Raw genomic sequence first — 71375 nt, 5'->3', positions numbered from 1 at the left:
CGATTACTGCGCTGCCCAGATGAGACCATTAATGTGTATATGTTCATCGTCCTACACATCCGGCTGGAAAGAAATAGAGGGGGCATCTGTGAAGGTATTCCTGTTATGGCCCTCCTGGCTGATGGTAAACTACAGGATGAGTTGAAAGTTTCAGAAAAGCTCTGTACTGGATTGTCAGTGTAATGCCCTGAAAACTGTATTTAACACTTGTAAACTAGGTAACCCAAACAAAATGCTGAGATGGTGCACCCACGATTCTGACTTTGTTCCCAACAAAAGTGACGACAGATTTAAAAACCGGTCCCTTTGAGGCTCACGTGCTATATTCACTTCTCCACAAGGTGTTATTTAAGAGTTCTGCAGCTTTACAAAATAAGTATGGTTTAGAAGAAGTCAGACATTAATGAGACCAGCACAATGTTGTGGTTTCCAGACTTTATACTGGAATTCAGGTGTCTAAACAAATACGGACTATAAAAGGAAGCAGTGGGAGGCTGAACTAAATGAAACCTGGGAAAAGTCTGCCAACTTCAGTGGACTTTCACAGACTCAAATACATGGAGAAAGTTCTGTTTGAAGATTCAGAGAACACATCTGGGCCGTGGACATGGCTGTCAGGGACTTTGCCACTCGTGGTCTTCTGGGGATGCCATATTATTAGAGGTTACTGGAAGGGAATCCACAGTCACATAAAAATGTGTTTGGTGTTAAGATTCCCTTTAATTGCACTACTATGAATGTGAGTGATGTACCACAAAAGTTGAATAGAAATGAAAAAAACTGTTTGGTCCACTTATGTAAAAAAGTTATTACGAGAAAATGTGTGAAGGTTGAAGCACCTACCATTGAAGAATGGGTTACTATTGTGCATGAAGTTTACATAATAGAAGAGATCACATGTTTTGTTTGGGTTCAAAAAGATCAGTTTTATAGGATCTGTTCAAAACGCTCCGACTACGTAACGTACGTAAGATCTGACTAGAGTTGGATGTCTCGAGACCAGTCTCAAGACCACTTTTATGTGGTCTTGGTCTTGCCTTGGTCTCGACGGACTTTGGTCTTGGTTTTGTCTTGGTCTCGCTGTCTCGGTCTCGCTGTCTCAGATCGACATAGTGGTCAGGAGATTTGGAATCAACAGTATCCATGACACACAACGTAACGTTCGATAATGTGTCATGCACAAAAGCATCAGCTCTAAGAGCCGTGCTTACAGAGCGCTTTGTAGTGAATCAGAAGAGTCGACTCCCATTGAGCGAGAGCCGCTCCTCACTTAATTTCCTTTGGCTGCTCAGCTCTCACACAGTGGCTCAGCTATGCTCCAATCTCTCCATATTTTGGCCAATCACATGCAAGGATATAGGATAATATCATTATGTGAAAAACAGAGAGGGTGATGGACGCGACAGTCAAGTGGAGCATACAGGGAGTGCAGAATTATTAGGCAAATGAGTATTTTGTCCACATCATCCTCTTCATGCATGTTGTCTTACTCCAAGCTGTATAGGCTCGAAAGCCTACTACCAATTAAGCATATTAGGTGATGTGCATCTCTGTAATGAGAAGGGGTGTGGTCTAATGACATCAACACCCTATATCAGGTGTGCATAATTATTAGGCAACGTCCTTTCCTTTGGCAAAATGGGTCAAAAGAAGGACTTGACAGGCTCAGAAAAGTCAAAAATAGTGAGATATCTTGCAGAGGGATGCAGCAGTCTCAAAATTGCAAAGCTTCTGAAGCGTGATCATCGAACAATCAAGCGTTTCATTCAAAATAGTCAACAGGGTCGCAAGAAGCGTGTGGAAAAACCAAGGTACAAAATAACTGCCCACGAACTGAGAAAAGTCAAGCGTGCAGCTGCCAAGATGCCACTTGCCACCAGTTTGGCCATATTTCAGAGCTGCAACATCACTGGAGTGCCCAAAAGCACAAGGTGTGCAATACTCAGAGACATGGCCAAGGTAAGAAAGGCTGAAAGACGACCACCACTGAACAAGACACACAAGCTGAAACGTCAAGACTGGGCCAAGAAATATCTCAAGACTGGTTTTTCTAAGGTTTTATGGACTGATGAAATGAGAGTGAGTCTTGATGGGCCAGATGGATGGGCCCGTGGCTGGATTGGTAAAGGGCAGAGAGCTCCAGTCCGACTCAGATGCCAGCAAGGTGGAGGTGGAGTACTGGTTTGGGCTGGTATCATCAAAGATGAGCTTGTGGGGCCTTTTTGGGTTGAGGATGGAGTCAAGCTCAACTCCCAGTCCTACTGCCAGTTTCTGGAAGACACCTTCTTCAAGCAGTGGTACAGGAAGAAGTCTGCATCCTTCAAGAAAAACATGATTTTCATGCAGGACAATGCTCCATCACACGCGTCCAAGTACTCCACAGCGTGGCTGCAAGAAAGGGTATAAAAGAAGAAAAACTAATGACATGGCCTCCTTGTTCACCTGATCTGAACCCCATTGAGAACCTGTGGTCCATCATCAAATGTGAGATTTACAAGGAGGGAAAACAGTACAGCTCTCTGAACAGTGTCTGGGAGGCTGTGGTTGCTGCTGCACGCAATGTTGATGGTGAACAGATCAAAACACTGACAGAATCCATGGATGGCAGGCTTTTGAGTGTCCTTGCAAAGAAAGGTGGCTATATTGGTCGCTGATTTGTTTTTGTTTTTGAATGTCAGAAATGTATATTTGTGAATGTGGAGATGTTATATTGGTGTCACTGGTAAAAATAAATAATTGAAATGGGTATATATTTGTTTTTTGTTAAGTTGCCTAATAATTATGCACAGTAATAGTCACCTGCACACACAGATATCCCCCTAAAATAGCTCAAACTAAAAACAAACTAAAAACTACTTCCACAAACATTCAGCTTTGATATTAATGAGTTTTTTGGGTTCATTGAGAACATGGTTGTTGTTCAATAATAAAATTATTCCTCAAAAATACTTGTCTAATAATTCTGCACTCCCTGTATGTCTGTCCTCTCAGTGAGTGAGTAGACAAGTGTGAGGAGGGCTGTGCATCGCAAAAACACATAAATATGCCCGAGACCCGTAAACGAAGCAGCATCTGGCTGCAGTTTAAATACTGCAGCCAGATGCTGCTTTGGGATGAACCGTCTCGGTCTTATCTTGACTCGGTCTGTCTTGGTCCTGGTTTAGACTACAAGTCTAGATCTGACTTCACGTACAACCACAGTACTTAACTATTGTTTGTAGCTAACTTTCAATTAAACCTCCACAGTTTTCATTCTTTCTGGGGGTTTTTATTTTATTTCTCACAACCAGTGATGCTTTTCTAACTTCAACAACAGAAATAAAAAGAAAATGATTAAATGACCACACCAGTGTTGGTCCCTTTATATCCCAATAGTAACTTTTTAGATTGTATTTATTTAAACATCACTGTCAGTCTGGTGTTAATGATGCTTCGTTTTTCTTCCACTCTCAGATTTCTGTGAACTTGCACTGGATGCAAACACAGCAAACAGGAAACTCAAACTGTCAGACAACAACAGGCAGGTGACGGCAGTGACAGAGAAGCAGCCTTTTTCTGTTCATCCAGAGAGGTTTGACGTCTGGCTTCAGCTGCTATGTACCACTGGGCTGACTGGTCGCTGTTACTGGGAGGTCGAGTGGAAAGGATTTGTTTTTATAGCAGTGAGTTACAGGAGCGTCAGAAGGAGAGGAAACAGTTATGACTGCAGGTTTGGAGGGAACGATCACTCCTGGAGTCTGAGGTGTGCTGAAGATGAAAGTTTCTCGGTTTGGCACAATAACAGAGAAACAGCCATCCCCTCCTCCTCCTCCGCCTCTCACAGAGTAGCGGTGTATGTGGATTGGCCCGCTGGTACTCTGACCTTCTACAGAATTTCTTCCGGCTCACCGATCCATCTCTACACCTTCCACACCACCTTCAGCAAACCCCTGTACCCTGGGTTCTGGTTAGTGTCACATGGTTCTTCAGTGTCCCTCTGCTCACTGTAGCAGGACGAGTCTTCCACGTGCGGTTGCTGGCAGAAAGGTTTTGATTTTGAGTGTTGAACATATGAAGTATGTGTGGGGATGGTCTAACAGATGGCAGAGTGTTAACACAGTCATGTGACGTTCTGCTTGTATAATAAAACCTGTACTTTGTTTTATAAATTCTGTAAACATCAAAAATTTCTCTTTTTAAAATAAGTTTTCTCCTGTCTGCGTACAAACTGTGATTCAAAGCATAAAATAAACCACATTATTTGTCATGTGTCATTGTGTGGTTGGCAGCTTTCAGAGGCCACGGAGAGAGGAACTTCACTCAGACAGGTTTATTGTTGGAGCTTAGAGAACAAAATGCAAAAGTAACAGAAAACTCGGACTAAACTAGAGTCGAGAACCTAGTGGTTGCTAAACAAACAAACAGTGCACACACATGGGAAAGGTGTGATAAGGATGTGACAAAGACCAGAGGGAGACTCAGACAATAAGGACGCAGGAGGGAATCAGGGCAGAGAGGACACACCCGGGGAACGTGGCTGAAAGGAATCTAAAGGATGACACACAGGAAGTAATAATAATAATACATTTTATTATAGTACGGTGCTCCAGGAGTATGGGGTGTTTGGCCCATTGCTACGGGAACGCCTTGGTGTTCCCTCGACAAGCTGGAGGAGGTGGCTGAGAAGAGGGAGGTCTGGGCTTCTCTGCTTCGGCTGCTGCCCCCGCGACCCAGCCCGGATAAGTGGGAGAAGATGGATGGATGGATGGATGGACATTTTATTTTTAGGCACCATTAAAGATCATCAAGGTCACCTTACATTAGTACAACAAAATAAAAACATAAAGGTAACTGAAAAATAAAGAACAAGTATAAAAGCTAAACAAGGTAAAAAAAAAAAAAAGATAAAGATGTTGTCACGATGAAGGGTACGCAATCCTGAAAAGATGGGTTTGAAGATTTAAAAGTAGAGACAGAGTTTGTAGCCCGGAGATCTGGTGTCAGAGCATCCAAAGTCTCGGGGCAGAACAACCAAAGGCTCTGAGTCCTGTCAGGCGAGCAGGTGGAGCAGACAGACGGGAGGCTGAAGAAGAGCGTACGAGAGTGCGAGCACGTACGGAGGAGATCAGGCAAATATGGAGGGGCGAGGTTATGAAACTGGAAGCCAAAGGAGCTGTTTAAGTACAGCTGTTATATGTTCAATGGATCTAATTCTGGATATAATACGAGCAGCTGTATTTTGAACTAACTGCAGTTTACGGAGAGATTTATGAGGCAGACCACAGAGGAGAGAATTCCAGTAATCGAAACGAGAGGTGACAAGAGCATGGTCGAGCAAGGCAGTGCTGTTTGGAGCGAGAGAAGGACGAAGATGGGTAATATTACGAAGATGAAAATATAATTTATATGTGCTGTAAAGGAAAGAGTGCTGTTGAGGATGACACCAAGACTCTTAACCTGGTGTGGCAGCAGAGTTATCGATGGGTAATGAAAGACTGCTGGTTGGAACTTTAGTTGGTTTTGATTTGATGCCTGTTAGAATAAATTCAGTTTTATTGCCATTAAGTGTGAGAAAGAACAGGATGCACATGAAACGGGACTATCAAAATAAGACAGGAAACAAAACACACTCACAGGCCGTGACCCAGACTAGAGACACACACAGAGACACGACGCAAGGCTAACCTGAAACAACCAGCAGAGACATGGAGACAAGGACCACAGATGAAGATAACCAAAAATACTAACTCGCTTGTTTTAAATCAAGAACAGTAATAACATACAGTTCAAAATAAGAACAACTGTGCAGGGCAGGTTAGAAGGAGCATAAGAACAAAAAAACAAAACAGTGTATTTTGCTTTGTTAACGCTCTGCATAAATAAAAATCACCACAATGTCTTGTTGAATAAGGATGCACATCTGAAAAAATGGTGAATCACCAGTTAAATATACATACTTATAATACAAAGAGATATGCAGTATGTATTAAATATTAAATATCACATTCAATATTGTCATGATTTTGTATTTTATAAAAACAGGAGCAGATGAAAAAAGCGTATTTGGGAAATTCATCACTGCAGAAATGTCTTTTTCTTTTAGATGAATTGACATGTAGCACCTCAAACACTATTACAACACACCTGAGGCCAAAATTATTTGGCCCATTCCTCCCTTGCAGATCGCTCTAGCTGGTCCAAACTGCACAGTTTCCAGGCATGGACATTCATTTTGAGCGCTCGCCACAGATTCTCGGTAGGATTTGGCCTCTGTGGATCTTGGTTTTGGTATCCTTGATGCTCGATTCAGCTCGACCAGCTAACATGCTACCGTGCTGACAGAGTCATCGTCGCGGGAGGTAAGACCCGCGGGGGAGGACTTTGTGTTTACATCAATGATGCCTGGTGTCGCGATGCTGTTGCGGTCTGCAAACACTGCTCACCAGTGCTGGAGTTAATGGTAAATGGCCTGTATTTGTATAGCGCTTTTCTAGTCCCTAAGGACCCCAAAGCGCTTTACACAACCTGTCATCCACCCATTCACACACACATTCACACACTGGTGATGGTTATTAAGTGCCGGCCATTCTATCTACCGAGGGAATATACAGCCATACTCCTGTGCGCTGTGTACATCCCTCCCTCCTCCAATGTCAACAACAGGAATGAGGCACTGAATGAACTGTACCAAATCAAATCAAATCAAATCACTTTTTATTGTCACATCACAGGCACACTGGCACAGCACATGCGAGTGAAATTCTTGTGTGCGAGCCCCACAAGCAACAGAGATGTGCAAACACAACAACACAAACGAGCAAAATACAAGAATGGCCAACCTGAAACTAATAAATATATGTACAATATATAATAGTGTATGCATTTCTGGATACCAGCACATCAGTGAGCAGCAGACAGCCCATCCTGATGCTTTTCTCATCCTGGCTGGGGATTTCAATCATGCAGACTTAAAGTGCGTGTTTCCAAAAATACAACAACACATAGACTTTCCAACAAGGGGAAATAACACACTGGACTTTGTTTACACCACCCAGAGAGGAGCTTACAAAGCTTTTCCCCTCCCCCACCTCGGCGCCTCAGACCACATCACTGTCATGCTAATGCCTGCTTACAGACCGCTCGTTAAAGTGACCAAACCGGTTCGTAAGCGGATACAAGTGTGGCCAGAGGGGTCTTCAGAGGCTTTACAGGACTGCTTTAATACTACAGACTGGAACATGTTTAAGCAGGCTGCCACCTATAACAACACCACTGACCTCCAGGAGTACGCAGAGACTGTTACTGCCTACATCAACAAGTGTATTGAGGATGTAACAGTCACGAAAACCATAACTGTCCGGGCCAATCAAAAACCATGGATGACAGGAGAGGTCTACAGGCTGCTGAAAGCTCGGAATGTTGCCTTCAGAGATGGAGACGAGGCAAGCCTGAGGACAGCTAGGGCCAACCTTTCCCGTGGCATCAGAGAGGCTAAGAGACAGTACTCCAGGAAAATATCTCATCACTTCAAAGACAGCAGAGACTCACGGAGCCTGTGGCGGGGCATTCAGACCATCACAGATTACAAGCCCCCACCACAGACCTGTGATAGCACTATCCCCCTGCTGAACGAGCTGAACACTTTCTTTGCTCGCTTTGAAGTCCAAAACAGCACCACTGCACAGAAGACCCCACCCCCTCCTGGTGACCAGGTGATGACTCTGTCACCGGACAGCGTGAGGAGATCCCTCAGCAGGATCAATGCACGTAAAGCTCCGGGTCCTGACAACATTCCTGGTCGTGTACTGAGAGACTGTGCAGTGGAACTCACTGATGTCTTCACAGACATCTTCAACGAAACTACACAGCACCCATGCTATCTTGCATAGATGGAGCGCTTTAGGTTGAAGTTGTAAAATGTTGCTTTTTTTTGTTTAGGGCGATCGTGGCTCAAGAGTTGGGAGTTCGCCTTGTAATCGGAAGGTTGCCGGTTCGAGCCCCGGCTTGGACAGTCTCGGTCGTTGTGTCCTTGGGCAAGACACTTCACCCGTTGCCTACTGGTGGTGGTCAGAGGGCCCGGTGGCGCCAGTGTTCGGCAGCCTCGCCTCTGTCAGTGCGCCCCAGGGTGGCTGTGGCTACAATGTAGCTGCCATCACCAGTGTGTGAATGTGTGTGTGACTGGATATGTAAAGCGCTTTGGGGTCCTTAGGGACTAGAAAAGCGCTATATAAATACAGACCATTTACCATTTACATATCACTCATCCAGGCTGTCGTCCCCACATGTTTTAAAGCCACCACAATCATTCCGGTTCCAAAAAAGTCATCTCCCTCCTGCTTTAATGACTACCGTCCTGTTGCACTTACTCCCATCCTGATGAAGTGCTTCGAACGACTAGTCATGCAACACATCAAGACTGTCCTGCCCCCCTCCCTGGATCCCTTCCAGTTTGCGTATCGGCCCAACCGCTCAACCGATGATGCCATCTCCACTGCACTCCACTCAGCACTCACACACCTGGACAAAAATGACTCATATGTTCGAATGCTGTTCATAGATTTCAGTTCAGCATTCAACACTATAATCCCCCAACAGCTCACTCAAAAACTGGTCCAGCTGGGGCTCAACACCTCACTGTGCAACTGGCTGTTGGATTTCCTCACCGGAAGACCTCAAGCAGTACGGGTCGGCAGTAATACATCCAGCACCATCATTTTAAACACGGGGGCCCCGCAGGGATGTGTGCTGAGCCCCCTCCTCTTCACTCTGCTGACCCATGACTGCACCCCATCATACAGCTCCAACCTCTTCATCAAGTTTGCGGACGACACAACGGTGGTGGGTCTCATTAGCAACAGGGATGAGACCGACTACAGAAGTGAGGTGAGACGCCTGGCCACGTGGTGTGCTGACAACAATCTCTCTCTGAATGTGGAGAAGACGAAGGAGATTGTTGTGGACTTCAGGAGAATGCACACCCAACATGCTCCTCTGACCATTGACGGAGCGTCTGTGGAGAGAGTGAGCAGCACCAAGTTCTTGGGTGTGCACATCACAGAGGATCTCTCCTGGACGTACAACACCACAGCACTGGCCAAGAAATCACAGCAGCGTCTCTTCTTTCTCCGCAAACTAAGAAGAGCAGGAGCACCAGCCCCCATCATGTACACTTTCTACAGAGGCACCATCGAGAGCATCCTGTCGAGCTGCATCACTGTGTGGTTTGGAGCCTGCAATGCGTCCTGTCATAGAACCCTCCAACGCATAGTGAGAGCTGCAGAGAGGATCATTGGTGTCTCTCTCCCCTCCCTCCAGGACATTTACAGCACCCGTCTCACTAAAAAAGCCCTTTGCATAGCGGCTGATCCCACGCACCCAATGCAAAGCTTCTTCAAGCTGCTGCCGTCGGGGAGGAGACTGCGGAGTCTCCAGGCCAGGACCAGCAGGCTGAAGGACAGCTTCATCCATCAGGCTGTCAGGAAGCTTAACTCCCTCCCGATTCTGCCCCCTCTCCCCTCTCTCCTCCACGGTCTCACTGAACTCTGTCACACACACACAAACACACACACACACACACACTCTCTGACTCACTCACTGGCCTGCACCAGTTACCAGTCACTTTGTGGAGCATTGGACTGCCATTACCTCATAAGACTTTGTGTTACACTTTCTCTTACCGTACATTACTAAATCTCCATTTGCACTATTTGCCTATTTGCACTACTCTGCCTGGTTTACACTCAATGTCACTTACCCATTATATTGTATATTATATAGCTTTCTTGTTATATGTAAAATTGTATTTATTTAAATTTTTACTTTTTAATTATTTTACTTGCATTTTTAATCACTTTTATATTTAAATATATTTAAATGTTCATTTGCTATTTATCTAGGGATTGAGAGTAACGCAATTTCTATTCTCTGTATGTCCTGTACATGTGGCAGAATCGACAAATAAAGTTGACTTTCACTTTGACTTTTGACTTTGGGCTTTCGGTCATTATCTTGTTGCCAGAGCCAGCGATGACCCAAGCCTCGACTATGAGCAGATTTCTGCATGTTCTCTATGTTTATGTTTATTCATATGTTTAACTGTGGGAACTGTTCCTGGGGTTGAAGGCCTGTCCTTTTCTTCGCCAAACATAAGCAACATCCATGTGCCCAAACAGTTCCAGTTTAGTCTCATCAGACAAAAGCACAGACTTCCAAAACTCATCTTTACCTTTCAGATGTTCACAGGCAAACCTCAGTGGGGGCTGTGATGCGCTGCTCTTTGAGCAAACACTGATGACACAGCAGCAGTTGAAACAAAGGTTTTTAAGATTCATTTTGTCAGAGTGACAGACAGAGCTCATTGAGCAGGTGTGAGCCTGGTTGCTATAGCAACTCCAGCCAGTGGCACCACACACACACACACACACACAGACACACAGACACACACACACACAGACACACACACAGATAAACACACACAGACACACACACACAGATAAACACACACAGACACACACACACAGATAAACACACACACACACACACACACACACACACACACACACAGACACACACACACACACAGATAAACACACACACACACACACACACACACACACAGATAAACACACACACACACACACACACACACACACACACACACAGACACACACACACACACAGATAAACACACACAGACACACACACACACACACACAGATAAACACACACACACACACACACACACACACACACAGACACACACAGACACACACAGACACACACACAGACACACACACACACACACACACAGACACACACACACACAGAGACAGACACACACACACACACACACACAGACACACACACACACACACAGAGACAGACACACACACACACACACACAGACACACACACACACACACACACACACACACACAGACACACACACACACAGAGACAGACACACACACACACACAGATAAACACACACACACACACACACACACAGACACACACAGACACACACACACACACACACACACACACACACACACACACACAGACACACACACACACACAGATAAACACACACACACACACACACACAGACACACACAGACACACACACACAGACACACACACACACAGACACACACACAGATAAACACACACACACACACAGATAAACACACACAGACACACAGACACGCACACACACAGACACACACACAGATAAACACACACACACACAGACACACACACAGACACACACACACACACACAGACACACACACACACACACAGATAAACACACACACACACACACACACACACACACACACACACACACACACACACACACACAGATAAACACACACACACACACACACACAGACACACACAGACACACACACACAGACACACACACACACAGACACACAGACACACAGACACGCACACACACAGACACACACACAGATAAACACACACACACACAGACACACACACACACACACACACACACACAGATAAACACACACACACACACACACACACACACACACACACACACACACACACACACACACACACACACACACGTGTCTGTCTGCTGCTGGTTTAAATAAACAGAAAAGTCATTCTGAAACAAACACTTCCAAGAGAAAACTTCAAGTCCTATTGACAAAATTCTTTCACCGTGAGTGGCAGCGATGTCCAGTCTCCAAAACTTTCAGTTTTCATGCTTTCATGTTAGAGACCGAGCAGTAAAACAGCATTTTGTGCGGCACTGTGAAAGGATGTTAATGTTTTTATAATTTCCTGTTTCTTGTGAAGCTGCTGGAAACTTTTTGAGCCAAACCACAGGTTTTTCACTTCATCTCAGTATCTTCTATGTTCGCCCCCACCTTCACCTGTTCACGATGCGGCTCAGTCACAGATACACTTATGCTAACGCAGAAGGCTGCATGTCAGAGAATAACACAGGGTCTGTGTTATCCCGGAGCCTCACTGTCCACTCTGTGTGGTCTGCAGCCTGTCCAAGGTACCTCGCATCAAGTGACAGCAGGGGACAGGCTGCGTCCATCTTTTAACTACAGCTGGTTAACTCTTGGAGGTTTAAAGGGTCAGTTCACCTATTTTTTGTGTGAAGCTGCTCAGACAGCATGTGCTACGTGTCGTGAATCAGCTGTGTTCACACAAGGAAATGATGCACTTCCTGTTGGTTGTGAAAAAGATGTGATGATCTTTCCTCTTTTTTTGTCAGCTCTATGCCTGAAACACTCCTGACTTCATATCATCACTGACCCGTCGTTACGAGCGTGGTGATTGGTTGGTCCCCTCGGTCTGCTGGTTTCTGTGCATTCAGATTTAACTCGATCTGTACACGCTCAGATGTTTCAGAGTGAGTTTCTCAGCTTTGTGTTACAGTAACAGGATGTGAAGTGAAGCAGACTCACAACACATTAGCCAACCCTGTACTTTTGCTACAGATTGAGGAAAGGGTGTATACATATTTCCTGTTTCTCAGTTTTGTACAGCTCGTCACATGACTCTACTGCTTACATTGAAGTGAGTGAGACTTAAACTTGTTTTGGGGTGAGTGTTAAACACACTGTTACTTACAGATCACTGTTAACTGTTTGAAACTATCAGACCTGTTGTGGTCGGACCATTAAAAGAATATTTAGTAGTATTTTAGAATCTTTAGTAACATGATCAGTGTTACTGCTGTTGGTGTGCCGAGGAAAAATCTTTCTGTTGCGTTTCTCATGATGGTTATTTAAATGTACTAGCATCATACTCTAACATACTTTACTGAATACTTGTATTTACCTTCATTACCATATGTGTGAATACTTCTCTGTGATTTATGGTGTCATTTTTCTGAATCTGTCATGTAAGTATTTTACTAAGTATTGGTTGTCTACACAGTAATTTAAAGGAAAAAGACGCCAGTAATACTGTAAGTATTTTCATGTAAACAGTACAGTTTTTGAGAATTTTAGAGAAAGGGGGCAAAACAACTCCACTTCCTATATGTGCAATTCCACATTGCTATCAGTGCAGCTGACTGTATTATAGAGTAGCCCATTGATCAGAGATCACTGATCAATAACCATGAGTCCCACTCACAGAGAGTCAGGGAATGGCTGCAATCACAGCATTGTAACATGGTGACAGATGTACCCTCAGGCCCCCTCCTCGATTCAGAGATGGTCTTTCCCTTTTCAGTGACTGGAAGTGAAGACAGATGTAACATTGTACGAGACCATTGTTTCATCTGACTCCCTAACGACATCTCTCACCCTCTGTACGAAATCCAAGGTGTTCTGGATGTGGTGTTCAGAGCTGCCTTCCAAGACTCAAGATTTAAGGTCTTTATTGTCAATGCAACAATATACACAGTATACAGCGTACCGAAATGCCATTCATATAAATGCATGGTGCATTTATAAAAAAAATGGAGATAGATTATTTATATTCTTCTTTTAATATATTCTAAGAATATAAATAATCTATGTGCAAGAGATATGAAACTAGAAATTACAAATAAATAATAAATCGCTAAATTTGGGTTAAGTTAAGAGATAAAAAGGTACTATTAGCAACTATATCTATGTACAATAAACCAAGACAGGAATGAGACAATACAAAGTGGATTGTGCCATTAAAGTAAAGTGAGATGTTGTGCAGTGGTATTAAATATCAGGTTCAAGTTATGAGTCAGGATATTGTAGACGAGACAGGACGAAGACATGTGCAAGATGCAAAATGTGCAAATATAGTATAATTTAGATGTGTGTTCAGTAACTATGTGACTGAGTGTGCAGTAAGCGTATTGTTCCCAGGTCCAGTTTGTAGTGGATTTGTGGAAGTTTGTGTTGTTTTTGAGTCTTCTGATGAGTATTGCAAGGTGTTTGTAAAAGTGTTTGTGTTTGGTGGTAGTGAGTTTAGGGCTCTGACTGCTTGTAGGAAGAAGCTCTTGCAGTGTCTTTTTGTCTCGGTTTTGATGCTGTGAAATCGTCGGCCAGATAGAAGGAGGGAGAACAGTGCATGTGAGGGGTGGAAAGTGTCCTTCACTATGCTGTTCGCATGTCGGATGATGTGTTTGTGGTAGAGTTGGGACATGGGTGGGAGAGGGCCTCCAATGATCCTGTATACCTATGTATACATATGTATTAGGGGTGCAACGATACACAAAATTCACGGTTCGGTTCGGTTCGATACTTTGGTGTCACGGTTCGATATTTTTTCGATACAAAAAAATGTTCATGCATTTTTAATTTGTCATTTATTAAAATTATAAATATATATTTTAACTCAAAAGTACAGTTTTTAAATTTAACCCTAACCCTTGTGCGTGTTTTTTATTTTGACAGCGAATGCGCACCTGCGGACCACTTATGTGCAGCCCTGGTTATTTAGCTCGTCATATTGCAGCCACAGAAATTCTTTTGTCCATGAAACCATAAAGCTGCACTTTCTTTTTGCCTTATAGTCTGATTTGTCATAACTTCTCCGTTTTGTGGTAAGCTTTTCTTTGGCTGTCACTTCTTCACCCTGACCTGTCTTATTTGGCTCAGCAGAACTGAAATGCTTTTACACACTCACTCACATAAGCTCAGCGATTCTCTGCGCGATCAACCTCTCACATGTTTAAGCTGCGGGAGATTTCACTTGTCATGTTTGCATAGTAAGCTAACGATTAATAAGACGATGTCAGAGGAATTGGTGCACAAATTATCATCACTCACAGATCAGTGCTGTCGCTCTCTATACACAGTTCGCACGATTGCAAAGTGAAAGCAAAAAAACGAGCGCAAATTCAAACGCGACTTCAATATGTCACATATTGACAGTGGCTCACCGATGCCAATGACATAATTACCCAGCTACATTTCTGAAAGAATGCAAAAGCATTGACATATATTTTTCCTACAATAGCCCGACGGGCAGGGCAGAGATAGATTTTGGTAGCCCGACTGAAAAAATCTCTAGCTCCGGGACGTCGGGCTAGCGATATTGCGAGCCCTGTATCTGATTGAGGAATCACTCATCTTTGGAAAAGAGAGTTTATTACAGAGAAATGGCTCTTTCCAAAATAAAAGCTATACTATCCGCTTCTTCTGGGCTATATTCTCAGCAGCATAAGGAGAATTATGTGCTAACAGCTGTCTAAATGACTCGGCTAACGTTAGTAGCATGCTTGTTGTTTTTGTCTTTGCACTAGGATGATGTCGGTGTAAATGTGCAGTCATATTCGTTGTGTTCCCACTAGTGCTTTCAGGTTAATCTCGTTGAAATGACCTTAACCACAACACGGCAAATCTCCGTTAACGAGCTACCGCCGATCGCTCTGTGCATGGGGCTAGACGGCCAACACGTTAACGAGCTAACTGCGCTAGCACACTAGTTCACACCAATGTAATTGAGCATTGCATGGCAAACATACTGTTTTACTTTAGTCCATGACTCGCTTACCTTCAGGGTCATACGTCACATGAAAACCAAAATAATTCCAAACGCCAGATCTGAATGAGGGTGGGGGAGGTGCCCTGCGCTCTTCCTTCTGACTATGCTGTCTGTGTTGAGCGCTCAGTGGATCTGCGCTGGACAGTGCAGCCTAGGCGGAGTAGTCGAACACAGATTCACTGAGCGCTCAACACAGACAGCATCGTCAGAAGGAAAGTTGATAAAATAAATTACAAATGTTGTATTGTTCGATACATATGCGTACCGAACCGAAAGCACTGTATCGAACGGTTCAATATCGATACGAATATCGTTGCACCCCTAATATGTATATATATACATATGTATGTATACATATACATATGTATATATATACATGTGTATATGTATACATATGTATATATATACATACGTATACATATGTATATATATACATATGTATATATATACATACGTATACATATGTATACATATACACATGTATATATATACATATACATATGTATATATATACATGTGTATATGTATACATATGTATATATATACATACGTATACATATGTATATATATACATATGTATACATATGTATATATATACATATGTATATATATACATATGTATACATATGTATATATATGTATGTATACATATGTATACATATGTATATATATGTGTGTATACATATGTATACATATGTATATATATGTATACATACATATGTATACATATATATACATATGTATATGTTCCTCTCGAGCTCTTCTCTGAGCCCTTGGTATTTCTCCAGCTTCTCGTGTTCCTTCTTCCTGCACATATGTATATATACATATACATATGTATACATACATATGTATACATATGTATACATACATATGTATACATACATATGTATATATATAGATATGTATGTATACATATGTATACATATGTATACATACATATGTATACATACATATGTATATATATAGATATGTATGTATACATATGTATACATATGTATATATATACATATGTATACATATGTATATATACTGACGTCGTGATGTCATGACGTAATCGGAGCACTAGGTGCGGTGACTCCCAAGCTAGGCGAGTGGCTCCAGCAGATCCCGGGAACAACATCGGAGATCTCTGTCCAGAAGAGCGCAGTCCTGGGAACAGCTAAGATACTGCAGGACCCTCAAGCTCCCAGGCCTCTGGTAGAGGACCCGAGCTGGAAGGATTGACCGCCCACAGGGGCGAGTGGGGAATTATATATACACATACATATACATACACACACACTTTATCACAACAACAGTTGAATTGAATTGAATTGACTTTTATTGTCTGACTATCAGGGAGCTCTCATGACGTCAGTCGACCTCTTGGACATTCTGGAGGAGTTGACAGGAAAGGAGTTTGATGACTTTAAGTGGTTCCTGCAGCAGGACAGCTGCCTGGAAGGCCTTCCATCAATCAAAGCATGTCAGCTGGAAAAAGCAGAAAGGCGGGACACCGTGACTCTGATGGTACAGATCTACAGACTTCCAGGAGCTGTGGAGGTGACCAGAAAGGTTCTAGAAAGGATCAGCAGGAATGACCTGTTGCAGAGCTTGTCTTCTCTCTCACACACACAGGCTCCTCTTCATCACCCTGAAGGTAAACTTGGAATTTTGGGTATTTAAGGAAGTCTTGAAAGACATAACTGAGCCAACTTTATTTATAGAGCACATTAAAAACAGCAACCACTGCCCAAAGTGCTGGACACACATGATAAATTTAGACAATAATATTAAGGGTTTTGGTAAAAAGTTTACAAAGAAAATCTTTACTTGTCCTACTGCTATCTCACTTCCACTATAACTGCTAACTGAGGGAGGAGAGGAAGAACATTAGAACATTATATATGATATATACATTAGGTGAGTGTGCAGTAGTAGCATGTATGCAGCAAGCAGGTGAATTCTGTACATTAAGTGAATTAAATAAGAATAGACAATCTGACTATTTTACAGAATCTGAACATATCTAAAATGAAAGGAATTTGAAATGTACATTGTGCCGGTGTGTTTAGAGTGTCTGGAAGAGAGTCCTGTCTCAGCCACTTATGGATGATGTGAGAGGGTGTGTGTGTGTGTGTGTGTGTGTGTGTGTGTGTGTGTGTGGGAGTGAGGGCACGGATGGCTTGGGGATAGAAGCTCCTCTTGAGTCTCTCTGTCCTTGCCCGGAAGATGCGGAACCTTCTACCAGATTGCAGAAGTTGGAACAGTTTGTTGCCAGGATGGGACGGGTCCTTCAGTATCTGCTCTAGTCCGGCATCTCCTGGTGTAGGTGTCCTGAAGCGGGGGGAGAGCAATCCTGCAGCAGCGTTCTGCTGTACGGATCACTCTCTGGAGAGCTTTTTGGTCCTTCACACAGCTGTTCCCAAACCACGATGTCATGTTCTGTGTGAGGATGCTCTCCACAGCGCCTGTATAGAAAATCCTGAGGATCTTTGGAGAGACCCTGAACTTCCTCAGTTGTCGTAGGTGATACAGGCGCTGCCTAGCCTTTTTGGTCTGGACCTGAATGTGGGCAGCCCATGTCAGGTCTGAGGAGATGTGGACACCGAGATACTTGAAGGACTGCACCCTCTCCACTGGAGCTCCATTGATGATGATGGGCTTGTAGTCTCTGTGCTGACTCCTTCTGAAGTCCACCACCAGCTCCTTGGTCTTGCTGACGTTCAGCTGGAGGTGGTTGTCCTGGCACCACGATGCCAGATTCTTCACTTCGTCCATGTAGGCCGCCTCATCGTTGTTGGAGATGGCACCCAACACCACTGTGTCGTCAGCAAACTTCACAATGGTGTTGGAGCCGTGGGTGGCCACACAGTCTGAAGTGTAGAGGGAGTAGAGCAGTGGCGAGAGGACACATCCCTGAGGTGCTCCTGTGTTGATGGTGATGCTGTTGGAGAAGCACCTGCCCACCCTCACCACCTGAGTTCTGCCAGTGAGGAAGTCCAACACCCATGCACACAGACGGCTGTTAAGTCCCAGATCCCTCAGCTTTGTGAACAGTCTGCAGGGCACTATTGTGTTAAACGCTGAACTGTAATCAACAAACAGCATTCGCACATAGTTACCCTGTGTGAAGCTTCTACTCCTCCTCAGTGGAGAGTGTGCTCTCCTCCTGCCTCGTGTTTGGTACTCAGGGGCCACAACTGAAAACAGGAAGGCTGCACAGGGGTCATTAACAACTCCCAAATAACTTACTGGCTGCCCTCTGCCACCCCTGGAGGCCATCTCCAGATCCTCCTGTCTCAGGAAAACCAGGGGCATCACAGGCGAGCCCCGCCCACCACCTATTTGACCCGCTGCCCTCTCAGGCCAGTCAGGTCCCATACCTCCAGACTCACCAACAGCTTCTTCCCCTGGGCCAGTCAGACTGCTAACAAACACTATCCTCCACCCACCACCCCAACAATCCCGACTCTAGAGTCTTTTCTTTGCACTACTTCCAAGCATTTGTTCTCCAGTGTGTGACTTTCTCTTGTTTGTTATTTATTCCTGCTGTCTACTATTCGTATTTTATTCTGGCACAGTCAGTGGAGAGCACCCAACACCGAAGAGAGGCATGAAAGCTGAAGAGTCCGCCTCCCATTTTACTTTTAAATATCCTGCCATGGTAAGCTGTGTGACAGGCAGGATGACGCACCCCTTAATTTTGCGGACGGATTGGCCCAGGTTCGGTAAATTAATTGGACTGTGTGTCAGTATGCAATCGCGGCCGGTAGGGACATGCGAGGTCTGTGTGGTGCTCAGCGGAGGAGTCAGTGGGGCCTTCTCGGGAGACCCCAACGGCTCCAGTTACACTCATTACCATTAATGGAGGTCCTGAGCGCATTGGCATGGACCTCATCGGGCCATTTCACACGGCTATCGCTTTGTGTTAGTTCTGGTGGATTTGCAAGGCAATATCCACAAACAGTGCCACTGCACACCATTTCTGCTAAGTGTGGCACAGGTGCTATTTCAGGTCATCTCTTGAGTCGGTATCCTGAAAAAGATACTGACTGACCAAAGAACTTCATAGATGTCTAGCTTTACGAATTGTAGGGCATTAAGCCTACCACCCTCAGTATGATGGGCTGGTGGAGCGGCTGAATAAGACCTTAATGTCCATGATTCGGAAGTTCGTTCACGAAGATGAACGCAACTGGGATCGTTGGTTGGACTCCAGATTCCACCATTCCTGCCTCCCTTCATTTGTGATGACCATTGCACACAGGTGTGGATGTGGATGTTGTGGATGTTGCTGCATTGCAACAGCATTTTGCAAATGTGTTCTCCCCCTTACCCAGCTGTATGACTGTTATGGTGCATCAATTTGACAAGCGGCCTGGCGTGATGGTCCGTTCACGACCCTACAGGTTACTGGAGCACAGAAGACAAATCATGCAAAGGGAATTGGCGGAGGTTTTGAAGCTGGGAGTAATAGAAGAGTCACACATCGCTTGGTGTAGCCCCATAGTTCTGGTAGTGAAGAAAGATGGATCTATATGGTTCTGCATAGACTATCGCAAGGTGAATGAGGTGTCACAGTTTGATGCTTATCCCATGCCGATGCTGGATTTAACCGAGGGCTACTGGCAGATTGCCTGGTCTGCAGAGTCAAAGTAAAAAAGGGCCTTCTCTACTCTTTACGGTTTGTACGTTACACTAATGTTCGGCTTGTTCGGAGCCCCTGCCACCTTCCAGCGTCTCAGAGACCGGTTGCTGCGTCCTTATGCTGCATATGCTGCAGCCGACCTAGAAGACATCATCATCAATAGTGACACTTGGGCGGAGCATATGCAGCGGGTGGTAGTGGTCCTGGAGTCTCTGAGGCAGGCGGGGTTCACGGCCAACCCGAAAAAGTGTGTGGTTGGACGGAGGGACGTATAGTTTCTGGGGTACCAATTGGGTTGTGAGCATGTGCAGCCACAGATGGATTAAACAGCAGCTATTGCATCCTGTCCGCGTCTCAAGACCGGCTAGGCCAGATGGCTCCCCGGCACAAATTGGGCGGTGGGGGGGTGGCACTGTGTGGTTGGTGGCTCAGCTGCAGGGGAGGAGTGGAGCAGCAGGTTCATGGTTTGGTGTCAGGGAGGCTGGTTTTGCACAGCCAGTGAGCATTTTGCATTCCCTATTTCAGTAGCAACCAGGCCTGGAGAGGAGGCTGCTGCTGGAGGAGAGCACTGGAGCCAGGGCAGCGTGCACTGGAAGGTCCCAAAAAGTGACATAAAGCAGATTGTGTGATAACAATAAAAAAACACAAACCACAGTTACGGAGTTGTGTCAGGTCCTTCTGAGATCACAGAAGTATTTTATGAGGATGGTCAGAGGGCAGAGGGGAGAATACACAAGTAAACTGCTGTTGCAATGCAGCAACATCTGCTGCGTGGGCTTTAATTGTCACAAGGAAGTGAGGCCACCTCATAATGAGCATTACCTGCTTGCTGTGTGACAACATAGGTTCCTTACACCTAGCAAGTAGTTTCATCCAGAGGGCTGGATCCAGGGCCAGGGATTCACTAAATTCAGTAACCTGAGGACATTTTAACTCTGGCTTAACTTTTTTTTTTTTTAATTTTTACCAGTGCTGTTGTATTATTGATCTTCCTCTGAACAATGAAAGCTTAACTTTATGGAACTTTTTGTTTACTGCTTCCAACAACAACATGGGTATTCGTGAAATATACACAGCACACTTTGTATTTTTCCCCTCATGTTTGATACAGATGTGGTGGTTCCAGTACCAGAGCCTCGCCCCATCAAGTTTTTCCAGCAAATACTTCAATCAAACTTCCAGGACAAGTTTATGTGCACCCAAGAAGGTTGGGCAGAAGATAAACAGCGTCTGGTTGATATCTACACAGAGCTGTACATCACAGCTGGGTATGATGTACATATCAACACACAGCATGAGATCCAGCAGATTGACAAAGTATGGAAGCCAGCAGAGCCAGAGAAACCTATTAGACCCACAGACATGTTCAAACATCCTTCAGGAGACTACAGACCCATCAAAACAGTGATGACCAATGGAATCGCAGGAATTGGAAAAACTTTCCTTGTTCACAAGTTTGTTTTGGACTGGGCTGAACAAAGGTCCAATCAAGATGTGCATCTGATTTTCCCCTTCACCTTCCGTCAGCTGAATCCTCTGAAGGGAGAAAAGTTCAGTTTGGCAGAGCTCATTCATGAATGCATCCCAGAAACTGTAGGCATCCCACAGGAGGCTCTTAATTACATCTTTACAGATGTTCAGTCATCAGGAATCACCAACTATGACAAGAGTAAATTCAAACTTCTGTTTGTGTTTGATGGGCTGGATGAGAGCCGCCTTCATCTCGACCTTCATTCTGAAGACATTCGCTCTGTCGATGTAACAAAGGCAACTAAAACAGATGTCCTGCTGAGGAAACTCATCAATGGGAAACTGCTACGCTCTGCTCGCATCTGGGTAACCACACGGCCTGCAGCGGCCAATCAGATCCCTCGAGAGTTTATCAGCAGTACAACAGAGGTCAGGGGGTTCACCGACCAACAGAAAGAGGACTACTTCAGGAAGAGAGTCAAAGGTAAGGAGGAGGCTGACAAACTCATCTCCCATATCGTGACATCACGAAGCCTCCACATCATGTGCCACATCCCAGTCTTCTGCTGGATCACTGCAACAGTTCTGGAGGATGTGTTGAAAACCAGAGAGGGAGGAGAGCTGCCCAAGACTCTGACTGAGATGTACGCAGAGTTCCTGATGTTTCAGATTGATCGGACAAAAGAAAAGTATGGCCCAGAGAAGAGCATTCAATACATTAAGTCATTAGCAAAACTGGCCTTTGAGCAGCTGGAAAAGGGCAACCTGATCTTCTATGAGAAGGATCTGAGAGAGAGCGGCATTGATTTCAGTGAAGCCTCGGTGTGCTCAGGAGTGTTCACAGAGATCTTCAAAGAAGATCGAGGAAGGAAAGGGAAAGACAAGATGTTCAGCTTCGTCCATTTGAGCGTTCAGGAGTTTCTGGCTGCTCTTTATGTGAGGATGTCGCTTATAAATAGCAACAAAAATGTGATGCTTTCACCACAGCCCTCAATGCGCAATCTTCAACTGCTTTTAAGTAAAACATCTTCAAAGAAGATCCACAGGATTTCGATTGACAGGGCCTTACAGAGTCCAAACGGACACCTGGACTTGTTCCTTCGCTTCCTCTTGGGTCTTTCACTGCAGACCAATCAGGATAAACTACAGAGCCTACTGAAAAAAACAGACTGTCGGTCAAAAACCAACCAGAAAACAATCCAGTATATCAAGGAGAAGCTCAGTGAGAATCTGTCTCCAGAGAGAAACATTAATCTTCTCCACTGCCTGAATGAACTAAATGATCGTTCTTTAATAGAGGAAATCCAACAGTATCTAAGTTCAGGAAGCCTCTCCACATATGAACTTTCTCCAGCTCAGTGGTCAGCTTTGGTCTTCATCTTACTGTCATCAGAAGAACATCTGCATGTTTTTGACCTGAAGAAGTACTCTGCTTCTGCTTCAGAAGAAGCTTTTTTGAGGCTTTTGCCAGTGGTCAAAGCCTCCACCAAAGCTCTGTAGGTGCACAGATAACCAGATATTGCAATGGCATCACAGGTGCTAGTTTTTGTTAAATTATTTAAATGATGTAAAACTAATAGTCATCATATCTCATGAGGAAATTTGTTCAAACAATAATATAATTATTCATTTTATAATTACTACAGTAGTTTTTTATAGCATATAAACAGCATCACTATTTCCTCTACAGATTGAGTGGCTGTAATCTGTCAGAGAGAAGCTGTGAAGCTTTGTCTTCAGTTCTCAGTTCCCAGTCCTCCAATCTGAGAGAACTGGACTTGAGTAACAACAGTTTGCAGGGATTGGGTCTGAAGTTGCTCTCTGCAATACTGGAGACTCCTCACTGTACACTACAGAGCCTCAGGTAAGCTGAAATGTTGTATTATAATGCTGCAGTGGATTATGTTCCATGTTTATCATTTATCATCATTGTTTGTTTATACTTTAACTCATAAACACAACTGTATAGGAATTAATGCTGTCTGACTGCAAACAGGTGGACAGTGGTTTGTATCATATCTATCTAATAGACTCCAGTTTGTGCATGTAAATGGAGAGTCCTCTTCACACACTGAGGTTAATTATGGAGTTCCACAGGGTTCAGTGCTAGGACCAATTCTGTTTACATTATACATGCTTCCCTTAGGCAGCATCATTAGAAGACATAGCATACATTTACACTGCTATGCAGATGACACCCAGCTCTATCTGTCCATGAAGCCAGATAACACACACCAATTAGTTAAACTGCAGGAATGTCTTAAAGACATAAAGACCTGGATGGCCGCTAACTTTCTGCTTCTTAATTCAGATCAAACTGAGGTTATTGTACTCGGCCCTGAAAAGCTTAGAAATATGGTATCTAACCAGATTCTTACTCTGGATGGCATTACCTTGGCCTCCAGTAACGCTGTGAGGAACCTTGGAGTCATTTTTGACCAGGACATGTCCTTCAACGCACATATTAAACAAATATGTAAGACTGCGTTCTTCCATTTGCACAACATCTCTAAAGTTAGAAATATCCTGTCTCAGAGTGACGCTGAAAAACTAGTTCATGCATTTATTACTTCCAGGCTGGACGACTGTAATTCATTATTATCAGGATGTCCTAAAAACTCCCTGAAAAGCCTTCAGCTAATCCAAAATGCTGCAGCAAGAGTCCTGACAGGGACTAGAAAGAGAGAGCAGATTTCTCCTGTTTTGGCTTCCTGTTAAGTCCAGAATTGAATTCAAAATCCTGCTCCTCACATACAAGGTCTTAAATAATCAGGCCCCATCTTATCTTAATGACCTTGTAGTACCATATCACCCTATTAGAGCACTTCGCTCTCGCTCTGCAGGCCTACTTGTTGTTCCTAGAGTATTTAAAAGTAGAATGGGAGGCAGAGCCTTTAGTTTTCAGGCCCCTCTTCTGTGGAACCAGCTTCCAGTTTGGATTCAGGAGACAGACACTATCTCTACTTTCAGGATTAGGCTTAAAACTTTCCTTTTTGCTAAAGCATATAGTTAGGGCTGGACCAGGTGACCCTGAATCCTCCCTTAGTTATGCTGCAATAGACATGGGCTGCCGGGGGATTCCCATGATGCATTGAGTTTTTCCTTCCAGTCACCTTTCTCACTTACTATGTATTAACAGACCTCTCTGCATTGAATCATATCTGTTATTAACCTCTGTCTCTCTTCCACAGCATGTCTTTATCCTGTCTTCCTTCTCTCACCCCAACCGGTCGCAGCAGATGGCCGCCCCTCCCTGAGCCTGGTTCTGCCGGAGGTTTCTTCCTGTTAAAAGGGAGTTTTTCCTTCCCACTGTTGCCAAAGTGCTTGCTCATAGGGGGTCATATGATTGTTGGGTTTTTCTCTGTATCTATGAAGCGCCTTGAGGCGACTTATGTTGTGATTTGGCGCTATATAAATAAAATTGAATTGAATTGAATTGAATTAAATGCAAGTATATTTATTGCTGTTCGTTGCTTTCTGTCAGGTTGAATCAAACCAATCTCACAGCAAAATGCTGCCAGGACTTCTCACTATTTCTCAACTCCCAGTTCTCCAGTCTGAGAGACCTGGACCTGAGTAACAATGACCTGAAGGATTCAGGAGTGAGTCTACTCTCTGATGGAATGGTTCATCATCACTTTAACCTACAGACGCTCAGGTCAGATCACATTGTGAAATATCTATGTAGTGCTCTGTTGCACTATTTGTACTTACCTTGATTATAAAAACTAAGGCTACAAGAAATTTTGTTTTTTTCATCAGGTTGAATCAAACTGGTCTTACAGAGAAATGCTGCCACCAATTGTCGTTGGTACTCAGCTCCCAGGTGTTAAGTCTGAGAATGCTGGACGTGAGTAACAACGATCTGCGCGATTTAGGCGTGAAGCTACTCTCTGCTGGACTGAAGGATTCTGACTGTGCACTAGAGACTCTCAAGTAAGAAGATTACCCCTTGCAAACAGGAGGAAACTGTCATTGTTTTTATATATTGCTCCAGAACTATGTTTGGCAAAATCGGCTCATTTTGTTACTCTAAAACAGTACAAGAGTTGACTTCAGCCTTCACAATACCTTCTAAGATTATTTGAGAAGATTGTTTTAAAATATAGCTCTAATCCATTCACTAATAACTGTGGCAAAGGACATCTAACCCCTAACTGCTAACTATTTTCTTTGTAAGTTTGCATCTTTGCAAACTTTCAATACCTATGAGAGTGCTTTGGTTAACCACTAAATTGCCTTGCTGAGTCACAGCAGTTACAGTAGCTCTTCCATGCTTTGTTGCTTTGTTATTTGTCACTTCTTTTTTACTCCTGGGATTTTCATTTTTTTGTTATTTTAGAGTCCAGTGTTTACACACAAGACTAAATTACGGTACTGAGCATGTCAGTGATACTACATGGAACAGCACTTGTTATCATTGACGAGCTACAGAGGAGACAACTGGGCTGAGAGATGAGTTAGCTCCGGAGCTGGTGATGAGAGAGATGAGGAAATATAAGCTGACCATTCCACTGTCATTATGTGATGTCCTTGGACAATATGAAGGATGACCTCAGAGAACTTATTAAGACCCAGAAAATACTAAATGTTAAGTATGATGGGTTTCACAGAAAGGTTTTTAGGAGGGATGTCGATTTGAATAGTAAGAGGAAACATGTAGAAAGTGCACTGAAGACATCCTATGTCAGATTTCACCTGGATTAACAAGGTCTGTGTCAGGTGCAGAGGAACTAGGATACATTGACGAGAAGTGGAACAAGAATCCATAAGTGAACAAGGGATGAGAATGGGGACCTGTTGGAATGGAAAGTAATTCCAGCTCAAAGGGTTACATGAAGTGGATGTGGATCCTATGGACACCCATTCTTTGACACCCAACATTTGGACCAATGGCAAAACAACTGGTAGTTTAGTGTTCCTTAGAGATTGATGATGTACAACACAAGTGCTACGGCAAGGGGGTGCCATCAGGTCGTCATCATCCCCACCCTCCTAGATTGGGTGACATTCTTGAGATGCTTGGCTACAACTTGAACAGCCAAAATCAAGATAGCACAGAAGTTCGTGGCAGAAAGTTGTGATTAAGAAATGGGTGACTAAGAAGCACAGAAAGCTGGCCATACCTGAGGCCTTGGGAACTGCTAAGCAAAGACTCACAGCTACCCATTTGAAGAGGTATATGAGAACGTTGGAAGCCAGGAGAATAAACCAACTGTTCTCCACTGATGTGTAGTGTCAATGGCAGGAAAACAATTTGAGAGCAGCCCCACCAAAGTTGGAGACTGAGGAATACTAGAAGACCATATGGGAGAAGACTCAACTTATAACAACAATGTTCAATGGCTAGTGGATCTAAGAGCAGACCATATCAATCTCCCTGAACAGGATCCAGTAACCATCACAGTGGGAGACATCCAAGAAAGAGTCTCAAGTATGAAGAGATGGACAGTACCAGCCCTTGACATGACACTAACAGCATTCCACATGTGTCTAGCAGCACAAATATACCTGCTGCTAATGGATGAGACACACCCAGAATGGCTAACTGATAGCCCTAATCCTCAAGGATTATCAGGAGGGAAAAGTCCCATCCTGCCTCAGCTCCTGTACTAGAATTATATAAGATCAACAGGAACCTTAGGCCACCTTCAAGCAAATTACACCACAAAGTGAGAGATTTACCAAAGAGATGCTTTGTCCTTACTGCTGTTATGCATAGGCCTGAACCACCTCAGCCAGATCGTTGACAAGAGAGGCTACGGATACCGACTACAGAATGGAGCAATTGTTAGCCACCTCCTCTCTTTGGATGACATCAAGCTGAATGCCAGGACTGGAGAAGACATCGACTGATTCATACCACTAGGATGTAGAGCAGCGACATCAGAATGTCATTTAGATTAGAGAAGTGTAGTCGGATAGTAACAAAGAGAGGGAAGGTAGTCAGAAGTGAGGAGATTACATTACCAGATAGTAAGGACAGTCACAAGTACCTGGGGCACCACAGGCAAATTGGAACCGTGAAGAGGTCTCTAGGAAAGCTGCAACCACCAAGTACCTGCAGAGGGTCAGGCAAGTCCTGAGGAGTCAGCTGAATGTAACTAAGAAGTTAAGGAAGTCCAGACACTTTTCTTTCCAAGCTCCTTAGACTACGATGACCTGGAGGACTGAGAACCTTCACAGACACAAGAGGAAAAAGAACAGTAGCCATCATGGAAAAACAGCACAGAGGCACTAATCATGGCAGCACAGGAATAACCTCTGAGCACACTGACAACACCAGGCAAGACCCCAGGTGGAGGCTATGTAAAGATACCCCTGAGACAATCCAGCACATAACAGCAGGGTATGAGATGCAAAGGGAGTGCATACATGGAACGCCATAACCAAGTCGCTGGTATAGCATATAGGAACATCTGTGTCGAGTATGGCCTGGACGTCCCGAGGTTGAATCGGGATATGCCCCCTAGAGTGGTTGAGAATGACTGAGCTGAGATCCTGTGGGACGTCCAGAGACAGACAAAAGGGTGACAGCTATCCAACGGGACACAGTAGTTGTTAATACATTTAGCTATAATGAGTCATACATAACAAATTTCCCACGTGTGGGACTAATAAAGGTTATCTTATAGCAACATTAGGGAGGAACATGAGAAGCTGAGAGACGAGCTGGAGAAGATGTGGAGGGTGAAGGTAACAGTGGTCCCAGTGGTAATCAGAGCATTAGGTGCAGGGACCCCCAAGCTAGGTGAGTGGCTCCAGCAGATCCAGGAACAACATCTGAGATCTCTGTCCAGAAAAGCATAGCCCTAGGAACAACAAAATAAAGCAAAACAATGCTCCCTCACCCTGCTCACTGCTCAGTTAACACACAATGACACACCTGAGTATTTACTCAGGCTACAATAACTTTGGACACTTGATTCAGTAAAAGCACTGCGCACATCATGTTCTTTCCTCCCCACGCTCTCATAACCTGTATATATTTCTTAATTTCAAATGTGTATTCTATATCTGTATTTAGTTATTGTACAGGGTGGGCATTTATATGGATACACCGTAATAACATGGGAATGGTTGGTGATATTAAAGTCCTGTTTGTGGCACATTAGTATATGTGAAGGGACAAACTCCTCAAGATGGGTGGTGACCATGGTGGCCATTTAGAAGTCGGCCATCTTGGATACAACTTTTGTTTTTTCAATAGGAAGAGGGCCATGTGACACATCAGACTTATTGGTAATGTCACAAGAACAACAATGGTGTGCTTGGTTTCAACGTAACTTTATTCTTTCATGAGTTATTTACAAGTTTCTGACCACTTATAAAATGTGTTCAATGTGCTGCCCATTGTGTTGGATTGTCAATGCAACCCTCTTCTCCCACTCTGCACACACTGATAGCAACACCACAGGAGAAATGCCAGCACAGCCATCCAGTATCCGTAGTTTCAGGTGCTGCACATCTCGTATCTTCACACCATAGACAATTGCCTTCAGATGACCCCAAAGATAAAAGTCTAAGGGGGTCAGATCGGGAGACCTTGGGGGCCATTCAACTGGCCCATGACGACCAATCCACTTTCCAGGAAACTGTTCATCTAGGAATGCTCAGACCTGGCACCCATAATGTGGTGGTGCACCATCTTGCTGGAAAAACTCAGGGAACGTGCCAGCTTCAGTGCATAAAGAGGAAACACATCATCATGTAGCAATTTCAAATATCCAGTGGCCTTGAGGTTTCCATTGATGAAGAATGGACCCACTATCATTGTGCCCCATATACCACACCAAACCATCACTTTTGTTGTTCCAGCAGTCTTGGAGGGATCCATCCAATGTGGGTTAGTGTCAGACCAATAGCGGTGGTTTTGTTTGTTAACTTCACCATTCACATAAAAGTTTGCCTCATCACTGAACAAAATCTTCTGCGTGAACTGAGGGTCCTGTTCCAATTTCTGTTTTGCCCATTCTGCAAATTCTGTGCGCTGATCTGGGTCATCCTCGCTGAGATGCTGCAGTAGCTGGAGTTTGTAAGGGTTCCATTTGTGAGTAGCTAATATCCGCCAAAGGGATGTTCGACTAATGCCACTCTTAGCAAATCCAACACTGAACCAGTTTCACGAAACTTAGCAAGCAGTTTGCTAACTGTAGCATGGGAGATGGGTGGTCTCGTAGGGTGTCTTGCATTGAAATCTGCTGCAATGACCCGGTTACTGCGTTCACCAGATATCAACACAATTTCGATCCTCACGTGTTAACCTCTTCGACATGTCAATGGCTGTGAACAAAGAGAAACTTGTAAATAACTCATGAAAGAATAAAGTTACGTTGAAACCAAGCACACCATTGTTTTTCTTGTGACATTACCAATAAGTTTGATGTGTCACATGGCCCTCTTCCTATTGAAAAAACAAAAGTTGTATCCAAGATGGCCGACTTCTAAATGGCCACCATGGTCACCACCCATCTTGAGGAGTTTGCCCCCTCACATATACTAATGTGCCACAAACAGGACTTTAATATCACCAACCATTCCCATGTTATTACGGTGTATCCATATAAATGCCCACCCTGTATATTCATGTTGTGTGCATTTATTTTGATATACAATCCACTTATTATATATTATGTAAATATATAGAGAAAAAATCCTATCCTTTAGTTCTGTATTAGCATTTTCACCATTATACTAAGACAAACTCATACACAGATACTCCTTTCATTATTTTTTATATTTTTAAGTTGCAACAAAATAACGATTGAAAAATAAAAGCTAAGATAGTGTGTGTGTGTGTGTGTGTGTGTGTGTGTGTGTGTGTGTGTGTGTGTGTGTGTGTGTGTGTGTGTGTGTGTGTGTGTCTGTCTGTCTGTCTCCAGGCTGTCAGGCTGCCAGATCACAGAGGAGGGCTGTACTTCTCTGGCCTCATCTCTGAATTCTAATCCTTCCCATCTGAGAGAGCTGGATCTGAGCTACAATCACCCAGGAGACTCAGGAGTGAAGCTTCTTTCTGCTGGGCTGAAGGATCCTCAGTGGAGACTTGAAACTCTCTGGTATGAACAGCACACTGGCAGGCTGACGCCTTTCAACTCTGCTCCAACAGTGCAGACTGACAGTAAACTGATGAGCTGAGTCCCTGTCCTCACTCATTACATTAATTTCAGTCATGTTTTCAACACTGCTGCAAAATAACTGAGAAGGTTAGTTATCAGCTTACATAGTTACTCACTACCTCGGTACTTGGTATTATTATTAATAACAATAATAATAATAATAGTACATTCTATTTAAGAAAGCGCCTTTCAAAACACTCAAGGACACTGTACACAAGCAATAACAGGAACAAACATAATAAGGATAAAACGTTGAGCAAATAAATAAAATAAATTAAAGTAGCAGGATGGACAAATGTATGTGGAATAGGCTAATGTGAACAGGTGAGTTTTGAGTCTGGATTTAAAAAGAGGGAGGGAAGTGATGTTTCTTATCTCAGGAGGAAGGGATGATGGGGGGCAGAGCAGCAGAAAGCCTTGCGCCCCACGGTGGCTAGCTGGGGGAAGGGACGGAAAGAGAAAGAGAGGAGGAGGATGTGAGACATGGAGAAGGGATGGTGAGCTGAACCAGGTCAGAGAGGTATGAAGGCGAGAGATGATGGATAGCCTTGAACGTGTACAAAAGTATCTTGAAATTGATGCGGTATTTAACTGGAAGTCAGTGAAGCTGCTGCAGAGCAGGAGTGATGTGGTGCATAGAAGGAGTCCTGGTGATGATACGAGCAGCAGAGTTCTGGACACGCTGAAGCTGATGGATAGATTTTTGACTAAGATCAAAAACTCTCCTCTCCTCTGTCTTCATTATTCTCAATGCAAATGACTTTACTTCCCAGCAGCAGTAACACCAAGATACTTACTGTTACTGACAGAAGTCCAGCAGTCTCCTGTCGGGCGACGTGTTTGGCTACAGCTAAAGCTAAAGGCTTGTGTTTTTCTCCTTTTCAGTTTCATGCAGCTGATGAATTTTTGACATTATTGTGCTTCTTGTTGGAGACTTGTGAAATGCATCTTGAGAGGCAACTTGCAACACCTTTGTAAAGCCTGTGTCCTCAACAATATTAATAGATCTGCAGTTTGTTGCAATTCACTTGGTAATTGTGTCAGTCAGTTTGTCCGAGGTAGACTTACTGAGTTCCCGACGCTCTATGAGGGGACGCGCTAGCCAAAGTGCTAGCAGCATCTCTGACTAATGTAAGCTCCGCGTTAATGTTTTAATGGTAAATGGCCTGTATTTGTATAGCGCTTTTACTAGTCCCCTCTAGGGACCCCAAAGCGCTTTACACACCCAGTCATCCACACATTCACACACTGGTGGAGGCAGCTACAGTTGTAGCCACAGCTGCCCTGGGGCAGACTGACAGAAGCGAGGCTGCCATATTGCACCATCGGCCCTTCTGGCCACCACCAGTAGGCAACGGGTGAAGTGTCTTGCCCAAGGACACAACGACCGAGACTGTCCGAGCCGGGGCTCGAACCGGCAACCTTCCGATTACGAGGCGAACTCCCAACTCTTGAGCCACGATCGCCCTAAGCTGAGAATATATAAAGTATTGTGCACAATGTGCACAATACTTTATGTCGGTCGACTGCTCCGTCTTGTTGCTTTTTATACTCAAATTTCCCACAAGAGGGCCAGTGTGCTGTTTGTCATCATCCATATTGATTTGGTTGGTTCTGCTGCCCGTCACTACCAGATCTACTGCACATGTGCAAAGGTAACTCTACTTGGACAAACTGCCCCAAATGCGCTGACAGAGACATTTCAGGGATTTTGAGTCATTCAGCGCTGCAGATGTGTTAATTGCGTTAAAAATTTTAATCGGATTAATCGTGACGAATCCACGTTGATTTTGACAACCCTAATATTAATCATACTTTGTTTCTTCCTCCAGGCTGGAACATTGTGGAGAGCAGAGGCTGAGACCCGGTCTAAAGAAGTGTGAGTGTGTGTTCACTTATTTAAATCAGAAATGTGTGTGTGTGCATTCATTCTCAGTCTGACTGGAGATCCAAACAATAAACTCCTTAACTTTTCCTCTTATTAACAGTCAGCGTGTGAATAAAGCAGCACGTAAAAGCTTCAGACGATAAAGCGTTTGCTGTTTCCTCTCTCCATCAGATTTCTGTGCACTTGTACCGGACACAAATACATTACACAGAAACCTCAAACTATCTGACAACAACAGGAAGCTGACACGTGTGATGGAAGAGCAGCCATATCCCTTTCACTCAGAGAGGTTTCACTCCTTTGTGCAAATGGTGTGTACCAGTGGACTGACTGGTCGCTGTTACTGGGAGGTGGAGTGGGAAGGAGTGATTGACATAGCAGTGAGTTACAGAGAAAACAGAAACACTTTCCAGAGGGTTCGGTTTGGAGACAATAACTACTCGTGGAGTCTAAGGTGCTCTCATGTTGGGTTCTATGCAATGCACAATAACAGAGGAACACGCGTCTCCTCCTCTGTCCTCGACAGAATAGCAGTGTACGTGGACTGGCCTGCTGGCATGCTGTCCTTCTGTAGCTGAGATATAATGTACGAATTGTGAACATTCTCAAAACTGTATTGTACATAGGTTATACTTTTTTTATTGTGTGAACTTTATTTTTGTGGAACTAAGGTTTCGTGTGTTATTGTTGAAGTGGGACATTAATCAGTGTAACGCCACCTGCGGCCACATTGCGGGTGTGGGGTTTCCTAGCCAGAGCTGTACGGACTCCACACTGGTGAGGCACGCTTTCTGTAGCTCTTCTCCCTGTACTAAATTATCCATATAAATTCGGTGTATTTGTCTTTGTTAAGTATTGGCTCCTAGGGTTAAAAGCTCTCAAAGTGTTTTCAATCGCTTTGAGTGAGAAAAATGATATTCGGAACTGCGCTTTATCTGTTGTATCATCCGTTTGTGTGGAACTGACTTGTGTTAAACAGGGTGAGGAGAAGCCTGCTGCCGCTGTGTGTGACACTGATTTTGCTGCTGCACTCTGTTTTATAGGTATGTGTAAATGTGTAGTTTTTGTTTTATGTGTATAATGAGCTCATGTCCCGAGGCTGTGCTCTGAGCAGTATCTTCAGCCATGTTGGGAAGAGTTAAAAAGTTGTTTGAATATGTATTATGCAATTGACCTATTTTAATGGGAATTTGAATGTTATACGTTATTGTTAGTGATTCCATAATTGTCTCTGTTTTACCCCACTGTAATATTTGATTTTGAAGTGGCGGTTGTGAAAATTATTATTTTGATAAGTTGTATTTTCTTTTATATGATGCAAGCAGAGCTGTACGGACTCCACACTGGGTGAGGAGAAGCCTGCTGCCGCTGTGTGTGACACTGATTTTGCTGCTGCACTCTGTTTTATAGGAATAAACCCTGTTTCCAGCCAGTCCGTGTCTGTTGTCACAACGCAGTCGACCATTTCACATCTGCTACATAAAAGTGGTGCCGTGACCCGGATGCATCTGATCAGCCGCTGCCGATCGCTGAGGTTGAGCTGAACACTTCCGACACCTGTAATATAAGTAAAATTATTCTGTGGGTCAGCAAAAAATTTCCAGTGTTCTGTTAGTAGGCATTTCTCCCAGTTACACCTGTTAGAGTCTAACTGAGCCGTGTTTACTTGTGTTGTATTTTTCTGAGTGATAGGTATTTTTGTATTCCTTTTGTTTCTGATCCCCTTTGTAGTTATTGCTAACCTCCTGTAAGCAACATGGCTGGTAGGGGCCAAGACTCCTTTAACCTTTTCACGCCAGTCGCTGGGAGAGGTTGGAGACTGTCTGGGGCAGATGAAGTGAGAGACAGGTCTATAATGTCGCGTGATGAGCCAGCAGAGTCAGATGACATTATTCGAAATAAAGCTCATGAGCGCCAGTCCTCAACCCCTGCTTTGAGCGACGACAGCACACACAAAGAGCTACGTGAGCTCATTGGTGAATTGGGAACCCAGATAGGTGAATCAATCGCTAGCCGGCTACTATCCAGTCAAGTCCCACTTGGTCCAAACCAGACAGCTCCAGCCGAGTCCCCCAAAGTTAAGAGCCCTGACACCACTCTCGACCTCTCCAAAGTGAACTTAGTGGTCCGACAAGATATCAAAGACCCACCTATGTACAGAGGTGATGATGCGGATAAGTACTCTGTTCATGAGTGGATAGACATGATGGAAGTGTACTTAGAGAAGAGAGGGTTGTCTAGAGCCGTGCAGGTGGATGAAGTCTTAAACCACCTCCTCGGCAGAGCTAAAAACATTGTTAAGGTGGGTTTGAAAAGTAACTCATGTTCTGGTGTAGTGACCAACCCTGAGACCATCTATGCCATACTCAGGCGTTATTTTAGTGATAGTCCTGGCTCCTGTCAACCACTGGCTGACTTCTATGCCACCCAAGCAGTTGCAAAAGAGACCCCAGTAGACTATTGGGTGAGGCTTAATATCGCTGCTGAGGCAGCTGACAAGCATTTACAGCGTCAGGGAGGCAAAATGGAGAACATGGAGGCAGAGATAGCCATGATGTTTATCAGAAATTGTCCTGATCCCAGCCTCGCCTGTGTTTTCAAATGTAAGCCCATCAGTAAATGGACAGTAATGGAGGTTCAGGAAGCCATTGATGAACACCAAAGAGAGTGTCATGCAAAAAAGAAGAGCCTGGGCTCTGCCAGACCCCATCCCCTCCTCGTGGCCACTGCGACAACCACAAGCGAGTCGCCTGAGTTTGAACTGAACCATGCCCAAGTAGGTACAGTAAAATGTTCCCAGGACAGCCCGGGTAAGGCTGCTGGAGCTGCCGCTTCAGACCCAAGTGCTCTAGACCGCGTGCTCAGTATGCTGGAGAGGGTGTTAGAGCGCTCCAACCAGCCTGTCCACCCCGTAATTAGACCACAGCCTCTAGCCTCAGCCAGGTTCCCTTCGTGCCAGGTTTGTGGCAATAGCTCACATTCCACGCGCACTCACTGCATGAGAGAGAGGAGATGTCTAGGTTGCCTGGAGGTTGGGCATCAGAGGAAAGACTGCCCCAGAGCAGCTGAACCCATTACCCAGCAAAATAATCCCCAGGGAAACTAGGGTGCTTGCACTTGAGAGGGGACAGTGTGAGCGAAGAGTGTGAAACCCTCAATCCCAGTGATGACATACAGACTGTATACAAAGAAAGCCTGAAGTGTGCCCCACCTGGTACTGTTGTACTTTCCCAGAATATAGTAAGACTTGATGAGGCAGACAGCCTATTTTACACGAATGCATTGGTGAATGACAAAGTCTCTTTGCAGGCCCTTCTTGATACAGGTTCCATGGCGTGTACCTTGAGCGAAGAGGCGGAGCGAGAGTTAAAGAGCGCTGGGGTCGCATTGGAATTAAGCGACACTCGTACCGACATTGTGCTAGTGGGCTGTGGTGGAGTTCAGGTTAAACCCAAGAGTATATGCGAGTTGAAAATGGAAGTGTATGATTGTACGTTCAGAGTGCCTGCCCTAGTGGTCCCCGGTCAGAAAGATCAGTTGATTTTAGGGACAAATGTTATCAAACACCTCCTCAGACACTTCAGGCTGTCCCCCCATTTCTGGCAAGTCCTGAGCAAACCCGAATCAGCAGAAGCACCTGAAATAGTGCAGTTTCTGAATATGCTGTCTGGCATTAACCGGTGGAGGGGTGACAAAATGCCAGATGTCATTGGCACTGTCAAACTAGCTCAGGCAGTGACTCTACTCCCCAAGCAAGAGCACCTTGTATGGGGCAGACTGCCAGCGTCATCACCCCTTTCCGAGGGCAGCGCCATTCTGGTTGAACCACCAAAATCGCAAACTCATAAAAAAGGTGTCATTGTCTGTAGAACTGTGGTTTCTATGAGTGGCGATAGGTGGGTCCCTGTTCGAATCCTGAACACATGTGATAAGCCTATCACATTGAGACGAAACGCTAAGGTAGCAGATGCTTCCGCTTGTGTAGCTGTTGAAGATCTCGAAGTGGCTTCTGACCAAAACCCAAGTGAGACCCTTAGGGTCCAGAGCCAGACAGTGTGTAGCGACGCACAGAGTAGCCCTCCCTCCTGCCCTAGCCTGCGTGACAGCTTGCAGAAGATGGGGTTGGAGGACCTAGACCTCGACTCTTGTGAAGTCTCAGACCACTGGAAGGCTCAGGTACTGCAACTGATCCACAGGTATGAGGATGTCTTTTCCAAGGGTAAGCTGGACTGTGGACTGGCAAAGGATTTTGTCCATCGCATCCATCTGTCTGACGACAGGCCGTTCAGACTTCCCTATCGGCGCGTCCCTCCAGGGCAGTACCACAAGTTGCGACAGGTGCTCACAGAGATGGAGGAGCGAGAGCTGATCCGCAAATCCAACAGTGAGTGGGCGTCCCCACTGGTACTGGTGTGGAAGAAGAATGGAGATCTCAGAATATGCGTGGACTACCGCTGGTTGAACGCACGCACAGTCAAGGATGCCCATCCCTTGCCCCACCAGTCAGACTGTCTGGCAGCCCTGGGAGGTAACGCAATTTTCAGTGCCATGGATCTCACCTCTGGCTTCTACAATATTGAGATGGCAGAGGAGGACAAAAAGCTAACGGCCTTCACAACACCAATGGGGCTCTACGAGTTTAACAGACTCCCCCAAGGCCTGTGCAACAGCCCGGCGAGCTTCATGCGTCTCATGATGGGCATATTTGGCGACCAGAATTTCCTAACCCTGCTGTGTTACCTGGACGACCTGCTTGTTTATGCACCCAATGAAGCAGAGGCTCTCAGGAGGTTGGAGATTGTGTTTAGCAGACTACGTGCCCATGGACTGAAGCTGGCCCCCAAAAAATGTCATCTGCTCCGAAGGAGTGTGAGATTTCTGGGCCATGTTGTGACTGAAGGCGGGGTTTCGACCGATCCTGACAAGGTTAAGGCGATCACCGCTATCTCAGAGGCTGATCTCATGATGGAGGACGGGGTTACGCCATCCCAGAAGAAGATAAAGTCGTTTCTGGGTATGGTAATGTATTACCAACACTTCATACAGGACTGTTCTAAGATTGCCAGACCCCTTTTTACCCTGACTGCCGCTCCTAAAGGAAAGAAAGTAAATGCCCGAGGTGCTGCTTCTTTCCGGAGGCTCAGCCCAAGTGATTGGAAGAAGGAGCATGTTGACTCGTTTGAACGCTTGAAGGCTGCACTCCTTGACTCCGTTGTGCTTGCTCACCCTGATTTCAACAAACCATTTATCTTGTCGACAGACGCTTCACAGGACGGCTTGGGTGCTGTGCTGTCACAAGTCCAAGAGGGCGAGAGTAAAGCACGTCCCGTTGCATTTGCCAGCAAGGCCCTCGCCCGTGCACAGAGAAACTATCCCGCCCATCGCCTTGAGTTTCTGGCGCTAAAGTGGTCTGTCTGTGACAAATTCAGCCACTGGTTGAAGGGGCATAGCTTTACCGTCTGGACAGACAATAACCCCCTAACATATATTCTCACGAAGCCCAAGCTTGATGCATGTGAACAGAGGTGGGTGTCAAAGCTGTCCCCCTACGACTTCAGCATCAAGTACATTCCTGGCAGTAAAAATGTCGTTGCAGATGCACTGAGCAGGCAGCCATTCGTTCACAACCGTGTTAGTCAGAGACTCATGACTGAACCCTATGCAACCCTGTTAGAGGAGTCGCAACAGGTCAAAGAAATCTCGGTTCAGGATGCATTCAGGCTCAGTGCCAACCACCAAAGTGTTGAGCGTTTGGCCCCTGCAGAGAGCCTAGGGTGTTGTTCCCTGACTAATGATGAAGTTTCCGCAGTCTTCGCAGGCCACGCTGAGTGGGACCAAGGCTCAAAACAGAGAGCAATCTCCTGGTTGACTCAAGAGCTAGATCGGTTTCCCTCACTAGGCCAGAACACCTTGTCTGCCTTCTCGCTCCAGGAGCTACAGGAGGAGCAGAGAGCAGATGTGACACTGTCTCAAGTCATTCCGTTCGTCGTACGTGGTCGGCGTCCATCACGTAGAGAAAGAGCTCACCTGTCGCACAGAGCGCAAAAGACGATGAAACAGTGGGAAAAGTTGAAAGTGTTGGATGGTATCCTGTACAGAGTGAGCAAAGACCTGCTCACTAGCAAAAAGCGCCATCAGTACGTGACCCCATCCACATTAATCAGTCAAGTCCTGTCAGGTGTCCATGATGATGCTGGCCATCAGGGCCAAAGCAGAACTCTGTACCTAGCCAGGCAGAGATTTTTCTGGATCAACATGGAGCATGACATTCGCGAGCATGTCAAGTGCTGTAAACGTTGTGTTGTCAGCAAAACACTCGAGCCTGAGGGGAGGGCTCCTCTTGAAAGCATTAAAACTACCGGTCCTCTTGAGCTCGTCTGCATAGACTTCTGGTCCGCAGAGGATCACAGGGGCAAGAGTGTGGATGTTCTAGTAGTGACTGACCATTTCACCAAGATGGCCCATGCTTTCCAGTGCTCAGATCAGACGGCAAAACAAGTTGCGCGCCAGTTGTGGGACAGATATTTCTGTGTCTATGGCTTCCCTCAAAGGATCCATTCAGACCAGGGCGCCAATTTTGAGAGTGAGTTGATCCAAGAGCTGCTGCAGGTGGCCGGGGTGCAGAAGTCAAGAACGACACCTTACCACCCTATGGGTAACGGTCACACCGAAAGGTTTAACAGGACCTTGGGAAATATGATCAGAGCCCTACCTCCGAGGGAGAAGCACAAGTGGCCTCAGATGTTGCAGACATTGACCTTTGTCTACAACTGCACCGCTCATGAGTCCACTGGTTACGCACCGTTCTTCCTAATGTACGGGCGTATCCCCAGGTTACCAGTGGATGTCATGTTTCACAATGTTGCAAGGGACAATGATGTAACAGACTATGACAGTTATGTAAAAAGGATGAGAGATGACCTCAGAGAAGCACTCGCATTGGCCCAGACTAACACCGGAGCTAGTCAGCAGCGTCAAGCAGACCTGTACAACAAAAAGCAGAAAGGTGTTGACATTGAGGAAGGAGATCGTGTCCTTTTGGCAAACAAGGGCGAACGGGGTCGTAGGAAGTTAGCTGATAGGTGGGAGTCGACCATCTACACTGTGATCTCCAAGAACCCCACATGCCACACGTATCGCATCAGGAACGTCAAGAGTGGACAGGAGAAAGTTGTCCATAGGAACTTGCTTTTGCAGGCTAATTTCCTGCCCATAGAGTCCGAGGGCGAACCAGAGATGTCTTTTGCCAGTGAATCAGAACTCGGCCAGGAGCAGAGTCAATCTGATGGAGAATCCCCTGTCGCTGATCCTGAGGACGATTGTACTGAACGCACAGCCTGTTGGGTGGCTCAGATGACGGATGACTGTGTCCCGGCTCCTAGAGGACCCCAAGAGTGTGACAGTATTGGAGACAGTGTCCATGCGCAGTTGGATGATGAGGAGCATCAGGACAGTGACAGTGCCAGTAGTGAAGTAGCTGCTTACCCTGAAGTAGATGATGACAACAACAGCAGGGCTTGCACTACCCCAGTTGAGGAGGGAACACTACCAAGTATCAGTTACCCTGAAAGTCAGCCAGTCAGCGAGGTTGGGAGCCTCGTGAAACATGGTGGTGTACCCCCAAGTAATGCAGCAGGCCAGATCAGGACGAGAGTGGGTCGAATAGTGAAGCCTGTGAATAGGTTAATCCAGACTATGAAGCAAAGAAACCTACAAACAGGCAATGTAGTGAGCAGCTTTGCCAAGAACTTGTTTCTGTGAGGGCTACTTGTTTTATATGTTGGGTGATTTTCATGTCAGATGTTAACACCTATTTTGAGATTGTCTTCAGCTCAGAGTACTATTCATCATATAGTAGCTGTTACCGTGTTGTTTGTTCAGGATAGTGTATAAGGCACTTTCTCTTGCGAGTAAACATTAGGGGGTCTGGCCAACTTTCTTCTGTTTACTTTCCCCATGAGTTGGGAAACATATTTGTTGCACGTATCACCGGGTAGTGAATTTCCAGATCATTGACAGTTACGAATTGTTATATGTGACGCTCAGTTGCTCACCCTTACCTAACGGGTTTTGAGAAGTTCAGGGGGGAGTATGTAGCTGAGATATAATGTACGAATTGTGAACATTCTCAAAACTGTATTGTACATAGGTTATACTTTTTTTATTGTGTGAACTTTATTTTTGTGGAACTAAGGTTTCGTGTGTTATTGTTGAAGTGGGACATTAATCAGTGTAACGCCACCTGCGGCCACATTGCGGGTGTGGGGTTTCCTAGCCAGAGCTGTACGGACTCCACACTGGTGAGGCACGCTTTCTGTAGCTCTTCTCCCTGTACTAAATTATCCATATAAATTCGGTGTATTTGTCTTTGTTAAGTATTGGCTCCTAGGGTTAAAAGCTCTCAAAGTGTTTTCAATCGCTTTGAGTGAGAAAAATGATATTCGGAACTGCGCTTTATCTGTTGTATCATCCGTTTGTGTGGAACTGACTTGTGTTAAACAGGGTGAGGAGAAGCCTGCTGCCGCTGTGTGTGACACTGATTTTGCTGCTGCACTCTGTTTTATAGGTATGTGTAAATGTGTAGTTTTTGTTTTATGTGTATAATGAGCTCATGTCCCGAGGCTGTGCTCTGAGCAGTATCTTCAGCCATGTTGGGAAGAGTTAAAAAGTTGTTTGAATATGTATTATGCAATTGACCTATTTTAATGGGAATTTGAATGTTATACGTTATTGTTAGTGATTCCATAATTGTCTCTGTTTTACCCCACTGTAATATTTGATTTTGAAGTGGCGGTTGTGAAAATTATTATTTTGATAAGTTGTATTTTCTTTTATATGATGCAAGCAGAGCTGTACGGACTCCACACTGGGTGAGGAGAAGCCTGCTGCCGCTGTGTGTGACACTGATTTTGCTGCTGCACTCTGTTTTATAGGAATAAACCCTGTTTCCAGCCAGTCCGTGTCTGTTGTCACAACGCAGTCGACCATTTCACATCTGCTACACTTCTACAGAATCTCCTCTGACTCACTGATCCACCTCCACACCTTCAACACCACATTCACTGAACCTGTGTATCCTGGGTTCTGGTTGTCCAATCACTCCTCGGTGTCTCTGTGTTCTCTGTAGCAGGGAGATCCTCCAGTGAGGACACGCACTGACACACATGAACAGATGTTTATTATTCTTTTCTCGTCTGGTAGTTTAGACCGATCCGAGTCTGGTTAAGTCCTCAGACATCGGAGAAAGCCCTGGCTTGCACTGAACACTTGTCGGCACTTGGTGGCGCCACAGCGAATGTAATCGCTAGAATGGACCGGATGGATGGACTGATGGTGAATAATACAGACGACCTGTGACATTCTGCATCATAAACATGTTCATTTCATCAGATTACTGGCCTGCTTCTGTGGTTCTGAGTTTAGATGTAAATGTGCATTAAACTACAAATCACATAACGGCTGACACAGTGTTGTACGGATGTTTCTTTTCTTTCATTCTGATCTTCAGATTTAGACTCAATCATCGAACTGAAGCTCAGATTTATTTTTCTGCATAAACTGCATCTTTTAAGTGATTTTCTTTTGACTGTGCATTTTGTGCATCTCTAAATCTTATCACTAGAGAATAAAGCAAACTTCACAGACAGTTAACAGGAGAAAGGAAGCGAGTCACGCCTGATGTGTGATTTCTGTCTAGTTCAAATCGAGAGTTCACGCTGGACCTTATCTCTGGTGACCTGAAACTTTCCTGCTGCTGACCCCATGTGGCGACACAGTTTTGTGTTATACACATGAGGACAGTCCAGAGAAAAACAGCTCTTTATTACAGAGGCTCAAAAATGAATAAGACTCATTTCCAGTGACGGTGAAATTAAATCTGGCTCAGCTGTCGGTTCCTGTTCCTCTTACTGCTGAGAAGATGATCCAACCGCCACAAGATTGGTTCAGATCTCTAGATTCATGTATGTCCAAATTCCTTTGGAAAAATAAACCCCCACGTATAAGCTTAAAAACACTACAAAAGACCAAGGATAAAGGAGGACTAGAACTGCCTAACTTTCAGCACTACTTCTTAGCCAACAGGCTTCAGTTTATCTCAGGATGGCTAAAACATACCCTCTTAGATGAACCTTGGCTAGATGTAGAACAAGCACTCTGCAATAATCTAGAGATCTCAGACCTACCATTTATCAGCTCAAACATCCAACGACATGAATGCTTTAAAAGCATCAACATCAGCTCTTCTCTGACAGCATGGTGGGAGTTTCTAAAATTGACGGCGTCTTCATTAATCCCATGCAAACGTACACCTATCTGGAACAACCCTGACATATTACAAAACAATAATATGATAAACTTTTCAGATTGGAGTGATAAAGGAATCAAATATTTAGAACATATACTAGAAGGAACAGAATTTATTTCATTTGACAGACTAGTTACACAATATGGGATCAACAAGAAAAGATTTTTAGAATATCAACAAATTAAATCCATAGTAAAAAAGAAATTTAAACCGGGTCAAGTTGAACTACAAACACCACCAAGTGTGGTTCAATTTCTTACTCTTAAAACCCCCAAATTACTATCCAAAATATACAGAATGCTTTCTAAAACAGATGAATCAATATCACTTCCTATTGCAAAATGGGAAGCGGATTTATCAGTTAACTTAGACCTAAACTTCTGGTCTCAGATTTGCTTAAAAACCTTTCATCTAATTAGAAATCCCAGTCTTCAATTAATTCAATACAAAATATTACATAGAGTGCACTATACAGGTCATCGGATGTTCAAGATGGGCTTTACGTCTACCAACAACTGCTCACACTGCCAAACCAATTCACCGGACAATTATATCCACGCTCTTTGGTTCTGTCCACCAGTTCAGAAGTTTTGGCGCGAGATATGTGAAGACTTATCGAAGTGTCTGAAATGTAACATTCCAACTTCCCCCTTAGTGTGTTTGTTGGGCAGCTTAGATAATGTCACTTCAGAAAAGAATATCGCCCATATGGTTTTCACTGCCCTATGCATAGCCAAGAAAACAGTCCTCATGAACTGGAAAAATAAAAATAATCTTAATTCTAACCAATATAGAAATTATCTATTAGATTACATTAGTCTTGATACAGCCTCTGCCACCACATCCGATCAATTGCTCTGGGCTCCTTTGATCAGCTCCATCACCTAGTGGGGGTGGGGGATCATAGTTTGGTCCCGCCTTCACTGTTGTGATTGGTGTGGGGGTAGGGACAGGCTTAGGGCGTCGGGGGGTTCCCTGGAGGCATCTTCCTTGGGGGGCTCAACCCGGGGTAGCGGTCATGTCCGGTTAGGGGCTCTGTTGGCTCTCCGGTGACTGTTTCCTCGCGGCTGCGTGCAGCGGGGCTAGGGGAGGGTCTGTGCTGACGGACGTGGGTTACTGACCTGGTAGCCTGGCTGCCCCTGGGTGGGTCCGGGATGGGCGTGAGGTTCTGGGGGCGCTCCGTCTCTGGGCTGGGGCCCGGGCCGGGCCTCGGGGGCTTGGGTCCTGGTTGGTGTGTTGCCGGGGTTGTGGGCGGGTGGGTGCATGGGGGCCCAGCCCTGGAGCAGGGTGCCGCCGGTGCGTCGAGCCACCTGGGGGGCTCTTCAACTGGTGGGGGAGATTGTCACATCTTGCAGGAGCTTTCCTCTCCTCAGGAGCTCCCTCTGCAGGAGGGGGAGATACAGGAGAGGTGGAGGAAGATCTCAGCCTGGGTGTTTATTGTCTTATGTAGTCTGGAAGATGAGTGGATGGTGGGGTGGGTGCAGTTTTCTCTGTGGTGGGGTTGGGTGGACTGTCCCGGGCTCTGTAGGCCGGGCGGCGCTGCTGCACTGGGCCCCGGTCTGGATGGGCCTGGGCCCCCTTTCCCTGGCGGGTCGCGGAGTATGGGGGTGCCTACTGGGGTCAGCGGGGGAGCTGGCCCCAGGGAGGGGTCACTTGCCCCTCCCTTCCTTCCCTCCCCATCTCCAGCTGCCTCCCTCTTCCCGCTCCACCACAACCACCCACACATGCAGGGCCTTGGAGTAGGGGTATGTCACCAGGGTGCAGAGGAGGCTACCCCCCCCCCCCCCCCCCTGTCCCCTTCTGGCTGCCTCTGCCTCAATTTTATCCCACAACTTAGACATTCACATTACTCACACTCTCATTACACATACATATAGGATCTTGGGGGTGGGCACGATACACGGCGTCCAAAGTACCATCAGGGTGTATACCCCACCCCTGGCATCGTTGCCCACCTCTCAATTTTAAATACACGTAGACATTGAGGGCTAGCAGGAGGGACCATGCGCTTACCTGCTGCTCTCTGGCAGGTAGCTCCATGCCCTCCTGGGTTTTAAATGCACCTTAGAACACACATGCATCAACACTACAATGAGCGGGTGGAGGGAGGTTCGGAGTCTTCTCTCACCCCCGTTCTCTGCGACCTGCTGGAGCAGGGGGGCTAGGACTAGGAGGAGGAGTTGGCCGTCCGACTGGAGTGTGGAGCCTTCCTGCTGCTGCGGAGTCGGGGCGGTCTGCCTCCCCCCACCGCAGGGAAAAGGGAAACACCACCTGGGTCTGGGTGCAGTTCCCCCCTCCAGGGGCGGGGGCACCTAGACCCGGTTTGTAGAGTACGCTTGGGGAGTGTGATCGTGTGTACAGCGTCTCTTTATGTCTGTCTCCACGTTGGTTGAGTGTGGAGTAAGTGCATATGAGAGCATGAGGGTGGGAATGGATGTTTGTGTCTGTGTGTGCCTGTATGTCTGTGTCTATATGTCAGGTTGGGTGTCAGGCGCCACCTCTCTATGGACATCTTAGGCCCTCCAAGGTTTGGAGGCCTATCTCCCCCTACCACCACTTCCCCTGCCAGTGGCGGACCCCCTCAGACATCGGTGCGTTGGTGGTTCTTTGTGTCTGGGGATGGGCGTTCAGGTACACACCGGCTCACTCCTTGGCGGCCGCTTATCGGGGCCTGGAGCCTGGGGCTCGCTCGGGCCACTTCGGAGGTGGGGTGCCCCCGGCCTCTCGGCCTGGGGCTCGGTCACTCAGGCGCAGCTGGCTGCCGGCGGAGCTCACGGGCGCGTCACTGCAACTCCCCCTGGCTTCTGCTCCGCGGCTGCTGAATGAGCCCTCATCTGGGACTCTCCTCAGCTCTTTCCGGGACAGTGGCGCAGCTGCCCCTCTGTTGGTCTTCCTTGGTCTCTTGTGTTCTGGGGGCCTCTGGATGTCTGGAGTTTTGATCTCCTCCACACCTGCTTCATGCCCTGGAGGACGGGGCTGTGGCCCCCCCACACCCTCTAGCAGATCATTACATGAAGGAACCTTTTAAATACAAGCGCGTCCATGCTCACAGGTGTACACACGGGTGATCACACCCACAAACTACACCCTTTTTGGCTCCTACCTCAAAGCACACTGTGTTCTGTTGATCTTATGTGCTGCACAATAATGTTTAACATTTAGTATTTACTGTCATATTCCCATATATCATTGTGATGTTGTTTATTCTATTACTCTTGTTCTCTTCTGCTTGCTTTCTTTTTTCTTTCTCAGCAGGTGATCCAGGTGATTGATATATGCATTTTTTTTTCTCTGCTCATTCTGTTGGTTTTTGTTTTTTGCCCTTCTCCCCCGTCCCTCTTCTCAGCTGTTTCTCTTTCCCTCTTTCTTTCTCCCCTTCTTTCCCCCAGTCAAGTCTGTCCCGTATTCATTAAGTGAAAATAAAATAAACAATAAAAGGTGAATCAAATGGACCATTACGGCAAGGCTGGGATGGTCAGTTTGGTAAAGTAAATCCGTTGGGCATCTTTCTTTGCCTTTAGACAACAATTCTGATGCAAAAGAGCCAAACGGGACAGGCCAAAAAAAAAAAAAAAAAAAAAAAGAGAAGATGATCCAGTTTCACTCTGCCTTTTGTCCATCGTGACGATCCTCCCGCAGGCCCACCACCCGCAGGAGGCGCCATAGGGGTCGGGTGCATTGTGTGCCGGGTGGCGGCCAGGAGCGGAAGCCCTGGCGGACTGACCCCCGGCTGCCAAGACTGGCAATAGGGACATGGAATGTCACCTCTCTGGTGGGGAAGGAGCCTGAGTTAGTGCGTGAGGTTGAGAGGTACCGGCTAGATATAGTCGGGCTCACCTCTACGCATGGCTTGGGCTCTGGAACCAGTCTCCTGGAGAGGGGCTGGACTCTGTCTCAGTCTGGAGTTGCCCCTGGTGAGAGGCGGCGGGCTGGGGTGGGTATCCTAATATCCCCTCGGTTTGCTGCCGGTACGTTGGGGATTTTCCCGGTGGACGAGAGGGTTTGTTCCCTGCGCCTTAGGGTCGGGGAACGGGTCCTGACTGTCATCTGCGCTTATGCGCCGAGTGGCAGTTCAGAGTACCCAGCCTTCTTAGAGTCCCTGGGGGGGGGGGGTGCTGGAGGGTGTCTCCACCTGGAGACTCTGTTGTCCTGCTGGGAGACTTCAATGCTCACGTGGGTAACGACAGCGAGACCTGGAGGGGCGTGATTGGGAGGAACGGCCTCCCTGATCTGAACCCGAGCGGTGCTTTGTTATTGGACTTCTGTGCTAATCACAGTTTGGCCATAACGAACACCCTGTTCGAACATAAGAGTGTCCATAAGTGCACGTGGCACCAGGATGCTCTAGGCCGTAGGTCGATGATCGATTTTGTAATCGTATCACCAGACCTGCGACCATATGTTCTGGACACTCGGGTAAAGAGAGGGGCTGAGCTGTCAACTGATCACCACCTGGTGGTGAGTTGGATCAGGTGGCGGGGGAGGACGCTGGACAGACCTGGTGCACCTAAACGCGTAGTGAGGGTGTGCTGGGAACATCTAGCAGAGGCCCCAGTCCGCGAGATCTTCAACGCACACCTCCGGCAGAGCTTCAACAGCATTCCGAGGGAGACTGGGGACATTGAGTCCAAATGGACCATGTTCAGCGTCTCCATTGCCGAAGCTGCTGCACTGAGCTGCGGCCGCAAGGTGGTTGGTGCCTGCCGTGGTGGTAATCCCCGAACCAAATGGTGGACACCAGAGGTGAAGGGAGCCACCAGACTGAAGAAGGAGTCCTATCGGGCTTGGTTAGCCTGTGGGACTCCGGAGGCAGCCGACAGGTATCGACAGGCCAAGCGGAATGCGGCTCGGGCAGTGGTTGAAGCAAAAACTCGGGTGTGGGAGGAGTTCGGAGAGGCCATGGAAAAAGACTTTCGGACTGCCTCGAAGAGATTCTGGCAAACCGTCAGACGTCTCAGGAGGGGAAAGCGGTTCTCTACCTGCACTGTGTATAGTGCTGGCGGAGCGCTGCTGACGTCAACTGAGAAAATTGTCAGGCGGTGGAAGGAATACTTCGAGGACCTCCTTAATCCCACTGACACGTCTTCCGAGGAGGAAGCAGAGTCTGGGGATGAGGGGAATGACCCGCCAATTTCCGGGGGCGAGGTCACTGAGGCAGTTAAACAACTCCTTGGTGGCAGAGCCCCTGGTGTTGATGAGGTCCGCCCCGAGTTCCTGAAGGCTCTGGACGTTGTAGGGCTGTCCTGGTTGACACGCCTCTGCAATGTTGCGTGGAGATCAGGGGCAGTACCCCTGGACTGGCAGACCGGGGTGGTGGTCCCCATCTTTAAGAAAGGGGACCGGAGGGTGTGTTCCAACTACAGGGGGATCACACTCCTCAGCCTCCCTGGGAAAGTCTATGCCAGGGTGCTGGAAAGGAGAGTTCGTCCGTTAGTCGAACCTCGGATACATGAGGAACAATGCGGTTTTCGTCCTGGTCGCGGAACACTGGACCAGCTCTTTATCCTCTCCAGGATACTTGAGGGTGCATGGGAGTTTGCCCAACCAGTCTACATGTGTTTTGTGGACTTGGAGAAGGCATTCGACCGTGTCCCTCGGGGTGTCCTGTGGGAGGTGTTGCGGGAATATGGGGTGTCTGGCCCATTGCTATGGGCCATTCGATCCCTATATAGCCGTTGCAAGAGCTTGGTTCGCATTGCCGGCAATAAGTCGGACTTGTTCCCGGTGGGTGATGGGCTCCGCCAGGGCTGCCCTTTGTCTCCGGTTCTGTTCATAATTTTTATGGACAGGATTTCTAGGCGCAGCCAAGTGGCGGAGGGCTTTCGCTTTGGTGGCCTCAGAATCTCATCTCTGATTTTTGCAGATGATGTGGTTCTGTTGGCTTCATCGGGTGAGGGCCTCCAGCTCCCACTGGAATGGTTCACAGCCGAGTGTGAAGCAGCGGGAATGAGGATCAGCACCTCCAAATCTGAGGCCATGGTTCTCAGCCGGAAAAGGGTGGGTGCCCACTCCGGGTCGGGGATGAGTTCCTGCCCCAAGTGGAGGAGTTCAAGTATCTCGGGGTCTTGTTCGCGAGTGATGGGAGAAGGGAGCCGGAGATCGACAGACGGATTGGGGCTGCAGCTGCAGTAATGCGGACGCTGCACCGGTCCGTCGTGGTGAAGAGGGAGCTGAGTGTAAAAGCGAAGCTCTCAGTTTACCGGTCGATCTACGTCCCTACCCTCACCTATGGCCACGAGCTGTGGGTAGTGACCGAAAGAACGAGATCGCGGATACAAGCGGCAGAAATGAGCTTCCTCTGAAGGGTGGCTGGCCTCTCCCTTAGAGATAGGGTGAGAAGTTCGGCCATCCGGGAGGGGCTCAGAGTAGAGCAGCTGCTGCTCCACATCGAAAGGAGCCAGCTGAGGTGGTTCGGGCATCTGACAAGGATGCCTCCTGGACGCCTCCTAGGTGAGGTGTTCCAGGCATGTCCCACCGGGAGGAGGCGCCGGGGCAGACCCAGGACACGCTGGAGTGATTATATCTCTCAGCTGGCCTGGGAATGCCTTGGTGTTCCCCCGGATAAGCTGGAGGAGGTGGCTGGGGAGAGGGAGGTCTGGGCCTCTTTGCTTAGGCTGCTGCCCCCGCGACCCGGCCCCGGATAAAGCAGATGAAGATGGATGGGTGACGATCCTACACCTGAGGACATAACCAACGAGTTACACCTGCATTACGACCTGTGCTTCAGACAGGAAACAACTGTACGAGCAGGAGGTTTTGATAAACAGTTTTTTAGTTTTTAAAATACAGGCGTGCGGGGCACGAGAGGCGAGCAGCAAGTTCCAGCATCATCGATCTGTTTGCTGAGAGTAATATTGCAGCAGCGTTGCTGTACAGTGTAAAGCAGCTTCAGGCAACAGACTGAAAGGGATGGTCTGTCTGTGAAATCTGGGATGGTGTTATCACCTTTGCTTTCATCAAGGATGCTACAATGTCTTCTCTGCTAAAGGAGGTACAAAAGGAAGCACTGATGTGTCCTTTCCTTCTTATGCAGACAATCGCACCAGCTCTGCATGATGGCTGCAGCGTGCAGGATAATGCATCATTTAGCTACATCTGCTGTTTTTAATTGAGCAGAGTGCATCAGTGTTTCCCAAATGCTGTGCCTCGAGGTTTTGGGTCAACCGACCTCATTACTGTAGCTGCTCGAGTGTAGACTGTGTTCACACCGGGTGATAGTGCTACAACCCATGCCTCTGCTCTTCCCACAATAATCTTTGATCTATAGATTATTGAGGGAGGAGGGAATAGCAGTGTTGCATGTTCATTTATCCACTTCGAGGAATCACCAGTAGCACACTTTTTATTTATTAGAAGATTGGATGATTCCATATTATCATGTACATGGATCTCTTTTGTTAAGGCTGTAAAGCAGCTGCAGTCAGACTTTCCAAAAGAGAGTAACCGCCCCGGCAGTTCACAGAGTTTTGTATGAGGATGTGCATCAACTGGTAAAAACTGGTGGGGAGAAGCTGCCCTGCGCTGAGAGGTGACTACAGCTGCACATTATTTTATACTGATATGTCTGCAGGTTTCTAAGTAATTATTCAAGCAGTAAGAAACTAAAGCTTCTATTAAACCCAAATGAGGCCCACACCCAACAGTCCGTCCTTTTACACCTTTCAAGGCGGGAACAATAACATCTGTTCCATTTGTGTCCTTGTACGGGACAGCCGTGGTCACCTGGAGTTTAAACCTGTCCTACACTACCGTCTGTCCTCCAAGTTACCCCACACCCTCCTTTGTTTCCCTCATTCCTCACCCGATAATCACAGCCCAGGCCCGGGGTCAGTCTCTTTGGACAGAGCAGTTACTGTCAGTCAGTTCAATAAACCTCTTACACATGGAAATATGAAATAGCATTGGTCGTTGATCTTTGAGAAACTGTTGTTTAAGAAGCCATTTGATGTGAGACGTCTTTATCAAACCTTATCTTTAAATCCATCAGCCAGTGTTCCTAATTTAGTGGCTGTTTCTGTAACAGAACTATCATCAACAGTATTGTTAGGATGAACATGCAAATGTCATGAGACATGCTGCTTAAGATAAGATAAGATAAGATAAGATAAGATAAGATAAGATAAGATAAGCTTTATTAGTCTCACATGTGGGAAATTTGTTTTGTTACAGCAGTGCAAAGCTATAAAAATTAGAGAAAAACACTGGAATAAGAGATCAATAGATACTGTCCACAACTGTACACAGTAGAATAGAATAAAATAAAATACTGTATACAATCGAATAAAATAGAAGACAAATGCTATATACAATATGAGTATAATACAACGATGCCAGAAAGAGTTTTGCGCTTAGTGTTATTGCACATGTGTGGATGTGTTTGATCAGCTGGAGTCTTTATTATGGAGTCTGACAGCAGTGGGGAGGCCTGTGAAATCTCTCCGTCCCACACCGTGGGTGCTGCAGCCACTGAAGGAGCTGCTCAGTGCTGTCACAGTCTGCTGCATGGGGTGGGAGATGTTGTCCATCAGGGACGACAGCTTTAAGTCCACAACTTAATGGAATCAACAAGTCTTTACTCAACATAACACAGTTTTTATCACATGTTCAGAGAAAGAAGAGGCTCCATGTGAATTTGATTGTGTGCTTTATCAGTGACCCGTCCACTCGCACCTATGATGTGACTCGCAGACACGTTAGAGTCAAAGATGTCGCTTAACTCTGCAATGAGGGGACAGAGCCTGCGACTGAACCTGGGGATAAATTAAAACCTCAAACTCTGACCTAACTTTGATGCTAGTGCCATCACAGTAAAGTAAAGCAGCCATGTGTGTCCACACAGCCACCACACATCACACAGATCATCTGTGTGATGTGTGTATGCTGCATCTATCCACACAGTGTTTTGTTACTTTTACTGTAGTGTACATTAATGTGTTAGTGTAGGTCATGGGCAGATTCAGCTCAGAGTTCACAGTCACAGCACAGCAGTGATTTCCTCACTGTGTGTGCTGTCGCTCGGTCCCTGACGAAACCTGTTTGTCTGAGGGACAATCAGACAAACACAGAGTGAGTCTGTGTGAGCACACACATGATCAGGGACAGATGACACTCCCCACAGTGTCTCTGTCACATAGAGGCTCATCGTGCATGTCCTTGTGAACAAACGCTCAGTGACTCAAAAACAGCGAGGGGAGCTCAGGCCTCTACATAGGAGACACCAAACAGCCACTTCATAAACACATAACATAGAAGAGCCACCTCCACAGGACAAGACTCGGCTGTCCATTGGCATCTAAGGTCAAAGGTCACTCTTTCAAGGATGCCAGTGTTCACATTTTGGACAGAGAGGACACCAAATGTCTGCCATCTATAATCCAGTTTTGAGATCCTTCCCAGACGCCTTAACACCCACTCACATCCTCGGCCATGTTCAGCTGTTTTCCACTTTTTCTTTGGTCATTTTAGCCCTTTTAGCCAGGGTGAAGGGAGTATCTGCCATCAAACAAGAAGACAGCCGCATGTAGCTATGATGATGTTTGCTAGTTCACCTTACATGCATTAATGTAATAACGTGTTTAGCCTACTCAACGTAAATTACACACGAACAACATTAAGCTACTCACGCAGAGAAGAACGGCTGCTGCTGCATCATCATCCTCATCATTCCTGCTACACTGGCAGGGCTAGGGGCCAGGACTCTCCTCTTCGGGGTTTTTGGGGATGTTGCTAACTCCGGGTCCGATAACAGGCACCACACCCGCAGTAGATGCGCTCGGTGTGAGGTCTCGCAGCAAGCTATCAAATACGGCGCATTTCTCGGCTTTTAAAAAAACCGCTATGCGTCGCCAGGTGTTTCATCAGATTCGAGGTCTTACCTCCTTTGACAGTATCACAGTATCAGCTTAAAGCACTTGTTGCTGCTGAGTTTGCATCTTTTGCTGTGAAGTACAGCCAGACTTTGACCGCTTCGCCTTGGGCATTTTTAATCTGTAGCTCTGCTCTAAAAGAACGTACGTACCTGGCCCCGCCTACTATTCTCGGAAACGTAAAATGATTGGCTAGAATCCAAAGTGTATCACAGCTCAGGGAAAAAAAGCACCGAAATGTGCGCTGCGTTTCGGTCTGGTTACTACCGTTCTTGGCACCAGATACCGGTACCCATCCCTAGCTGAGACTGAAGGAGTCACCTGGATGATGACAAAATGTTTCTCCCACTGAAAACGTCCAGATGAACAGAATCGACTTTTGTGAACATCCATCTTTGAACAGAGGGCGGGGCTTATGACATCAACTGTCTGCCATCTATAATCCAGCTCTGAGATCCTTCCCAGACGCCTTAACGCCCACACACACCCTGGGCCATCTGACCTCAGGAAGTCACATGATAGGGTGGGGCCAGGTTTCACAATGAGCTCACCCGACACTTGTGAGCGACGCCCATTTTCATACCTTGTGGTTTCAGCTGCTTGCTTTTCATGCTCAGCATCTGAGCACTCTACCTCACTCACACAAACACTTTGTATTTATGCACCGACACTGCAATAGATCCATCAGACGTGGGGTTAGAATCTTGCCCAAGGATATTTGGTTAGTAGGTGACCGGCTCCACCACCCGAGCTACATCCCCCGTGCTGAGATGTCCTGCGAGCACTGCACATCCTGCTTCGTTTTCACTGGTGTCTGGCTGTGAAGCTGAATCATCCACAATGACCCTCAGAGTTAGCCGGCGGTGTTTCCTATGGGTCAGCTCAGAGTGGACAGACTCTGAAACTGCTGTTAACCTTCTGCTGCTGTGGGAGAAGTAATGACATTTAAATGTGACATTTTTCAATAATGCAGTGTGATACCATAACCAACAAGCAGCTAGTAAACACATAGTTTCTCTACAGGAATCAGTGACACAGAATATAAAAGACTGTGCAGTAGGACCTCGGCTCCCTTTTATTTTCAGGAACAGTGTTATACCAACAAATGATTGTCCATGTCTGAGCTGTTGGACAATGAACTCTGAATAAGAGTGTTCCTGCCACAGGTTGGAAGCTGCTATTTTATATTTCCCTCTTTTAAGCAGGTAACAGTGTGACAGTAAAAATGTCTTTTTTATTAGGGCTTTGCAATCAAGGCAGCAGAAACTGAACAAACACAACATCACAGCTCTGGAAAGTTATCGCTGGAAATGGCGCCAGAGCGGCTCGATGCTGAGCAGCTTAAATGTGAGCACAGCTACATGGACTTCATGTCTGTGAGCTTTGAGGTTTCAGGTGTTCGAAGGAAAACATGAGAGAGGTCAGAGGTCGTATGGAGGACGGCTGCTTCGTGCTTTATGTCTCCCTTCATGCTGCTCCTGTTGATGCTCAGTGTTCATCCACAAAACTTCCCATCGACGCTGTTCCTCCTTTCCCGGCCGCTCCTAACAAACCTCACCCCAAACTGGAAACGCAGACGGACGAGCTTCATCAGACGCGCTAACACAAAGATTTCTGAAATGCTGGCAGCGCCGAACTGCTTAATGAAAATGCGCTTGGCTCCAGGAAGGATCAGAAGGAAAATCTGTTTCCTGAGAGCTTCTCATCCCGGGATGGAGAGTTTACAGCTGCTGCTGGATGGGGTTCGTCTGTAGGTATATGCTAATCTATGCTAATGGCTCCTGTGTTCCCTCCAGCTGGCTTTGAAGTGAGCGTAGGAGTGCAGAGTTCCTGCATCAGGGAAAAATGGAGCTGCAGGCAGAGCCGAGGCCGTCGGCCTGCGGTCTTAGCGAGACGCTTTCCTTCCACAGAGAGCTCAGCTGCTTGCATTTACGCCGATGACATGAGATAAGGCGCTAACGCTCACCTCAGCAGACGATTGTGGTGTGACGGTTTTCCTGCTCACGTGCGTTTCCTTTTGTTTTGATCCATTTACATGTTTCTGACGCTGGATGCACTGCAGAGATGCAGTTGCTGTTAACAGCCTCTCGCCGCACTCTGCTGTGATGGGTCAGCCACCTGAGTGAGCTCATGCTCCACTTTAAGTTCATACTTTAGTTTCTTTCAGCTCTAATGCCTCGTTAGGATTTTTATCCTAATGTGCTGCAAAGCCACCAGCTGGTTTCACTCGTGACCCACTAAATGAGAAATCTGCACCTCTGATGTGGAGCCAGGCGTCCCCTCGTGTCACCGCTGGCCCTGTCGCAGCAGTAGCGAGCTTGAAAGAATGTCAGATCCGTCCTTGAACGCGGCGCTGAGCGGGAGTCAGCCGTATGAGGCAGTAACTGGGCTAATGTAATTCATCCTCATGCAGCTCCAGAGCATTTTCTCATGACTTTTTAATGTGGTCTTCCCATAAAAAGCTTAGCCCAGATAAAAGTTAGGTCATTAAGATCAGAGCTTCCAAAAAAAGACTGAACTGATGATCAACAAACACCTGAAGCTCACGAAGCGCAGCCTGTGATCACTGCTTTGAACACAAACACAGAGAGCAGTGTCAACAGCACCAAACTTTGTCCTCGTGTGTCCATCAGACTCCAGGTAAACTCCTGTGACCAGCAGAAGAACAGGAACACAGTTCATTCTGTGTGAGAGGAAGGCTTCCTGTGGCCCATCAGTGCGTTTGTAGCCCACACTGGGAGGATGGGGAAGACGTCAGAGGCCATTGAGACGATGCTTCCTCTGTTTTGACCAACTTTGTTTCAGCAGAGCTTAAAAGCAGAGAAAAGAAGTGATCGTACAAAGCCAGCTCTTCCCCGATGTTCCCTGAGAGTTCCCTAATGTTTGGACTCAAAACCTCTCCTGGAAGCTGTCTGTGAGCTTCCTGCCTCCTACGTTGGGCCCAAAGGAAACTCCTTTCAGACCTGAGGCTCACCTCATTTTCCAGTGACTCTCCACAGGGATCACAGACCGAGGTCTGAGACGCTGCTTTACGCCCAGTATTTTCAGAAGAGAACCACACACCTGCACCAGGATACTACCGCACGCAAAAGTCATGTCGCGCTTTAGCATCGTTTCAGCCATTTCAGCCACCCTTGCACAGATGCTGCATCCGCGGTGGCTGAAAATACGAGCATATGATTAGTTTGATTGGTTTTTACCACCTGTTCATTGATGAGTGGGTGCAGAGAGTCTCAGACTGTACGCAGGGAGGAGCTGCAGCAGCCTGAAAAGGTGAGATTTTTGGAGAAAATTTGCCGTTTCTTTGCTTCCAGTTTGAACTTCTTCTACTCCTCTATGAGCTGATGTGGAGGTTTTGTGTGGGTGGTCACGCGGCGCTCAGATTCACAGTTCGCTGTGACTACAGCACAGTTTCAGCTAGATTAGAGACCTGGACGCAGCGTTTCACTTTGTTCGCTGTAAAACATGTTGATGAAGAATGAACAAATGTGATTTGAAGAGACTTCCTGTTCCAGAAGCCCTTCAAATGTTTATGGAAAACAGCGTTCCTCCCTGAGAGCGCAGCTCGGTGGTGTAAACAGTTTGGTGTGTGTGTGCAGAAACAAGGACATGCTGCTGAGGGTGAAGAAAAAAACGTAGAGTCGAGCAGGCTCGTTCCCTCCCTCCCTCACAGATGTTGGGAAACTCGTGCTGAAAGCAGAGCCTGCAGATAGAAAACGCGAGGAAGACTCTCTGCACGCTCAGAAGGGAGCGACGACGGTCCGGCTTGATGATCGGCGCCGTGGCGATGGATTTCAGCCGTGGAGGCAATAATGAGCCCGCTCACTCGTCCTGATTGTTTCAGTGTTTTGATTTTTGAAGAAGCTTTCTTTAAAACGTGTCAAAAAACAAAAAGCTTTTTCTGCAAAACTTTACAGCACAAACTTTGAGTTACGAGGAGCCGCAGGGGAGACGAGCAGCTTTCATCTCCTCCTCGGAAACACTAAGAGAAACTCTGAAGTCTCTAAAGTTGCAGCTTGTGTGGAGATCACAGACTTTTAAATTTAACCAAGCTTTAACAGGAAGCCCAGAGGTGGATGTGCTGATTCTGCTCCCACAACAATCCAAAGATTTCCACACTGTCGTCTCAGAGAGAGACAGCAGGAGCACTGATGCTAACCTTCAGTTTGTTTCACCTCGGTTTGGATGGTAGTTCGAAACTGCTGCTGGACGTGGACCAAAGGAAAACATGAACACAACCTTCATCCAAGCTTTAAAGTGAGGAATTTAGTGAAATATCTTAAATATCTCAGGCAACGTAAGCTGTGGCATAAAGATCTGGAAAATAAGGGATGAACGCTGATGTCCAAGCGTCCTCTTTCTGTAACTGGACTGCAGAGTTTGAACTGAGGGCTGTTTCCGATTGAAAGTTACGCCCAAGCAGAACCTCACCTGCACCCTTCCATAAAGACGCTGTCATGACTCGGATCGTAGCCGACTCTCTCGCAGAAATACTGGCGTAAGCGTTTGGACCGTTGACTCTCTGCTGGCTTCAAATAGAGATGGTTACCCCGCAACCAAACAAGCCCCACGTGTGCCTGACGGCAGTCCTCATCGTGACCAGCCTGGCACTCATAGACGCCTACCTGGTGGAGCAGAATCCGGGTTCCCGGAGGCTCGCTGTGTGCGTCACCGTGTTGGCAAGCGACGCGTGTTTCCTCGTCGTCCTTCGATACGTGGCCGTCTGGGCTGGGTCAGAGGTGCACACCGCGAGGCGAGGCTATGCCATGATGCTCTGGTTCTTCTACATCTTTGTCTTGGAGATCAAGGTCTACTTTGTTTATCAGAACTACAAGTCCCAGGACACGGCCGCAGGTGTGGAGGTGGTGGATGTAGGTGTGTCCCGGAGAGGTCTTACGCTGCTGCTGTCCATCTGCATTCCCATTGTGTTCATAACACTGGCTGCGATAGATCACCTGGAGTACTTGCGACCATACAAAAAAAGAGAGGAGATACGGAGCCGCCTGTTCTGGGTGGTGCTGGACCTGCTGGATGTCGTGGATGTTCAAGCGAACCTGTGGGAGCTTCAAAGTGAAGGACTCCCTCTGTGGGTGGAGGGTTTGATGTTCTTCTACTGCTACATCCTCCTCCTGGTGCTGCCGTGTGTCTCCCTGAGCGAGATCAGCATGCAGGGGGTGAACATCGTCCCCCACAAAATGATGCTCTATCCCATCCTCAGCCTCGCCACCATCAACATCATCACCCTCCTGATCCGCACGGGAAACCTGCTGGTCTACGGGGACATCCGAGTGTCGGGGATCATGATGGGAAAGAATGTGATCGCCATCTTAATGAAGAGCTGCAGCCTGCTGCAGTACAGGAAACACCAGCCGGCTGCTCCTCCGGCGGATCGGGGCGCCGAGATCCAGAAGAACTCTCAGGAGGAGGTTCAGGTGTACGGCGGTCAGCACGTGGGGCTACCCAGAGTCGTGATTGAGGACTTCACTAGCATCCCAGAAGAGGAGGAAGAGGAGGAAGAAGGCGAGGAGGGCGGTGATGATGCCAGTCAACAAGAGGTGAGCTTGAATGGCGATGAGATAAAAGAAGGAGAAACCCAACTGAAGCGACGGGACACGACTGGTTTGGGATAAACGAGCATCTGCGGTGCCGTGGAGAAACTTCCCGATCTGAGGAGCGCAGGTTGACTCAGCGTCTGCAGTCCCAGAATCCAACATGCTCTCACTGCGTTGCTGTAATACTGATCAACAGGTTGGACATTTCTTCAGATTCTTGTTCATGAACTCAAACGTGACCGTTTCTAAGGAAAGGTCGTTTTTGTTGTTGTTGTCCTGCTCTTGCTCTGATATAAAAAGAATTTCACTTAAAACATGAGTAGAAATCATCTTGTTCACACAGATATATGGTGGGGATGTAAAATTCATTTTTAGAGTGCTGAAATTAAACCTGTCACACGTCTCTGAGAACCAGTCACTTGGAAAATGCCCTGAAAGCTTCTTGTTGGCAGGTTCAGATTGATGCTGCTCTCATGTCTGTGAGCAGATATGAAGTAGAGCCGATTTGGGCTCAGAGGGCTCTGATGTAATCTGAGAGAATTGAAACACTAGCTCAGCCTGTTAGGTCCATAAACAGTAACACAAATCCAAGCGAACCCTTCCTCAGTGTCAGTGTTGAAGCCGCACAGCAGCTCCTCAGCATGAAGAGAAGATATCGTGGATGAAAATGATGATTCTTCACTGGCTGAGGAGACGATGCTGGAGCTTTTACCTGGTGTGCTTCCACACATTACACTTATAAAGATACGGGCCGTGTGAGGAAAGGAGCAAGGGAGGTGGCGTCGTTACCTGAACAGGTGTAATCTCAGTTTCTGGACACTTTTCAGAGTACGGACGTTTGGTGAAGAAGTTGTTTCTCAGGATATTCATAAATTATGACAGAGCAACAGACGTCAACTCAGCGACACGACCAGCAAACGGCTGACAAGGCTCCGTCCTACCTGTAGAAGTCCATCATCATGTAACGCAGGGCTGAGGTGACTGTGCTGCTTTTGTTGATGGTTCATATTTGGAAAAGAAAACTAATAAAATGACTAAAATACAATTTGAAGCCAGTATGCTTTCAAAGCAAAGCAGCTTTGTGGTCAGTCTAAAATGTGAAAGTTTAGTTTCCTGTTTGCAGACTCTTCGTTTTATCTGCCTTCAGGTCTGATTTTAAGTTTTTTCCCTCTTATTTCAAAGCCAGTGCACGAACATGTAAACAGAATCATCCCTGCAGTACGCCAGTGTGGCCACAAGATGGAGCCAGACCTCACACATTAAAATAAATTCATCGTCAGGTGAAGGACAAATTAAAAAAGAAGAAAAGAGAATTAAAATGTGATGGTGATGCCATTTCAGGCAGAAAAACACTGGCAGTAAACTGCTTGTTTTTTCTTTCTTTTCCAGGGCAGCTGTTCAGCTCCGTAAAGCTCTCCTACAGACACGCATGAGCATGTTTGGGCTGTTTCTCTGCTCTGTTTAAATCGCAGTAATTATCACAAAGAGGCTACACTGAGACCGCTGAGTTCATTTTTAAAGGGGACATGAAACTCTAATTTACCCCCCTAAACCCTGCCGTCAAACACTCACACAGATGTAACTATAAAATATTATATTTCCTAAACACATCCAAACAGTTTACAGCATCAGAGGTTGACATAACAAGACTGAAGTCGAAATCCTGACGTCCATCAGCAGGTCCTCAGCTTTACTGTCTCCTTCACCATCAGTCCTCACTTCTAATATGAAGGAATCCAGTCAGTGAGATGATGTGACGTGATGTTCTTTTTCACCTACTTTCCCTGCAGATCGTGGTTCAGGAAGAAACGTAGTTGTTTGTGGTGTGATGAGTATGAAGTAAACTGTCTGCATGTGCTTTATTGCATGAATTAGTGCTGATCGTGTCAGCTGACTGCTCTCAGCCAGAGGAGGAAAAATCAGCTTCTGTTGGTCTGGTAACCACCTGTCACCTGACTCAGACAGGCTCTCCTCCACAGTCCTCGTTTATAAAGTGCTTCACAAACCCAAATATGACGACTAACAGCTGGAATTTCCCGCTTCAGTGCAGCAAGCCAAACACCGAACAGCCACAGTGTATCCTCGGTTTAACATAAGATCATTGTTGCAGCACTGACCTGTTCGCTTACACTGATGTTTAGTTTTAGTGTCCTCATTTTCCTCTGAGGTATCGATTCTGTCACTAGTTAGCTAACATTTCAATTCAATTCAACTTTATTTACACAGCGCCAAATCACAACAGTCGCCTCAAGGCGCTTTATATTGTAAGGGAGACCCTACAATAACACATACAGAGAAAAACCCAACAGTCATATGACCCCCTATGAGCAGCACTTTGGTGACAGTGGGAAGGAAAAACTCCCTTTTAACAGGAAGAAACCTCCAGCAGAACCAGGCTCAGGGAGGGGCGGGGCCATCTGCTGTGATTGGTTGGGGTGAGAGAAGGAAGACAGGATAAAGACATGCTGTGGAAGAGAGACAGAGGTTAATAATAGAATAGAATAGAATAGAATAGAATTCAACTTTATTGTCATTGCACATGCACAGGTACAGGGCAACGAAATGCAGTTTGCATCCATCCAGAAGTGCTTTAGTGATATAGATATATTACAATATATATTAGCAATAATATAGATATGTGAGTATATTACAGAAATGGGTCTATTATGGTATGTTATAATGTACACGGTATGAAGTATGTTGTGAATATTCTATAACTATAAGTATGTACAGGCTGTAGTAATAACAGATATGATTCAATGCAGAGAGGTCTGTTAACACATAGTGAGTGAAGAAGAAACACCCAGTGCATCATGGGAGTCCCCCGGCAGCCTATGTCTATTGCAGCATCACTAAGGGAGGATTCAGGGTCACCTGGTCCAGCCCTAACTATATGCTTTAGCAAAGAGGAAAGTTTGAAGCCTAATCTTGAAAGTAGAGATAGTGTCTGTCTCCTGAATCCAAACTGGAAGCTGGTTCCACAGAAGAGGGGCCTGAAAACTGAAGGCTCTGCCTCCCATTCTACTTTTAAATACTCTAGGAACAACAAGTAGGCCTGCAGAGCGAGAGCGAAGTGCTCTAATAGGGTGATATGGTACTACAAGGTCATTAAGATAAGATGGGGCCTGATTATTTAAGACCTTGTATGTGAGGAGCAGGATTTTGAATTCTGGATTTAACAGGAAGCCAAAACAGGAGAAATCTGCTCTCTCTTTCTAGTCCCTGTCAGGACTCTTGCTGCAGCATTTTGGATCAGCTGAAGTGGGACATTTTTATTTCATGCCTGGATTCTCTGAGCATGAATGCTGAAGGTGGAGCTGAGGAGTGGAGGGCTCGCTCTGCTGGAAACCCAGAAGAAGAGACGGAGGTGTCTCCTCACCAGGATGTGCTGAGCAGCTCTGCTGTGTCTGCTCTTGGATCAGCCCCCCCTCCCCCGGCTCTCAGCCCCGCCCTTACTGGTAGCCGGGCTGGAGGATCAGCTCACGGCATCGCAGAGACTGCCGACCGGGAGAGGAAACGATGGCGGCGGCTGTGGACCGAGGAGGACTCCGGTGGTCCACCGACACGTCAGCGGGGACCGAGGCTGCCGGGGAGCCAGACGGTCGCGGCCCGGTGCCCATGAACCTTTTCGCTACCTGGGAGATCGACCGGTCCTCCCCGAGCTGCGTGCCCAGGTAAGAGGATCGATGCCCGGGCAGAGAGGAGAGGACGACGGGCTTCTACACAGCACCTGTTTGTTCTGTGTGTGTGTAAATGTTTTCATGTGTGATCAGTAAAGATGCAGCAGGTGCGTTCAGGTGAGTCTGGGGAACTCGAGCCTCTGTGCCTGTAATTACTGATGAATGATGATCTTTATCATTTCCATGAACCTGCTCATGCAGAAGTCCAGACTTGGTTCCTGTTGTTTTAGTTTGTGTTCATTTTTAGTTTCAGTCCAGTCAGAGGTGTTTGTACAGCGTGTGACTGTGGACGCTCACAGGGATCCTGCTGCTGCTGAGAGCTGTTCTGTCTGCAGTTTGTTAAACCTGAATTGGCAGTGTGAGTTTCTCAGAGGTCTGTGGGTGTTTTATGATCGCACACACCCTGGCATTGTGCTGTATACCTTATTATTAAGACTGATGCCCTTCAACCTGCTGATGCGTGCAGGTGAAGCCCGTCCAGTTGTTTTGTCGGTGATGGTTGTAAAACACCGTGTTTGCACAGTAACGTGAAACTCTCCTTTTAAACTGATCAGGTGCAACAGAAGGGAGAGCAGGGCTGTGCCTGCTGTCATTCAGCAGTTCATCCACAGGATGACAGGATGGTTTCAGACTTCCTGACGTCAACTTGAAGTCAGATCAGCTTCAGTGCTTCCTTTATTACTTCCTTTGGCAGAGGAGACACCGGAGCGTCCTTTACACTCTCATAAAGGACGCTCAGATCATGAATCAGATCAATCTCCTGTCGAGTTGATCTGATGTAAACTGTCGGTGGTTCAAAGTGAAGCTGCTCCTCCTCACTGTCCCGCAATGCTCAGGGGTTTCACCTGGTTCTGGCTTATCAGCGGTGTTAAGACCAGAGACACCTGCAAGGTCATGACCTCAGTGATTACATCAGCTTTCAGCAGCCAATTAGAAGTGGACAAAAATTCCTGATGACAGCCGATTAGCGTTCGTTCTCTCTGATCGCCACCTGCCTGTTTCCGGGCAGATTAGCAACATGTTCGTGCAGGGGTTAAGGAAGCCAAGCAGTCAGTGTTAATCCTCTTAAATGTCCTGTTGACTCAGGAAGCAGCGAAGATTAAAGCAAGTCATGCATCACCTCCAAACAGGTGCAAATAATACCTGAAATAATGATTTTAAAGGAAATCTTCTTCATTATCTCGGCAGATATTAAACTCCGCAGTCTCATCAGAGTGATCAACACTCCAACACCGACTGAACCCAGATCAGTCAGTGATCACAGTCACTGCAGCCTGGCCTCACTGCTCCGCTGTTCTGAGGTCAGTCTGGAGTAAAGACTTGCGGAGCCTCCATCAAAATTTTCTCCAGATCTCCAGATTCATGAACTGGAGCTTTGTCCTGGAAAACTGACGATGTGGAGCCAAGTGAGAAATTTGTGGGTTAATTCAGAGGTTTTCCCACACAGAGCTGTTTGGTTTAAAACTCATTTCCTGCGTGTTGAACTCGCATAACTATGCATGTGACCAATAAAGGATCTTGAATCTCGAGATGAGAGCGATCGATGTGTTTGTCTTCATGCAGAGCAGCTTTTAAATGATGAACTCTCCTCATCATCACGCTGCTCTGTTACAGTGACCCTCATCGCTGTGCCTGAGTTTAAGCATCTGATCAAAGATAACAGCGCCACCATCAGGTCGGCATGTGAACGTAGAAGGACAAGTAACCTGTTACAGACTGGGGCCTGTGCTGGCGCGTGCCCTCTGTCGAGGCTGACGTTTTTCAGGAGCTGAGAGCGTCACTGTCAGTTTTATGTACAACAGTCGTAGGCTAAAGCTTAACGCACCAAATAAGTGGAAAGTGAGGGTAAAACACACGAAACAAACAAGTCATCCACCCACACAGGCACATTAAAAACAGAAGCTATCCTTCACACAAAGTTTGGATCTATTTTTCACCGCCTACGTGGCAAACAGTGGCCGTGTATCAGATTTGGTGTTACACATCACTGTCTTTGCACGAATGAGAAGGAAATGTGTGAATCTTCGTCCTCAGCAGCAGAGCCAGCCTTCTGTCCTCGGGAGGGCGGATCAGAGCTCAGGTGGCACTGTTAGCAGGATTAGCAGGATTAGCTCCTGCTGGCCGGCGTTGACAGGAAGCTGCAGCCTACAGGACGAGTCCCAGCATGACCTCGCAGTAATGAGGTCTCAGGAGGTCAGCCTCTCACACTCAGCTCCCTCAGGACTCAGCTCTATTAAACACGTCCACCTCACTGCTGAAGGGAAGCTGAGGAGGTTAAACAGGCCCCGCCTCCACGATGCGTCAGGAATACACGACTGGAATATTTGAAGTGATGGATCTCCGGGTCAAACATGGCCAGAGTGTAAAAGAAGGAGATAAATGAAGGTGAGGTGAATCACACGGCTCTGGATGCTCAGTTTAAGATGCTTTTTTGTCCTTCATGATTTTTTTTAGTCAGCAGAGTCACAAATTTATTTCATTCCAGCATAAAAACCTCGATAATCAGCCCCAGAGTGTGATATTTACTGATAATTACTGATATTTTCTGGGGTGTCTGTAGCTCAGGTGGTTGAGCAGGTTGGTGGTTCGATCCCCTGCCAAATTTCCTTGGGCAGCCCCATGTTGCTCTCCGATGCATCCTTGGATGCATTTGAGAGGCTTTCAGCCAAGAACTGATTCTGTTTTCAGTTTGTTTTCTTAGCAAACACACTTTGGCTGCTGCCCCTCTGATGGCTTCTGGACAACGGCAATAAGAAGGGAGGGGCCTTTTGGGGAGCAACAGATTAAGTATGGTAAATGGCCCGTGTTTGTACAGCGCTTTACTAGTCCCTAAGGACCCCAAAGCGCTTCACACATTCAGTCATTCACCCATCCACACACACATTCACACACTGGTGATGGCAGCTACATTGTAGCCACAGCCACCCTGGGGCGCACTGACAGAGGCGAAATAAAAAAACTTGTGTTGGAAACCATCTAAAGCTTTAGCAGCTAATTTAGAAGAAAAAAAACAGACTAGCTTTCATCTCCACGTGGACAGAGAGAGGCGCTGGTGTGACAGACAGGAGGCCGAGCAGGACGGACGTGAGCCAATCAGATGGAGCTGAGGCTGAGAGAGGAGGGAGGGTGGATGTTGGACAAAGGATAATGAAGACAGAGCTGCCAGGCAGGATGAGAAGAGGAAGACCTCAGAGGAGGTTCATGGATGTAGTGAAGACCAACATGCAGACGGTTGGCAAGAGGAATTGCTTGTGATTGTCTTCAAACTGCTTGCCCGTAATAATCTGCTGAAACTTTAGTTGCTGAGTTTCCACCGACTTTGAAGCTGGAGTAAGTTTAGCTGCAGGTGCTGATCAGACTTGTGCTGTGATCTCGTCTGTAGGCTGTCAGTCTGTTCACACCTGCTGCTGTTTGTGTTGACAGTGAAGCTGCTTCCTGTTTGCTGTGCTCTGCAGGCTCTGCATTCTGACCGTGAAGAAGCTGAAGGTTCTGAGGGAGCTGGACAGAGAGCTCAGCTCCGTCATCATCGCTGTAAAAATCCAGGTGAGATTCTGGCAGTCGCCGGCCTGACACTCACCTGTGCTGTCGATCTGACCCTGGATCTGTGTCTCAGGGCTCTAAGCGGACGTTGAGATCCAACGAGTACCTTCCTCCTCCCGACGGCCTCATGGAAACAGACCTGGAGCTCACCTTCTCCCTGCAGGTTGCACATTTAACAAAAATTCCCTTCTCAGCATGAAGAACCACACAGATCGCACACTGCCCCCTGTCTCTGATGTAAAATTGTGTGTGTATGCAGTATCTTCACTTCCTGAAGCGAGATGTGAACCGTCTGCATGTGATGTTGCAGAGGAGGAAGAGGTACAAGAACCGAACCATCCTGGGCTACAAAACCCTCGCAGTGGGTGTTGTCAACATGGCCGAGGTACGACAGGAAGCTCTGCTGCATCGGGAACTCTCGCCACAGCGTGTAGCACGTTTAGCTCAAAGATCTCCCCGTCAGCAAAATTACACCACAAGATTTTGTTTCTCCAGCAGCCGTCGTCAGATCTGTGAGATGGGACGGAAAAGTTTAAAAATGTGTGTGTGTCCCAGGTGATGCAGCGTCCAACAGATGGTGCCCACATACTCGGTCTCCATAGCAACCTGAAGGATGCTTCTGTGCGTGCGGCGGAACTGAGCGTTCATACTCTCTGCAGCCATCCAATAGAAATAGAGGACACAACTGGTCACCATGGCAACAAGGGCAAGGCCTCAGGTAGGAGGACAGAGAGTCTGACCATCCCTGCATCAGGTACTTGTTATAAACTGGCTACTGATTGGTCAGACATAGAGTAATAGAGTACATGTAAAGGCACAACACACACATTTTTGTTTTCATATCTTAGTGAGGACACCTAGCTGACACAATGTTTTCCCGAGCCCCTCACCCTCACCATCGCCTAACTGTGGCTCGTGGGGACAGGCACTTTGTCCCCATCAGTATTGTAACATCCCAGTTTTCAAATGTACACACACACTCACAGCAGTCTGTGATGATGTCACTGCTGAGAGCTGTGACATCACTCTGTAAATGAAACACACATCAGGTCACCTGTTCACAGAAAATGGCTGCAGGTGTCGCTACTGCCACAAAATGAGCTGTGTGTGTGTGTGTGTGTGTGTGTGTGTGTGTGTGTGTGTGTGTGTGTGTGTGTGTGTGCGTGCGTGTGCGTGTGCGTGTGTGTGCGTGTGCGTGTGCGTGTGTGTGTGTGTGTGTGTGTGTGTGTGCAAACAGACCGCTCTCCTGATGTGGAGAACTACTGGGAGGACGATGACGACAGCTTCTCCTCTGAACAGGAAGGAAGTGACGACGCAGTCTTGCCTCAGGTGACCTCACCTTTATATCTTATAAAGCAGCTCTGGGTACAGCATGAAGTCAGTTAAACTTCGGGGATATGGATGTGGTTCAGTAACAGAGGCTTTGGTGTTCATGAAATCAACAACAGGTGTACGAGAGGAGCAACAGTGGGTCCACGCTGCTCTCTTTTTCTGATTATTGTATTTTGTGCGCAGGCTATGAAACCACGACTTTCACTTTGAGCATTTGTGGAGGATTTCACTGAAACAAATGCTCGATGAGCCTCTTTTTTCCCCTCAGGACATGTTTGATGATGACGAGGATGTCCGGGGAAAGATTAAGACGTCTCACAGGAAAATGATGCGAACATCCTCGCTGACTCAGGTAAGGACCAATCAGAGCAGCTGATGGTTGAGGGGCCGAAGCTGTCTTTTTCACTTTTCTTCTGTTTTCTGTCATTCAGCAGCCGAACTTTAAGCAGAAGTTTGTGGCTCTGCTAAAGAGATTCAAAGTCAGTGATGAGGTTGGTACTCACCTTCATTACCTTCAAACTCCATCTGGAGGAACTTCAGGTAGAGCTGTTTATTTTAAACTGGTGTCCCGGTGACAGTCGCCCGTTCTGGTTAGAACTTTGTAGGAACAGTTAAGTTGTGCAGGGTTTCTGGTTTGGTGTCCTCAGGATCAGCTCTCTGCTTCCTTGGACCTCTGGGACTTCATCAGAACTGCTGTCAGCGTCCTTGTACTGGTTCTTCTTGACGTTTCCAGCTCGATATTTTGTCAGAAAATCCTTCAGTAACAATACTGAGTGAAGAACCCAGGATCAGAGTTGAAAAAGACTTTTTATTGTCGACTGAGTAACTGAATCAAACACAGCTTTGCTGCTGACATCAGTGAAAATAAAACCATAACCTGGTTTGTAGGACATGAGTTGTAAAAAGTAGGACCTCTGTTTCGTGACCCCAATTGGCTCGTTTCCTGCAGGTTCTGGACTCGGACCCCGTGGGTCAGAGTCAGGAGGCCGAGGAGAACCTGGACCTCCTGTACGACAGCCTGGAAGTTTACAACCCGAGCGACAGCGGCCCTGAGCTGGACGACAACGACAGCATCCAGAGCACTCCCAAACCCAAGCTCAGGTGAGCCTGAAACACACCTGTCTGCGTTCACAGCTCGTCAAGCTGGACAGGAAGTTTGACCTCCAGTCAAAATGTTAGTCAAACATATTTGTGTGTTTTTAGTGTCCCATCGCAATTCTGAGTCTATCTGAGGTGTGAGGTGGTGACTATGCTGGCTGTTTTCCACCCGCAGGCCGTTCTTCGAGGACGTCTCTCAGTCGAGCTCTCAGACTGAGATCGGGAGTCAGCAGAGAGAACGGACTGCAGCCGTGAGTGAAACACAGCATCATCATGTGAACATCCAGAACCTGAAGCTCCTGTCAGGAGACATCGGTGTATGATGGATGCAGCTTTAGAAGCTGTGTCGCCCCCTGCAGATCAAGCTGTGTAACTGCATCCTGCTGTTGTTACACAGGCGGCAGATCTACGAGGAGACTCTGAGGAGGTGAAAGGAGAGGAGACCGGGCCGAGGGTGAATCTGAAACACACACACACAAAGACACACACACTTGTTCTTTATATTGTAAGGTAGAGCCTACGATAATCCATGCAGAGAAAAACCCATCAATCATATGACCCCCTATGAGCAAGTACGGAGCCCTGCAAGGGACATGGCAGGAAAAAAATGAAGGTAAACTTTTGCAAAACTTTTGCGAGATCTCGCAAAACATCAAACTGGTGGGTAACAGACGTCTCCGAAAACGTCGGAGCACTTTTGCAAATATGTGGTGTCTTGATAAAGCGAGCAGATATTTGAAGTTTACACAGCTGCGTTCTCGCCTGAAAATATGCTACACATTTATTTTGTGACCATTTGTGAGTGATAATAGTAATATTTAAACTAAGTAGCTGCTGCCATTGTTGGGAACTGGAATTGACTGGGCCGCGCTATGAATTCTGGGATAGGTGACGAGCCAGGCGACGAAGGCAGTCCCAATTCGAAGGCTGCTCCAAATGCATCCTTCGTGGCCCAACCTATCCTTTCCAACAATGGCAGCAGCTACTTAGTTTTAATATTACTCTTATCACTCACAAATGGTCACAAAATAAACTTGTAAGATATTTTCGGGCTGTGTAAACTTCAAATATCTGTCTATATTTGCAAAAGTGCTCCGACGTTTTCAGAGACGTCTTACCCACCAGCTCAAAGTTCATCTTCATTTTTCTTCCTCCCATGTCCCTCGCGGGTCTCCGTAAGCAAGCACTTTGGTGACATTGGGGAGGAAAAACTCCCTTTTAACAGGAAGAAACCTCCAGCAGAACCAGGCTCAGGGAGGGGCGGGGCCATCTGCTGTGATTGGTTGGGATGAGAGAAGGAAGACAGGATAAAGACATGCTGTGGAAGAGAGACTGAGATTAATAATAATTGGAAATAAATGATCTGAATTTCAGGAGCGGGGCCACGCCTCCAAACACGCCCCTTCCAGTTCTTGTCTATATACACATCCCCAGCTCTACAACTTGTCCGTTCTTGTTTTCGTGGAAACACCTTTCGAGAAAGTCTTTAACACAGCTTATCTTACACGAGTAACATAATCTTACTCACCCTTCCATTTGCTTACAATCGCGTCCGTCAGCACCTCAGATGAAGGACTACACAGCTCTGCTTCATCGGTTTCCCTCCCAGCAATCCAAGAAACGCAAACACTCTGAATGTCATGGCGGAGCTTCAAAGAGACCAAATGCTGCTCTGGAAAACCTTCTAGCATTTTTCTTGCCAGCCAATAATCCGGTCTGCTACGTCGATCCATCTCCTTTTATCTGAACTCCGTCGTGCACAAAATTCCTCAAGGCATCCCTTCACTTCTCATGTGCTTTCACATGATGCTAGTGATTCAAGATTCAACCTTCTTTACTCACCACATGTACTTGTATAACTATGCATGTGACGAATAAAGAATCTTGAGTCTTGAATCACTAGCATCATTTAAACCCTCCCCCCTTGACACAGAATTCAAAACAACTCTCCAAGCGAAGGCTTTCAGTTCAACCAGCCCTTCCAAGACTGCTCACCATCACCTCTCTTTGTTTCAGAAATCAACACAGTCGTTATCGCTACCTTACCCAAAGTAAATTAATCAGCCGAGCACCCCCTCTCCATCTTCTACTCCAAGACGAGCTCACGTAAGAGTTTACGAGCCATCAAGCCGTTAACTCAAGTAATGAAGCTCTGACAGTGACAACATGTGTCCTACATATTTGTTTAATATGTGTGTTGAAGGACATGTCCTGGTCAAAAATGACTCCAAGGTTCCTCACAGCGTTACTGGAGGCCAAGGTAATGCCATCCAGAGTAAGAATCTGCTTAGATACCATATTTCTAAGCTTTTCAGGGCCGAGTACAATAACCTCAGTTTGATCTGAATGAAGAAGCAGAAAGTTAGCGGCCATCCAGGTCTTTATGTCTTTAAGACATTCCTGCAGTTTAACTCATTGGTGTGTGTTATCTGGCTTCATGGACAGATAAAGTTCTTCTTCTTGTTTTCCACAGAAACCGGAAGATGATGTTGCCATGGGAACAGACACAGGCCCAGCTGCCAAACTATGTAAAACAGAGTCTCAGACACACATGTCACCAAGGTATACACACACACACACGTAATGTTTGAGCTCCTACAGGTATGAACAGCTGTGTAAAAACGCCTCATACACCTGTGTGCTCCTCCTGCAGTAACACGGGAAGTCAGTCGTCTCGCCACACGTGGATCATCGCTATGAAGGACAGACAGAACTCGAGAGGCATGGACCGAACGAGCAGCATCGACAGTGGGACATCGTCTGATTGCAGGATACCTGCTCCACAGGTGAGAAAGCGTCAGTTCCAGGGGTTTAAGCCTCTTTTTATTAGTAGCTAGTCGGATCGATTTTTAGCACCTTCTCAGCCGGGAAAGGTGATCCGAGCAGAGACTAAAATGTGATGTCATCAGCCTGCATGCTACCAATTGCACTTGGTAATATTGCACATCAGGGATACAGGGCGAAAGTTACCATTGTGTATGGGATGTGTGTGTCTGTCTGCACGTGTGTGGTCATCTGTAAAGTCTTTGTTGTAGAGTCTGACAGCTGACGGAAGGAAAGACCTCCGATGTCCATAACTTGGATGTTCAGTGGTTGCAGTGGGGGATGTTTGTGCCTGTGGAAGTCTACCACCAGCTCCTTGGTTTTACTGGTGTTGATCTGGAGGTAGTTCGGCTGGCACCAGTCCACAAAGTCCTGGGTCAGTCCTCTGTATCCTTGTCGTCCCCATCAGTGATGGGCCGCCTGCAGTCGTCAGAGAACTTCTGCAGGAAGCACTGGGTGGAGTTGTGGGAGACGTCCGCAGTGTAGATGGTGAAGAGGAACGGAGCCAGAACCGTTCCCCGTGGGGCCCTGTACTGCAGACGACCCTGTCCGACACACAGCCCTGAGTCCTCACATACTGTGGTCGGTCGGGGAGGTAGTCCAGAATCCATGTGGGAG

General features: G+C 46.5%; 3 protein-coding genes and 1 pseudogene across 8 annotated transcripts in view; all 4 read left to right on the top strand.

The window, feature by feature from the left end:
• Nucleotides 1-4237, top strand: part of LOC147328677 (NLR family CARD domain-containing protein 3-like) — a 27516-nt gene extending 23279 nt beyond the window's left edge. Inside the window, exon 8 of the mRNA XM_086297232.1 lies at nt 3454-4237. Within this exon, the coding sequence (XP_086153358.1) occupies nt 3454-3989 (536 nt within the window). The 3' untranslated portion in view covers nt 3990-4237. The remainder of the gene's footprint in view (nt 1-3453) is intronic.
• An 8115-nt stretch (nt 4238-12352) lies between these two features.
• On the top strand, nt 12353-42177 carry LOC147328676 (NACHT, LRR and PYD domains-containing protein 3-like). 5 transcript variants are annotated; one of them, XM_086297139.1, is made up of 11 exons: nt 12356-12576; nt 16517-16692; nt 16795-17095; nt 21198-23052; nt 23247-23420; nt 25319-25492; nt 30439-30612; nt 32505-32551; nt 32732-33130; nt 34405-34408; nt 41573-42177. In XM_086297139.1, the coding sequence occupies exons 3-11, from the start codon at nt 16804-16806 to the stop codon at nt 41685-41687; spliced, it is 3234 nt and encodes a 1077-aa protein (XP_086153265.1). In that variant the 5' UTR covers nt 12356-12576; nt 16517-16692; nt 16795-16803; the 3' UTR covers nt 41688-42177. The 5 variants fall into 5 exon arrangements, with proteins under 5 accessions (XP_086153262.1, XP_086153265.1, XP_086153261.1 ...); XM_086297135.1 differs by lacking the exons at nt 34405-34408; nt 41573-42177 and adding an exon at nt 25041-25214 and having other exon boundaries at nt 12358-12576; nt 16517-16653; nt 32732-33138; XM_086297134.1 differs by lacking the exons at nt 34405-34408; nt 41573-42177 and adding an exon at nt 25041-25214 and having other exon boundaries at nt 12358-12576; nt 32732-33138.
• Nucleotides 42178-57273: 15096 nt separating this feature from the next.
• LOC147328675 (transmembrane protein 121 pseudogene) lies at nt 57274-58558 on the top strand (annotated as a pseudogene).
• Nucleotides 58559-61487: 2929 nt separating this feature from the next.
• LOC147328674 (phosphofurin acidic cluster sorting protein 1-like) overlaps nt 61488-71375 on the top strand; it is a 34112-nt gene continuing 24224 nt past the window's right edge. The window contains exons 1-13 of one of the 2 annotated variants that reach the window (XM_086297149.1): nt 61488-61958; nt 65420-65507; nt 65578-65667; nt 65764-65889; nt 66060-66222; nt 66742-66833; nt 67105-67188; nt 67271-67327; nt 67786-67937; nt 68110-68185; nt 68332-68388; nt 70408-70496; nt 70588-70720. In XM_086297149.1, the coding sequence (XP_086153275.1) occupies nt 61804-61958; nt 65420-65507; nt 65578-65667; nt 65764-65889; nt 66060-66222; nt 66742-66833; nt 67105-67188; nt 67271-67327; nt 67786-67937; nt 68110-68185; nt 68332-68388; nt 70408-70496; nt 70588-70720 (1362 nt within the window). In that variant the 5' untranslated portion in view covers nt 61488-61803. Of the gene's footprint in view, nt 61959-65419; nt 65508-65577; nt 65668-65763; nt 65890-66059; nt 66223-66741; nt 66834-67104; nt 67189-67267; nt 67328-67785; nt 67938-68109; nt 68186-68331; nt 68389-70407; nt 70497-70587; nt 70721-71375 lie in introns of both variants that reach the window. The other variant, XM_086297148.1, reaches the window with a different exon arrangement.

The sequence above is a fragment of the Aulonocara sp. 'chitande type north' Nkhata Bay genome, linkage group LG6 (assembly GCF_057382095.1).
Source record: "Aulonocara sp. 'chitande type north' Nkhata Bay isolate Kocher_YH1m ecotype deep benthic linkage group LG6, A_spYH_male_GT1.1, whole genome shotgun sequence".
Classification (NCBI taxonomy): domain Eukaryota; kingdom Metazoa; phylum Chordata; class Actinopteri; order Cichliformes; family Cichlidae; genus Aulonocara; species Aulonocara sp. 'chitande type north' Nkhata Bay.
Note: the sequence above shows the minus strand (reverse complement) of the source record. Positions and strands in the feature narration are given on the sequence as shown.

Bases quoted from the DNA above. Each gene is read 5' to 3' on its own strand.
- LOC147328676 (XM_086297135.1), top strand. From the start codon at position 16,804: ATGACGTCAGTCGACCTCTTGGACATTCTGGAGGAGTTGACAGGAAAG. The intron at 23,053-23,246 runs GTAGGTGCACAG...TTTCCTCTACAG, and splicing joins AAAGCCTCCACCAAAGCTCT to ATTGAGTGGCTGTAATCTGT. The intron at 23,421-25,040 runs GTAAGCTGAAAT...GCTTTCTGTCAG, and splicing joins TGTACACTACAGAGCCTCAG to GTTGAATCAAACCAATCTCA.